The sequence below is a fragment of the Lepisma saccharinum genome, chromosome 18 (assembly GCF_977018435.1).
Source record: "Lepisma saccharinum chromosome 18, izLepSacc3.1, whole genome shotgun sequence".
NCBI lineage: Eukaryota > Metazoa > Arthropoda > Insecta > Zygentoma > Lepismatidae > Lepisma > Lepisma saccharinum.
The window spans coordinates 17,338,943-17,399,890 of record NC_139246.1 but is presented as its reverse complement, the minus strand read 5'-3'; the positions used below and the strand labels follow the sequence as shown (position 1 = coordinate 17,399,890).

Sequence of the window (60,948 nt, the reverse complement as noted above, 5' to 3'; positions counted from 1 at the left end):
TAAATTTTGCTTGCTTCAATTTATTTTCTTGCGTTTGTAATAGGTGTAATGGAATGGCAAATATGATAATTTTAATCATGCACATGACATATATTTCTTCCCATCACGTCAGGATTTTCCCCTAGATCATGATTTTTCTCCACATCATTAAATTCAATCAACATACTACAATATAACATTGAGTTTTGAATATTTTGTGAAGGAAATTTTTATGGGGGATTTCAAAAATGGGATTTACGTAATCAAAGTTTACAATTTTCATGTCAATGTGTCTTGTGAAGATTGAAGGTGCATTAAATGCTTACTATTCTATGTGCAATTATAGTTCGAAATTGGAGGATTTGTATTGTAAAAAGCCAATATTTTACCATCATCCAAACAGAGACATCTATTGAGGAAATCATGGAACTACACTGTTTATTGTGAAATTCAGGCAGTTAATATATTGCTATTTTCTGAAAAAACTACACGTGATGGATAAAAATGGATTTCATTTTTGGAATCAGCATGCTGAAATTGTTCAGGGGCAACAGTCATCTGTGAGTCATCCAAACCCATGTAATCAATCGATCCTACAACAAGAAATAAGGTGCAATTTTTTAAGACGACATACCACAATACTATGTAGTAGCTTTTCATGCCAGTAAATCAAAAACATTCTGAAATAGTGTATTAACTAATATTATTGATATAAATACAGCAAAGCAAAACTAGGAAATACTTTTGTACTTTATTTATCAATAAAAGTGAAGAATGCTTTCAATCATCCATGTATACTTAAAATGAGTACACTATGCACTTCCAGCCCTCGTTACATTAAATATTTATATCTTAAAGTCTTGTAATAACACATTTTACAAGTACTGCATTCCAGTACTACAGCACTAATAGTTTACAGTGAAGTCTTGCTGCACAACACAAAAAGTTAAGAAAATGTAGAATACACATCCTTGCATAAACACTTCAAGAATCACAAAATGTTCTTAAAAAATATGAAATCATACGACAAGAAAAATTACCACTCTTATCGGTACACTGGAGTATCTTCTTAACGTCTGCCACCTCCCTGCCATCCACCACGTCCGCCTCGACCACCACGGCCTCTTCCACGAGCAGCTGGAATAGAATGCAAATGTTTAAGTATGTGGACGTCACCGTTTTCATTATTCACATTCTCATGTACAGAAGACATGAATATCAAATCATAATAAACAACACAAACCTCTCAATGTTGTGTGTTTTGTGTGCATAGTTATGTTGAGAGAACAAATGAAGATTAAGCAAAAGTGATGCAACATGAGTCAATGATGCGACTCAAAACAGAATATTTGATGCAAACTTGCAAGTGGGATCCGACCCATTATGTGCCTCCACCGGATATCAAACCCGGGACCCCTTGATTACAAGGTGACGTTACCTATATGCCGTCAGAAAGGCCACCAGTATAATATCACATTTAATTATTCAAAATTTGTTGACCCATGCCTAATAAACAACATTGAATGAATTCGAGATGAATGTACTTCCACCAAAAGTGATTCAATATCTACAAATTACTACATACATTTTCTTCAGATAATTTCTTTATTTTTAAAGACTTAATTATTTAAATCTTGATGTGACAAATGTTAAAGGTGGAAAATACTGTAATGCATCTTGGTTTACAGAATGCATCAAGTAGAGGTACACATTCTGAGAGAGATGCAGATTTATTCTTTGCCAACAAGAAAATAAGGAGCTTACTGAAAAAACTACTTATCAGGTAGTTGGCATAGTAATTACTTATGAACATGTAAGGAACTCTGGATTATTTTAATGCACAAGGACAGGAATTCCTCATCTTCCTCAATATTTGGTAATTACTGGTTTGGGATTACCAAAGAGATAATTGTGACGTGACGAATGAAGATTTAAATGCAACAAAGCTAGCAGATTTTTTTGATTGATTGAATTAAAATTTTTGGGTGCGTTGGCACATCAGTCCATTTTGCACCCTTCAGTGAATGCAGAGAAGACCCTCCTTATCTAAAACACTTACCTCAAATTTAAAAAGATAAAAAAGGGTGTGAAAAGCCCATCAAGAAAGGTTAAAAAAAACAGGTTATAAATGGACCTGCATTGGACAAACACATGAAAAATGGAAAGGATAGTTTCAAAACTACCAACATAGAAGACAAATCGTTGGGAAGGTTAAAGCCCTATCTGAGGTGATTAAAATCAGCACATTCAAGAATAATGTGTCTAACACTTAAAACAACGTTGCAAGTAAGGCAGCACATGACAATGTGTGAGACAGCTGTGTCCTATTCGGAGCCACGTTAAAATTACTTCTTCTCAATGGGAGGGAAGAGACGTGGAACGCCAAGCACCAGTGATGGGCTTCATAGCTCGCAGCTTGTTTGCCCCTTATCTCTTCCCACTCGGTCTGCCATGTGTTAAGAATTGAACTACGAAAAGGAATTCTGAAGGTCCCTAGATGGCAGAAGATGGATGAGAAAGTCTCCGTCTGCACCGTCAGCATCAGCTGCTTCATTCCCCTTGATGCCCATGTGACTAGGGATCCAACAGAAACAAACTTCAGCTCTGGCACACATGGACATTAGCTGTCGAAAGATACACTGCACTACAGGATGTCTCGAATTGGGTAAACCCAGACTCTGAACACACAAAAGGACTATCTGCAGGGAGTGAAAATCAGCAAAATCCAATGCCTTGAGGATATAGGCAGGATGTAGGACGAAATTGTAGCTTTTGTGTCCCTCAACTGGGTATGAAGCCCAGGACTCCTTGATTACAAGGTGTTACCAATATGCCATCAGAAAGGCCACAAGTATAACATCACATTTAATCATTTAAAATTTGTTGACCTGTGGCCTAATAAACACCACTGAATGATTACCAAAAGTGATTCAGATATCTACAAATTACTACATACATTTTTTTAAAATTATTTTTTCATTTCTAAAGACTTCATTATTTAAATCTTCATGCAACAGGTGTTCAAGGTGGAAAAAACTGTACTGCAGCTTGGCTTACAGAATGCATCAAGTTGAGGGACACATTCTGAGAAAGATACAGATTTATTCTTTGCCAACAAGAAAATAAGGAGCTTATCGAAAAAACTACTTATCAGGTAGTTGGCATAGTAATTACTTGTGAACATGTAAGGAACTCTGGATTACTTTAATGCACAAGGACAGGAATTCAATACTTTCCTCAATATTTGATAATTACTGGTTTTGGATTACCAAAAAGATAATTGTGACATGACTAATTAAGATTTAAATGCATCAAAGCTAGCAGAATATAGAAAATAAAACTGGTGCATAATATATACACAACAAACTATTTTCATCATACCATCACTCAGCCTCATTTTGCACTTAGCCAAAAGTGGCACCAGAGCGAATTTAAATAAACCAAATCAGCAACTACTTGTAGTAACTCACACTGCAATATTGAAACACACTAAAATATCTACACATTCCTATAAATGCTAGGCCAATGGATTGACTGAATTAGGTTAATTACATTTAATCATGACTATGAGTGTTGATAGTATGAAATTGATGAAAGGACACTCACAAAGAACACCCATGCCCAGGCAAGGATTGGGACCTGGGATCCCTGGTGTTATGATGTGCTGTGCTGTGCTAACCACTCCACCAGTAACATTTGCTAAAAAACTAGCATGAGGAAGCATTTTTATTTTTTAACATTACATATGAATGGCTTATTGCAGAAAGGGACCTGAGTCACTTTTGCACAATTCTGAGAAAAACAATGAAAAATCGTATAATATTAATAGTGTAAGAAAGAAATGTGCCGTTGTTGGCTCAAATATTCAACATAATGAATAGTTAATTTTGCAACCCTCAATGCACCCCCCTGCAGTATGCTGCTAGACACAGTGGAGATGAAAAAATTAACTCCGATACCTCAAAAATGTGACTCAGGTCCCTTTCTGCAATAAGCCATTCATATGTTTTTATTTCAGCTCGAAAATGAAATTAGTATTCTCACCTCCTAGTAAGAAACATCTGACAGTCCATCTCTACCTTACACGAACACACATGAAAAAAATTCTGAAAGATCTGTTAGCTCTCATATTATGTACACTTAGTCATTTTGGAGATAAAAATGATTGGTCAACTAAATAACAGATAATCAAGTAGGCAAGACCCTAACAGTGTTCTGTTATCCAGCAACACACAATCTTCTTCCAAACTCTCCAGAGTGAGGGTGACTCAAGGACTGAATTTATCCACGGGTACCCTTGACCATTTGTACCTCCTAGTGAAAGTGAAATATTTTGCATGGTATATGAATATTTTGTTGTTTATGAACGTTTCCAGTTGATTTAGCTCACGGAAATGTGTTATTTTGAAATAAAGTATGTCTGTTACCTTAGCATGTTACTTTACCGTGAAGAAGAACAGCCTGAAGACTTTGTGCAAGTGAATCTTAGCTCCCAAAACGACATTCCACAACAGCAATTATAATTTTACATAGTTAGGTTAGGATTGTTAGGTTTGGTACCAACAGCTATTATCGATGTGTTCTTTAGCAATTTGGGTGTGCATACAAAGGGTTTTAAAATAAAAAGCAGCGAAAGCACTCCGAAATGGCAGGTTTTTGCTTACGCTGGTCTTACTTTGTGATCGAATATCTCCGTTATTTGAGTTTTTCGGATGCTGGAACTAATTTTATATTACGCAAAACATCAAAATCTGTCTATTAATATACATTTCAATGTAATTCTCGAGGGGGTACAGTGGGTAAACGGGACCATTGTTAGATTAATTGAGGAGACAAATCTTTGAATAGTTACACAAACATGCAATTGTTTCCAATTTGAAAAATCTTACATAAGAAGTAATCATCCTCACAAAACATGAATCATGGCAAAATGTAATTTCATTTACTTAAACTTTTGTTAAAATGCATAAGAAAATTATTATTTAATATATATTTTCAATAAAAACGTATTTTCATATAAAGAGGAAAGCCCTCTGATTGGCACTATGTTGACAACTCCCTTGCAAAGGAGTGCCAGTGACAACTCAAAATTCTCTGTTCCTATGGTGAAATGCACTTTAGTGTTGCTAATGACATGATACTGATCCCATACCTTAGAATCAGTTTTAGGGTTTTACTCAGCACTGGCAACCATGAATCTGTGCCATGTGGATGCATAACATGTATGTTCATCATGCACTAGTCCAGTCTAGTTCAATGCACTTTTTGACTTTCTCTGCACTGAAGCATCTAGTTGGTTACACGGTGCAACACCCATGTCAGTACCATTTGCACTACATTCTGGAGTAGTGTAGTAGCATGTGGTGTATGATCACGTGGTGCGAGCTAACTAATCAAATGAATGTTTAAAGCAGCAGACAAGCATTTGCTGAATCTTCTAAACTTGAACACTGCTATTCGTCTATTTGATCGAACGTCATTTCCTTGCACTACCCTGACAGTGGGATACACCTGCAGTATACTGAGTGTCAAAAAGTGCAGCAAACTAGACGGGGGTGGGGCTACTACCAGGTGTATAAGCTTAAATCTGCTGTTTGCTCATAGATGGCGTTAGTGAGCATATGAAGCTACCATGGGCACGCCATACCTGGTGTTTGTATGAGTTGGACATCTGCCAACACGAATCAGTGCACATCGTCAGCATGTGCAGACAACAACAGACAGTGTTCCTGTGGTAAGCATGTCTAAGCCAAGCGTCAAGTCAACCTTGCAGCAGGTTTTCGCATATGTAGATCCAAACGTGCGTGCAGAATATAGTTCCACTGAGATGGGTTCTATTCCGACACAACTGCATACTTGCAAGAAAACCGTTATTTAATTTGTAATATACAGACAAAATAATACATCCATTAGCAGGTATGAACTTAATTGGTTGCAATCACTGTGCAGACGAACTTAGAACCGCAGATTCGCCAACTGGAATGTCTATTGCAGTGAAGAGACAATGAAACTTTAGAGCGAGTCGAGCGACACTGAATGTGTTGCAGAGCACGTGGAATCGGTGATACCAGTGTTGCACGTCCAACTATTTTAACCCTATGTTTATTGTAGAGTGGCGAGAATGGCTGAATCTCCTGTTCAGTGCACGGTTTTACCCGAATGTTATTTTGGGCTTTATCCGAAGGGAAATGCTCTTCAAAGTCAAGCAAATTGTTTTAAATACATAATCCTCCTTGCGGCAACAAGATCAAAGTAAAACAGGGTGTGAGGTGATTTGCCGTCAATGTGCGCACGAATTGTATCACAGGTGTTGAATGATTTGCGGTTTGAGTTTAGCAAGAGGAAACTATTGTTTGTTGTTTGACGACAAAAGAATCTCCGCGGTATTAAAAGATATCGCCGTGAGAAGAAACATGCTTATACTTTGGATGAGACGTCCTTCAACTCTGTGGGGGAATAAAACATGGAAGGATACCATCGTGCAAAACCACCGCCAGGGCTGAAGAAACCGACGATAAAGGGAGAGGGGAAGGGGGAGGCTTATTGTTTCACAAACTGGCAGCAATGAAAGCTTTGTTGAAGGTGCATATTTACTGTTCCGCACAAAGAAAGGGAAGAGTGATTATCATTTTTCATAAATGTATTTCTTTCTAAACCAAAAACAATAATTTGTCATTAAATTCAAGAGGGGCCTATTGTTGTTTACTTTTATCTCCTTTTATTTTTTGTTTTGCGTGCTCGAAATATACACACATGCTCTCATGTTTAGATGTTATTTCACTCATATTAAGTACTGACACATTTATTAAATTAAGTATGCGCAGAAAGTACTTTTAAAATTTTATGTTTCAGGAGACAAAGAGAAGCAAAAATACATTCTACTTGACATGCATGCGGGTTTTGATGTGTTGTGCGGTTGGCAATACTGTGGATTTTCTCTGTGTCTGCGATGTAAGCAGCTCGGCGGTTGAGGAAAGACTGGCACGGAAGATTCTGAGCTCAGTTGTCGTGCGAATTGATACATAAAACCTGCTGCAAACTTAGCCTGAAGCTCTACTTTTCTGCTTCCATTTGAAGAAATCAGCTGTCGAATCGCATCGAATGCTTGTGGAGGCCTATGGAGACAGTGCTGTATCGGAAACAACATGCAGGGATTGGTTTCGTCAGTTCAAAGATGCCAATTTTGACCTGAGCGACAAGAAGCATGAAAATCGGCCCAGGAAGGTTGAGGACGATACCCAAACGCAAAAGATGCTTGCCGAGCAATTGGGTGTTACTCAAGCAGCCATTTCCATGCGTCTACATGCCATGGGAAAGGTTTAAAAGATCGGAAAATGGGTGCCGCATGAATTGACCGATCGGCAGCTGGAGAGATGCCAAAACACATGCAAAATCTTGCTTGCCAGACAAAAAAGAAAGTCTTTCCTGCATCGGATTGTGACTAGCAAAAAAGTGGATATATTTCGAGAATCCTAAACGCAAGAAATCGTGGGTTGATCCTGGTCAACCATCAACATCTTCCTCGAGACCAAATCGCTTCGGCCGGAAGACGATGCTGTGTGTTTGGTGGGATCAACAGGGTATCGTCTACTTTGAGCTGTTAAAACCTGGTGAAACTGTCACTGCCCATCGCTAACACCAACAACTGTCAAATTGCACCATGCTCTGTGTGACAAAAGGCCGGATTATCAACAAAGACATGACAAGCTGATTTTTCTCCACAACATTGCACACGTCAAGACTTGTCCAAAACTACTTGGAGACACACAACTGGGAGGTGCTACCCCATCCTGCCTATTCACCAGACCTGGCCCCTTCCGACTACCATCTGATTCAGTCGATGGGCCACGCCTTCGCTGAGCAGCACTTCGATTCGTATGCAGACGTCCGAAAATGGCTTGAGTGGTTTGCCTCGAAAGAGAAGGACTTTTTTTGGCGTAGTATCCACAAATTGCCCGAGAGGTGGGCAAAATGTGTAGCTCGCAAGGGCAAGTACTTTGAATAAATTTCTTGTTGCTTTCTATGAACAAACCATGTGTTTTATTGACTACAAAACAGCAGATTTAAGCTTATACACATGGTATATAAGTTTGTCAGTGGTGCAGTGACAAATGTTTATTTTTGGAATCCACCACACACAGTCTAGGGCTCCTACAAAAATAAGGGATTATTTTTCTAATTTCCTATTTAGATACATATGGCAGATATTAAATCTCATTTTAAGATGGCAAATACTGTGCTGCACCATGGGTTCCAGAATGCATCAAGTAGAGGTATACATTCCGAGAAAGATTCTGATTCACTTTTAGCCAACAAGAAAATAAGGAGCTTATCGAAAATGCAACTTATCAGTTAATTGGCATAGTAATTATTTATGAACATGCAAGGTACTCATAATTATTTTAATGTACAAGGACAGGAATTCCTAATTTTCCCCAATATAAATTATTTGATAATTTGTTTGGGTTGGTAACACTTCGATATGGTCCCAACGAATTTCTCCATTTTTTACAGAAGAAACTACTTATGGAAATGCGTTTTTGTAGCATTGATGTGGAGGTTTTCACTTTCATCGTGGAATGCATTTCACTAGGAATTCATGTATTTTTCAACAGAAATATCTTTCCGACGCATAATTGCAGTTGCTTTCATTTCCTTCCACTACGTGAACCAGATGTTGCGTACTATTGATGACATAACCCCCTGTCAGTGTTTTCAACCATGCCGTTGTTTTGCAAGATGACAATTTTAACTATGTCTGCCTAACCTAACCTTGCCATGCATGGTTTGTGGGGCTATTCATGAATTGGAGCTACGCGTGCATAGTTCATGGAGATTTTTCGGTTGAGAAGGTTGGAAGCACTGCATACCAACTGATGATTACCACGATAGTCCAGGTGTCTTACCATATTGTGCGTTTCGCAAGCGAAAAAAGGAAGAACAATAATTATTCCTCATGTCAAAAATTCAAATTATTTTCGTTAAAAAAGCAAAATACCACCTTGAAGAATCTTTCGCAATGCAGAATAGGGTAAAACTAGGGTCATTCCATGCCAAACCATCCAATGGTGGTTGCATGACCATTTTAGAAAAACTTCATTTTTAGTACATAGGTTTGTACATGTTTCTAGATATCAAAACCAATGTTCAAAAAAAAATATTGTCTTTAGTTCTCCTGGGACAGCCATCTTTTCCAACATGGCACATGGCTTTTTTTTGCTCATGTAGCAGTATACAGAAACCTTAATATCTCAAAAACCATTAAAGCTAGAGACCTGAAACAAAATTTATTTTGTACCTAATGAAGTATACTTCCTATGATATTAAGGTTTGTTTTGCTTGAAATTGCATCGTAAGTACGATATGGTGGAAAATGGGGTAACAATAGTTAAAAAATTGCATTTTTTTTAAAAAAATTGCATTTTTAAGCCCAATTTTTTAATGAAGGGGTTTAGTCTAAGGCTTGATTTTTTTTTCAAGTGTAGACCTACCTGCAGGGTGTCTGTAAATAATATCAGTGCTTAGAAATGCACCCCTTTTTTACAGCATGGACTCAAACATGGCCGTTCATTGAATTTTGACAGTTTTCGAGGTTAAATATCTCAGATGGGTCCCCTTTAAAAATTCTGAAATTTGGCACATAGGAAGCCCTTCATGAACCTAACTCACAGTAAAAATCTCAACTTTTAGATTCAACTCGTTTTGGTCAATATGAGGTAATGTGTCACCTAATTTCTGACGTTGCAAAGTAAGGTTAAACTACACCCCATAATTAGAATAATGAAGTTTTTTCTTTTTTAAATTTGGGTTAAATAAAAGCTCTTTGATTTATTAGGTACCCACGACCAGTTGGTATTGTCAGCTCCAAAACTGAGCTTCACCCATATTTTTATCAATGTAGCAGTACATGCAGCTTAAGATAGGCAGTGGCATGCCCAGAAATTTCAAAAGGGAGGGGAGGGGGTTACATATACTTTTTTATTATACAACCCCGTTTTTGCCACATTATCCTGCCTTTGACGTAATTGTTTATGGAATACTAGGCCAAAGGTATTGGGTTATGACCCCCACAAACCCCTCCTTGGGCACTCCACTGAAAGTAGGCTATTTATTTTGGGGTGTCTAAGCTGGTAGAATATATTATCTTTTGTTTCCTTTATGTTCCACTTTTTTTTTTTCTTCCAAAAAAAATCAAAAAAAAAATCGTTGAAATAGATGTGAGTAATGCACAGCAGAAGATTCAGAGACATGTTTTGATAGGATGTGAGGCAAGCCTGGAATTTATCTGTGCATGTACAATCTCTGCTGTCATTCTTCCTTTGCCTAATGTGCCGAAAGTAGTGACTTGTGAATGTTTGTTATCTGTTATAGGAAATGGAGTTTTTTGTAATATTTTTAACTGGAGAGGACTGTCATAAATACACTTTTTGGTAAGGTTCCCAAAGACCTAACTAATCTTAACAAAGTCAGTGAAAATGATAACACTTCTTAGGTCAAGACTACAGGTGTATGGCTTAGAGACAATATGCAAATACCATTAAATATAGCTTATTATATGGTAAAGTATGTTGTGATCTTCAGAAGTACCACTTAAAAAAAAGGTTAAGTAAGGTAAGGTTAAAAAATTTTCACGAAAGCCTTATACCAGTTAAATCAATATGCCTGGTATGTTGGAGTAAAAGTTTCATATGTGGAGAAAGTGACTCACTTAAATGCCAGAACTGAAATCATGTCTTTGTGCAAAGCCAAGGAAAACTAAAGGAAATGCATGAAGTCTGTTCTGTTTTTTATACATCTCCCCTTTCAAAACTGAGGAGGCTGATTGCAGAAAAACAATAAAGTGATCTTGCTCGAAAAACTATTCACATCCTACAAGGAGTGCAAAGGAAACTGGAAAGTTGCTTTTCACTAAGTATTAAAACTGAAGAAAAGGAAAGCAAGCGTTACAATCCTTTGCATGGCCAGTACAATCATATAATTAAAATTATAAGAAGAAAAATGTAAATGAGTAAAAAAAATAATGTTGAAAAGGTCAGAATCATCAGTTTGATTGCTACCACTTGGTCAAGAAAAAATATGTGATAAACTGAAGGTTTCTGATAATTTACTCAGGAACTTAGTGAAAGAACAAAGAATCCTGCCTGATTTAACAAAGAGAATGAATAGGAAACTAGAGCTGAAAATACCAACTGGTCATGGGTACCTAATAAATCAAACCTTTTGCAATGAAATTTCGCAGATTTTCAATTGTCATACCTTGTAATTTCAATTTCTGGTAAGTCAAGTATTAAAACCTTATGTAACTACATTTTCTGAGCTTTTATTTAACCCAAATTTAAAAAAGAAAAAACTTCATTATTCTAATTATGGGGTGTAGTTTAACCTTACTTTGCAACGTCAGAAATTAGGTGACATACATTACCTCATATTGACCAAAACGAGTTGAATCTAAAAGTTGAGATTTTTACTGTGAGTTAGGTTCATGAAGGGCTTCCTATGTGCCAAATTTCAGAATTTTTAAAGGGGACCCATCTGAGATAATTAACCTCGAAAACTGTCAAAATTCAATGAACGGCCATGTTTGAGTCCATGCTGTAAAAAAGGGGTGCATTTCTAAGCACTGATATTATTATTTACAGACACCCTGCAGGTAGGTCTACACTTGAAAAAAAAATCAAGCCTTAGACTAAACCCCTTCATTAAAAAATTGGGCTTAAAAATGCAATTTTTTTTAAAAAATGCAATTTTTTAACTATTGTTACCCCATTTTCCACCATATCGTACTTACGATGCAATTTCAAGCAAAACAAACCTTAATATCATAGGAAGTATACTTCATTAGGTACAAAATAAATTTTGTTTCAGGTCTCTAGCTTTAATGGTTTTTGAGATATTAAGGTTTTTGTATACTGATACATGAGCAAAAAAAAAAGCCATTCCAGGAGAAATTACTTACCGAATGCAGTTTCTTTAGACTTTTGGAAGTTCGGGGAAGTGTTTTCTCCCATCGTTCATTGAATTTTGCCGGTAAATCATCTATTTTCCGATATAAATGTGTGACCGATGCACGAAAGCTCTTGCATTCATTTACTTCCAGGTGGATGTAGCCTGTGTGTGATGACGTAATGCCGGTCAGTGTTTCCAAACACGTGTTTTTGTAACTGAAGAAGGTACGTTTCCGCAAATGGTTTGTGGGGCTGTGTCAATGGTTTGTGGGGCTATGTGTCAATGGTTCGTTGGGCTACGCATATTTTTTTCTAAACAAATTTTTAACTATTGTAACCTATACGTGACCCTACCTAACCTAACCTTACCGGAAATGGTTTGTGCGGCTACGTAGGTATTTTTGGGTGCAGTGGGGTGGAAACACTGCATGCCGAGTACGGTAGTGAAACTGTGACCGCCATTTTGCATGTTACCGAAGGCGAAAAGAAACGAAGAAAACTTACTCGATATGTCGCAAATGGAGCTTATTTCCGTGAAATAAGCGAAATGCCACCTTCAGCAACGTTTCTCAATGCAGAATACATAAGTACGAATATTCAAATTAAATGAACTAGCAAATTTCAGCCGTTTGTCCGATACGAGAAATTTACCCCAACATAGTTAAAATTGTTTTTCAAAATTATTATTATTTTTTTTTTTGGTTCGAAAACCCCACGAACCATTCATAAATAGCCCCACGAACCATGCACGGCAAGGTTAGGTTAGGTAAAGCAAACATACTAAAAATTGTCTTTTAAAATTAGAAAAATATTTTTTTTCGGGTTCGAAAATCCCACGAACCATGCACGGATACACAGTTACAAAACCATGTGGTTGGAAACACTGACCGGTTATTAAGTCATGAAACACATGCAAAAATGTGGTTCACGTAGTAGACTGATATCAAGGGAACAGCTTTCGTGCATCAGAGTGAAATTAATGTCAAAAATTATATGATTTACCAAGAAAAAAATTTAAGCGAGGGAAAAAAAACAAACTTCCAGAACCTTCGCACAGTATAAAGAAACTCATTTCGGTAAGTACTTTCTCCTCTAAAATTGAAGAAATACGTTTTGTGGATACAAAAATTTTAATGAAAAATGTACACAAAGGCAGGATCGCTTCAATTTGGCTACCAGTGTTAGGTTTGAGATTGCAAGCTTTTGTGCTCTTTTGAATGTTCAGATAACCGGTTTTTACGAACTGCTGTACAGGACTTAAAATTACGTATTTATCTTCCGGACTTGGACTTAAAGAAAATCAAGATAGAAAACAAGGAGATGGGGGGCGGGAGCAAGTTCTAGTTTGTGTGATAATTAAATTGCAATTACGTATATAATACGATGTCCAAAGACAAGACACCAAATTCTACATCCCATTATTATACAAAATATACATCAAAATAATATGCAAACTAAAGCAAAAGAAAGTATAGTGTTCATTCACCCATATAGGCTTACCTTGAGCTCGTAGAATAGCGGACTTCCCTCGACCGGCCCCTCCAGTACCTTTCTGACCTTGCCTTTTGAACATCGGAGCATTTTTCAACATGTCCGGTAGTATAAGAAAACGTATCTTTGATCCGCGAATGTACACATTTTCAAGTTGTGCAACTCTTCCATCTCTGTATGTGACTGTTACGGTTGTCATCTGGCAGTTCATATTGTCTTCAGCTTCAATCAATTTTCCTCTGTACACCTCGCCGGTTTGGGTTTCACAGGTTACTACATGTCCTTCGGCTTCGTGAAGAACTTTAATCGGTACGCCGATCGACATGATGAATATTTCTGATCAATTCTATAGTTTCCTTTTCAAAGTTGATGGCAAATATTATTGGATGATTCACGATTATAATTCTTTTCCGCACCAAGAAAACCGCCAAACACTTAATGACGCCGTGAAGGCACAGTATATAACCCCAGCACAACTACAGGAAAGCACAGGATACTTCTTTTCGTGAAATGGCTTCCTGAAAAACAAGCTCAAGGTAATAGAATAAGCCCAATGAAAATCGAGTTCTCTTTGATAAAGCCAGTGGTAAAGCCTCGGTCATGGAGATAAATGTAACATTCGAGCAAATTGCAAGGGAGACGATTTCTGTTTTACGTCATAAAATCCACATGTTCTGGGACTGAACAAAACTAACTTGCAATCTTACGAATAAGCCGGGAAACCATTAAAATTTCCCTCTACTGTGAAAATCTCGAATATCACACTCAAATGAATTATTCTACATTTCTAGAATAAAAACTGCTATATTTAAGAGAAAACAAACACTTGCACAAACCTTCCGGAATAAATCATCAGCTTTAAACTCATCCATTTTGAATTTCCCGACTTTTCGGGATCCAGAAAAGTCAGGATAATGGCGGATTCCTGACTTTTCGAGATCCTGCACACCTCTACATAACAAAATATACCAGAAATACTGTAACACTGGAAGGACAACCTTACGGCCCAAAAGTGAAACCTTTCTGTCGCATGTCAGACATAGTCGTGCACATGGTGGGGGGATGGTCTGCCCCCTTTAATGTGTACTCAAATAATAAAAATGTAGGAACTACCATTAAAATAAAAATATCCGTCTTTAAAAATGAAGGAATTTCGTTTCATTTGAGATTGCCATATTCTCTCTCTCCGAAAACATGTGATATTATTAACTATAGTAACACTGCAAGGAAAGGTAAAGTTTCCCGTGGACATAGCTCCATGCCATGAGGCACATTTAGGGGATGTGGGGGTACGCGACACACATTCTTGATCTCGGCCACTTTGAAGTTGATCTGATCAGCACCATGCTTAGGTCATCTTCTTTCCCCCCCCCCCCTGGGCACATTTATTTCAGGCTGGGTGAGCCCCACAGCCACTTTGTGTGTGGACAACGCTGTTAAAATTCTGACCTTAGATAACCCACCTCGTGAATCAAACCCTGGCCTCCCCCCGTGGCAATCAGATGCCCTACTGACTAGACCACCGAAGCTCACTGTGCACACTCACTCACAATTTTTTTTTCCTGCATGAAAAGATGATTCTCTTACAAATCTGAAATTTTGCTCTATCCCCAAAAGGTTTTTCTGAAATACTGAAATGCAACTTTCGCCATGAATTAGTCCACGCATTACAAGCAAATGTTGTAAAGATTCTCTTGTCATTATCACCTGGAAATTTGTAATGTAAAAAAAACAAAACAGAAGCTATAAATAAACTAATTTAATTTAAGTCTTGTATTTCTAAAGTGTTGTTTGAGACCAGTAGTTTCAGAAAATCTGAAATACCGTTAAGCATTATTCAAATACACAGAGCAACGTGGGAAACCAAATATGTGTCATATTTTTTCATACCTAATTACTAGAGACCGGATGTTTAGGCACTAAAAACATCTAAAATAGGCAGGCAAATAAGCACTTATAATTTTCAAAATAGGCAGTAAAATAGGCATTAAAATATAAATAGGCAATAAAAAAGGCAATTAAATTTAACTCAAAATTATGAAGTTAGACATACAAAAATAAATAGGTCTTTAAAAAATATAGAAACATACCTGTACATTCTATATAGTTGCTTAAAATAAACCAGGAGCTCATCATTAGAGACAGCAATCCAATATTGTACTTAATAAATCACTGCAAACAGGAGTCACGTCAGGCAAAAATTTTCCATTATGTAGTGGCTACACACAATAGCCTGACAAAAGAAATTGTTGGCTACTTCAAACCAGTACGCAAATTATTTAAATATACACTTTATCACTGCACACAGGGTTATTTCAGTTAAAAAATTTACACTATATATTCCACACAGCAGTTCGAACTAAGAAACTGTTTAAATGCATTTCAAGTTTGTGCTATACGGTTTGGCAGTCTCTGAAAAAGAAGCACTAATTGTGGTTGCACATCACAACAAGGTATTTCTTCAGGTGATCAACCGACAAGTTATGTCTGCGATCGGACAACACATTTTTTAGAATTGAAAAAGATCTTTCAACCTCCACAGATGTTACCGGAGCATACTTAAAGCATGCGAGAACATGTGGATCTAACTCATTTTGTATATTTTCACCTTTCAGAACTTGTTGTATTGCCCTTAATTTGTTCAAGTCCATATTAGCTGCAATAACTCGCTAATTGTTAATTTTAAACTTCTTGGAAGCATCGGAAACTAATCCTGGGAACAGAAAATTGTATGCACCGAGTTCAGTCATGTCCCAATTTTAAAGAAAATGCCTAAAATAGGCAATATCTGGCATTTATGAAATAATATAGGCAATATCGTATGAAATAGGCAAAATTAAATTGCCTTTAAATGAAGCTAATCCCTCCCCCCTGGCCTTCGCAACATTCGTTTTTATCATATCTCTAACAGGAAAGAATAGGCATTTTGCCTAACATCCGGTCTCTACTAATTACTCCTCGTCACACAAAGTGCACATCACACATTAAAAGGTGATATTTTCTGACAAAATATACAGCATGTTCAGATATTATTCACCCCATAAATGTTGGTGATAAAAAGCTTTCTATGCAAGTGGTGGAGGTCAAAAAAATGTCTTCCATGTACTTGGCAACAATCGGTATCATCATTCATTGCAAAAAAACAGGAAAACATTCTTGGGAGAATCACTGAAGATTAACATTTTACTGAACGTCTTGTGTGCAGTGATGAGGCAATTTCCTTTGTGTCACGTGTGGTTAATAGACACAACTGCAGAATAGGGGATTATGGACTTGGTGGAATAAAGTCCAGGATCGAGGAAGCTGTGGCATCAATCACCGTGGATTTGATCCTCAACACATGGTGTGATACATCAATAGAGTTGATATTGTGAAAGCCACTCAGGGTGTTAATGTAAAGGTTTATTAATAGTGAGAACTATGTTCACTAACAATTCTTTGAGTCAATTAATGTATTGCCATGTCTGTTGTTTCCGAGAAACTTTATACAGTAAAAATATTTGGATCTGATATCGGATGAATAATTCATGGACACACTGTAAATATTTTCAATGTCGATTGTAATTACTTTGAGCATTCCTTTTCAGGTTCCAGCAATAGTCTGTCAACAAATGCTTTTGTCCATTTACTCTGAATCTTCTCCATCATAGACATTTCCTGGTGAAAACGTTCACCATGTTTGTTGCTGATTTCTATAGATTTTTGCAGAAGAAAACATGGCCATGAAGCATGTGAATTTTCAACTTGTTACACTCCACCTGTTTGTACCTGACTATCATATTCTGGAAATCTTTTTTGAGATTTGGATCTTTATTCTTGACGTAGAAGTTGTCTGCAACTAGCTTAAAGCAAACCCAATCCAACTTTCCTGCTCCTAATAAATCACTGAATCTGGAATCTTTTATGAGACTTCTTACTTGGGAACGATGAATATCCCTACTAATTTTTGATCAATTTAATGCTTCACTGATCTTATCCATTGACTTTACAAAATTCTTCAGGGGATAAAGTTTTATGTGAAGTAATGGAAGAATTATATTCTATGGTAGAGGTTCCTCCACTACATTTTTTTCTCTAGGATGACGATCTAGTTGAAGAGGCCCATCCTTCACAATACAGGGACAGAATCTAGTTCACCTATCTTGAGATATCATGATGATCATTCGTAGACGAAGCAGAATTATTTTGAGTACACAGTTTGCATTCCCAGGAGTAGAGCATAACCTTGAAATCAGCATATATTTTCCAATTGTGTTCTTGGCATACGATAAACTTAAGCAAAAGATTCATTGATGAATAGACAGGTGTATTCAGTGCCAATGATATAACCAATAGGGACTTAAGTGAATTCATTAGCTGTGTGAAGGATGGCTTTTAGACTTGTCTTGGATGAATCTGTGAAAAGACACCAGTCTTCTGACTTGTGTTTGGGTCCCAATACTGCCAACATCATTTCAGCATTAGAAACCACCAAAACGAGAGAAAAGGCATGTAAGATCTTTCTTACGTTTCATGGAGCTCCTACACCCTTCTTAATAAGTTCCATTCCTACAACCTAGAGAATAGTTTCTGCCTTCCATTTCCACAATTTCAAATCCTGTATGAGATCACTTAATTCACTTTGACGGTGTGGTTTATCCGAGCAAGAGCGATGATGATCAACATCTTGCACACTGTCTGATTCAATTTCTGTGGGAAGAAATTGGTTTAATTTTTCACAGCATTATGGTTTTTCAGGTATGGGGAGTTCTCTAGAATGTTGGAGAGGATGAATTGCTGATGGTGGGTTAGGATAAACGATAGCATGCTGTGAATTACACATATGTCTAGAAACATCTGTCAAGAAGAAATAGCTCTGTAAATACTGTGTATAGTAGTACTGTAAAACTTGCATAGCCCAACCCTGATGCACTTGTTTTAATGTTTTGTAAAATTAAACAGAAAAGTTTTAAATTTTACAAAGAAGAAATAAACACTAATTACACAAAGTAATAGAAAATTCTATTTAAAAATCATCAAATACTGTCAAACTGCATTTTGGACAAATATGTTGTATAAATCAAAGTGGGGCATTCCAAAGTGAGCCAAGTGTGCCTCCCTGTATTAAGAGGTTTAATTTTGAAATAACCATATCACTGAATTTTTAAGAGATTCTTAGTAAAAGCTGAATAACATCAAGGATTCCGCTGCTGGCATTGAACTGTTCAGACTGCTTTAAAGAGCTGCCATTCACGGCAGCCCACGTACAGGATGTATTTTCCTGTAGTGGCACTACTTATTATGATGAATGATTCTGCAACAAAAGATACCAGAAAGTATTGGAAAGCATCATCAAGCAATGTCTCACCTTCATATAATCTCACCGTCATTAAAACACACCGTATATAATAAGTTGCCTGTTGCTTCAACCTGAAGACTTCCTAAAGAGATTTTCAGATTGAAACGAGAGGCGACACAGAGAATTCACACCAAAGTGACAAGCAACACACGTCTCTTGGTAACAAACTATCATAAATAAATGCAATCTTTTGAATCAAAGTGGCATGACAAGCGTCAGTTGTGTGTCACTCAAACTGGGTCGTTTCTTCAATGTTTTCTCATCATGTTACCCCAGTCTCTTGTTGCTGTATGTGCAGTGAATGTTTTGCTCTTGACTGAAGTGGCTTGTTTCAAGGAGAATTCTCCATATTGCATGTCGCCTGCCACTATGATCTTAAACCTCTCTTAAGGGAGATTTCAGACCGAAGCGACATGTGTTGTGTGAGGGTTTCGCCAAAATCTATTGAATTCACACTTTACCTTCAGAACCTCCTAACATCATACAAACAACACAACATGCCAGTGAAGTGCGCAACTCATATACGAACTGCAGTCCATCTTGAAGCACAGAAAGTAACTCTTATGGCTGATACAAATGAAATCTATACCTGCACGATCATGTTTACCCCAGTGGGATAGGGATAAATAATCTACAGTGTGGGTGACAAGTAACTAGGCATTGAAAATTTGTTGTAGTTTATGTAATATTTAAGCAATTTCAATGAAATTTTCTGTACATATACATTATGGAATAGGATTACATATGTGCATACAACTTTCACAATATGATAGCCGATAGGGTCGTAGGTCCATATTTATGCATGACACCATGAATGGTGTACGCTACCTAGCAATGTTGCAAGGGTATGTCAGGCCCATCGTATCTTGCTGGGAAACATTGTTGAGCTTGTTTACATGCAAGATGGCACGCCGCCACACTTTGCACTTACTGTACAGGACTGATTGGACCACAATTTTCTGGGACGTTGGCTGAGATGACGACGAGGACCTCACGCGCTGTGGCGTCTCCCTGTGAAGCTGGGCAAAGGAGGAAGTGTTCAAAACAAAACCCCACACACTGGAGGCATGGATTCGTGATGTTCCGAAGGAAGGCCGTGGATTCCTTGTTGTTCGTTGGAGGAAAATGGTGAATGCTGCTGGTGTCTACATTAAATCCTGAGATGGCATATATGTAATCCTATTCCATTAATGTATATGTACTAGGGCTGAGCCGGTATCGGTAAGTATAGGCTGAAATTTTTTCACCGATACCATTGTTTTTGAGTGGCTAGAAGCACGTTCAAAACCAACATTTCTTTCTTTTCAAAGGTTCATTCACTTGGCTCTGAAGAAAGGTGAAAAAAACAACGTATTTGTGCATTTGTTAATTGAACGTGGACTCAAGTTCTGTGAACAGCAAGTACGTGACAAAGATCCATACGCAGATAAGACTCGCAGTCAAGCATCTTGCAAATCAAGGGTAACGTGAAATTATGCCTATAGGAGTTCCTTCGAAGTCTACTAGGCTTTGATCCTACAGATGTGGCCTCATGTAACAATAATTCCAATGAGGTCCCTGCAGCCAACGAGGCACCTGGTGTATTGTGGACATCTCTCTCTTCAAGATTCCCCGCAGTCAAAACAGTCATTGGCCATGTGAGTGGTGGACGTGTCTCAGACATAGCATATTCCTGGAAATTCAAATACCTGGGCTAATCCCCCTTTTCCTTTCCAACTTTAGGCTTTTGTTTGTCCTGACCTGTATAACTGGGTTTCAACAGGCATGTTTCGACACAGGGAACACGGCAAGGGAATAATTTTCTTTGAACAACAGTTGATTACACTTACTTTCTGGAAAGTGAAGTGATGGATTTGGATTTCCTTCCACGCCAAGGAATAGAACTATGCATTAATTTTTTTTAGAAATCATTTGCCGAAAGTATATTCCATGCCAAATCAACACAGATATTCCAACCTGACCATCTCCGATTTTCATGAAATTTGGGGAGTTGAAACTATGCATGGAACTTAGTAACTATGAACATTTTTAGTCTCGTGCGTCTTGTAATTGTTAAATTATTCAAGGTCAAAGTTCGCATAAATTGCCCTTTTTGAGCCCGCTTAGCTATACTAAATGTGCTGTAACTCCGCCACTATTTCGCCTAGGAAGCTCAAATAAAGCTTATTGTACAGGGAATTGAACAAGCTTTCCAGTGATACATAACAAGCCCACCTTTCGTTAAAAATATAATTTTGTCACGTAACCTTGACCTTTGACCTTGAATATCTCAAAACATGTCATCACCAAAAATCGTGAAAAAAATATATTTGGTCCCTCATGCCATACTATAAAACAGATCAAAAAATCATTCTGGGACTGCAATGGGATCAGAAGATACAAAATAATATGTGTAACTATGTGACTGATAAAAGCCTCATTACATGAACTATGACGAGTCAAAAGTCCTTTAACACCCCATACAAAATGTAAAGGAGTTATCCTGGTCATGAAAGAAATAGGTTAGACACAGGGAGATCCCTAGCTGTGTGTGTCAAGCGCAAGTCTGGCACATTGTTGACCGCCATATTGAATTCAACGCAAAAATTTCAAAGGAAAGGGTGTGAAGTGATATACAAATCAGGCTAGAACTTCACGAGAAAAGAAACGGCGAAGGTTTTTCCAAAGTATCTTTAACCAGCAAAAAGTTATTACTGCATGCTTGTAACCATTTTCTCCTTTTTGAGGTGTTAAGAACAAAGTATTAAGAATGCTCCTAACATGTTAGGAACTCATCGAGACCACACTGACATCTTGGGACAGAAAGAAGTATATGCACCATTGAATATGATTTTAATCAGCAACATTCACCAAATACTTGAATAGTGGAGAATATTAGGAAAAGTATCTCAAGCAATTACGTGACACTTCCTTTGGAATGAAAAATTCTTCAGTGACGAGGCTATTTTTTAAGTTCACGGTAAAGTTAATAAAAATTATATGCAATACCTCTGATTTGATAATCTACAGTAGACAGATCCCAGCCGAATGGTTGTTGCTGGTAAGCTAATTATGTGGTAATGTGTATGGAGAACGGGAATGGTTGGTCCATATTCAACAACGGAACCTTAAATGGTGAGGGCTTCTTGGATGTGTTAACAGGTTTTTCATTCTTGCTTACGGGATATGGCACTTTTCCAGAGCTTTGAAACAGGACAGTGTGTGACCACACTATGTGAACATTTTGGAAATTTCTTCATGGTAAATTTCTAGGTAGATTGATGGGCAGATGGGGATCTATTAAAAGGTCTGCACATTCCCCAGATCTAACATCTCAGGATGACTTTTACCTTCAGAAACATTTGAAGAGAATGGTGCATGCACTAAAAGTCCCTGATATTGACCATCTGAGAGAAGGCATAGTTGCTGCTTGCGATGATGTTGCACCTGCTACATTGCCAAATGTTCTATGTGAGTGTGAGAGACGTCAACGAGTGTGCTCACAGGAACATTGACAACACAATAATGTGCATATATCGTTAGTGAAAGATATGCGTATAGCGTTTTGCTGCCTAAACATAAGTTGGGAAAACCTTCGCTGCTTCATTTCTCGTGAAATTCTAGCCTGAATTGATATATCACTTCACCCACTTTCCTTTGACATTTTTGCGTTTAATTCAATATGGCGGTCAACAATATTTCGGACCTGCACTTGACACACACACAGCTAGAGATCTCCCTCTGCCTAACCTATTTCTTTCATGACCAGGATAACTCCTTTACATTTTTATGGGGTGTTAAAGGACTTTTGACTCGTCATAGTTCATGTAATGAGGCTTTTATCAGTCACATAGTTACACATATTATTTTGTATCTTCTGATCCCATTGCAGTCCCACAATGATTTTTTGATATGTTTTATAGTATGGCATGAGGGGCCAAATACATTTTTTTCACGATTTTTGGTGATGACATGTTTTGAGATATTCAAGGTCAAAGGTCAAGGTTACGTGACAAAATTATATTTTTCGAAAGGTGGGCTTGTTAAGTATCACTGGAAAACTCGTTCAATTCCCTGTACAATAAGCTTTATTTGAGCTTCCTAGGCGAAATAGTGGCGGAGTTACAGCACATTTAGTATAGCTAAGCAGGCTCAAAAAGGGCAATTTATGCGAACTTTGACCTTGAATAATTTAACAATTACAAGATGCACAAGACTAAAAAATTTCATAGTTACTAAGTTCCATGCATAGTTTCAACTCCCCAAATTTCATGAAAATCGGAGATGGTCAGGTTGGGGCTGTGTTGATTTCCCATGGAATGACTCATGTCAAAAGTAACGTAACGTCGGAATATCACTGTACCGAAGTCAATCGCCTGATGTAGAAGGGAGAGACTGGTAAGCTTTCATTCAATCCTTACATTTAATTTATTATTTTTTATTCTTTTTGTTAAAGTTCATAAGAGAGACAAGGTAGGTTTTACATTGCAATTTTACTGCTACTTTCGGATGTCGTGTCCGGGGCTGGTAAATCGCCAATTATTCTTGTATCTACGGATGATTTAATGTTAGTTAGGGAAGAGTGATCCCTTAGTTTTAGAGGAAGTTGAAGGAGCATGATTTCATTTTTCAACATTCTCATAATATTTCTCTCATATTTGAAACATCTGACCGATTGCCCCTGATCTAAAAAAGATTGTAAAGTTGAGATGCATTGTTGCAACAGAGCATCGTTTCGTAGGTTAATTTCATCATCGCAGCTTTTCAGAAATACATATCTATAAAGTGTAATAATAATAATTATACTCATACATTATATATGTAATTAGTAATAACTAGCATTTGTTATTTTAAATTGGAAATATACAAGTGTCGGTATCGGTTCAAAGTGGTATTGGCTCAGCCATAATATGTACAGAAAGTTTCATTGAGATTGCTTAAATACGTATTACATAAACTATAGCAAGTTTTCAATGCCTACTTACTTCTCACCCACCCTGCAGATTGTTCCACACCAATTTAAAACATCAATGTTGTTCACTTTAAACAGTGGAGTGTATGTCAAGGGTAAGGAAGGAACAAACAAGAACTACAATAGAAATATATATGTAATTCTTATATAAAAAATATTAATGTACACTAACTTCTTAGCTCGTAAACTGATGAACTCAATATATTAAACAATACAACAGTGTCACAATTTAAATAGCATGTCATGAACATAACTTTTATTTTGCTATAACATTAGACCAGAAGACTGTATCAAAAGTTAAAAACATTATGACTTAATAGGTGACAAAAGTAGGCTCATATTTGATATAATAAGCAACTACATTTTCACTTAATGGTAAACTGTGAAAGTTACTTCTTAGAAATAAACATTCACTAAAATCTTAATGGAAATAAAATATATGTTCTAATCAGTACCTAGGACACACAATTTAACAGATTGGAAGACATTCTTGTATTCTAGGAATCATACATTATTTATAGTGTCTAATTATGTGGTTTGTGTACAAAGAAACAATTTGGTTCTGTATCACAAATCTAATTCACAATTGCACCTCATTTTTATTTAATACTTATAGGCTGTCTCACTAAGTAAAACCTGGAACTGTCTTGAGGAAAGTGGCTTACGTCCAGCTTTTGGAGAACACGAAGATTACATCTTCATCTGTCCCATAGCTCTTGCGTGCTTCATCAATTGCAGAAAAAGACATTGCACACACCCCTGTGAAACAACATAGAAAAACACTGTAAGGTAATACACCAAAGGAACTTGGGTCTCAAAACAAATTACTTACTTCTCCAGGTATTTTTAGATAATTTTCCAGATCTCTCTATAATTTGAATTTAACATCCATAAATGATATACAGTAGATCAGGTATTTGAGTCCAGTATAGTTTCACTTGTAAGCATAAATATAAAACACAATCACTAATTTTAAAATTTCTAGAGTTTACGTTTTAAATATTAATTTACTAAGAAAATTTACAATATGTTTTCAAACCTTGTCATGCACCTTTTACATTCATTTTTTTAATCAATCGGTAAATTATTGAATATTTTATCTGATCACGAGTGTAACATACAGGCCCGCAATGCATATTAATTATTCTCATATTTCTCATGTACAACTTTTTCATAAATTTGCACGGTTTAATTGGACTAGGCTAATCAGGATGGCACTTGCGACCCCCCCCCCCCAAGATATTGTGAAAACTCCATATACTCTAATGGTGAAATTGTAGCATGAAAACATAGATGAGGGGTACCATGAAAGACAGCAGGTTAATTAGTTTCTGTCTCATATCTGTGCATTGTGAAAATACAAAAAGACAAAGAATTGTACATCAAGAAAGTGATAGATGTTTATGAAAAGGAAGGGAGATGAATTCAGTTTCTATTTCAATGGCAGAATCAAGTCTAAACTTCCCTATGGTATGTTCAATTCAATTTCAATATTATGATTTAAAAAAAAAACAATAATAAAAAAAGGCAAAATATAAGTTTTTATGACTGAAGGGCAAGATATGAAATCTTACTCTGCCCCTCCCCCCACCAGTTCTCAAAATGGAAATTCCTATCTTTTGGGAGGATGCATTGCCAGTTTGTGGAAAGGTGGGATGATGCTTCCATGGAAGAACATGGAAAAAATGCATTTGGAAATTATCTCTTAGTAAGGGATATTTTATGAGAATTTCCTTAACATGGGAAAAGCATCTCCCACTTCAGCACTGTTGCTCCACCTGTGTCACGTGCCCGCACGGGTAAAGCATATGGTGGATGTTTGAAATGGCAACTCATAGATGGCAGCACTCTGTACAGCGTTGATCTCGCTCCGCTTAAATATTGTGTACAGGATAAAAGGAACATAAAATTATATATATGTATTGTCAGTATATAATCGAAGATTGATCTATGTTATTATAACAATAATGAACTATGAAAAAGAATATAAGAAGAGAGGATAACAGTATTCACCATATACATTACAACCCGAAGAGTCAAGAAGTCGGGAAATGTTTCCAATTTTGTATCTCTATTTTACAATCCGGTTAGGAACGAGATTTCTCAATCGAGCTTTGGTTGTTTTTCACCTGGCTGTGCCAAGTTCTAGGCTGCAACAAAGCACACAAGTTGCGCATCATATGCGGCACCGGCTCAAGGAGAGCGGGTAAGATCGCGAACCTCTGACTGTCCATTTGGGTTGTTTTACCCTGGCTGTGCCAAGTACTAGGCAGCACCGAAGCACAACGTAGTTGCGCATTTCATATGCGGCACCGGGTTAAGGAGCACGGATAAAATCGTGTACCTTAACTGTCATTTCTGGGTCGTCTTTCGGTGCATTGTTATATACATAGATGATAAAGAAGCGTGGGAAGCGTGCTGGCTGAAAGATCCATTGGGATTAAAGGAGGATATTGCTAGAGAAGAGAAGAAAGCCAAGCTAATTCCTATAGATATTGTAGAAATGCCACGCGATATCTATAAGGATATCAAAGATGCCAATTCTAAGGATCCCAGATGTGGACCCCAATAAATACAGTCCCGTGCGAATTAATCAGAACAAGATCCTTTTTTGTCTGAATTGTCAGCACTTGCCCACTAGGTTGCAGCAATGTACATGCGGTGGCTATTTTTATCTCTCGTTTTTTTCTGTGCATTAACTTGAGCATTGTTGACACAGTCGGGCATCTCGTGCATTGATCCTTTGCATTTGTGTACATATCTATGCGTTCATGAGTGTATTTTGTTCCATATAATCAGTAGGATAATTGTGGCGGTGGTGTCAGTGAGATTCTGCAAATGGATACAACACCTAGGAAACATTCTTCGATTGTGACTTTATTGCAAAATACGTCTATAACGCAAAGGGAGATAGCTGCAAAATTCTCTGTTGGTGTAGTTACAATAAATCGAATTATCAAGCAGTACAGACAAACTGGTTTCATTTCACCTACTAAAAAGGGGCAATGTGGGAGGAAGAAGAAGAAGACATCACCATATCATGACAGATTTCTTCTCAGGAAAAGTAACCAAAACCCGGCCGTAACTGCAGTGGAATTGACACGGGAATTGAGGGACAAAGGAGTGCATTTGGACGTTTCCAATGTACGACGTAGACCTCTTGGCAGCTGGACGGAAAGCTAGGAAACTAGTGAAAAAACAATTTATTTCGGCTGCAATGTGCAAGAAACGTCTCTCATGGGCCCGTGCTCATCGAAATTGGACAGAAGACGACTGGAAGAAAGTTGGGTTCTCAGATGAAACACATTTTGAGGTCCAGGGACAGAGGGTTCAATACGTGCGTCAGTCGAGTAATGAATCTGTAACGTCAGCACATCTGCAACAGACCGTAAAACACCCTGACAAGAAGATGTTTTGGGGATTCTTCACCCATGAAGGACCAGGATCATTAGTGCCAATTGATGGTATGATGAATGCTGACAAATACATAGTACGTGTTCTGAGAAGGAAAATTATTCCAGTGCTCCAGGAGAAGTTTCCAAATGGTGACTGCATTTTCCAGCAAGATTTGGCTTTTTGTCACACTGCCAAAAAAGTACAGAATTTTATGAGCGAGAACAATATTCGAGTGTTAAAGTGGCCAGGGAACTCCCCGGATCTAAATCCAATCGAGAATGTGTGGGCTATTTGCAAACGACGAATATCAAAACTTAACTGTTCCACAAAGCAAGCAGTGATTGAGTCTCTTGTTCGTGTTTGGTTCCATGACAATGAACTTAATGCAATATGTTCAAAGCTTGTAGAATCTATGTCAAAACATATAATGGAATGAAAAACTAAATATGCTGACCAAGGCAGTAATTTAATTTTATTAAAAATATAAACTAAAACGTAACGTTTCAACCTTCTAGCAAGGTCTTCATCAGACTCTGTATCAAGTACAAAAGTACAAGACTTTTGTACTTGATACAGAGTCTGATGAAGACCTTGCTAGAAGGTTGAAACGTTACGTTTTAGTTTATATTTTTAATAAAATTAAATTACTGCCATGGTCAGCATATTTAGTTTTTCATAATCATGGAAACAAGGCTTAATGGTGTTATATAATGGAAGTTATAAAACAAAAAGGAGGACATATTAACTATTAGAAATGATTATCTGTTTGTACCTTATGTGAAAAATGAATGTATGTACAAATGTGTTTGAAAAAGTTGAAGTATTCTATGTTTGTAAGACAATAAATGTAAATTTCTGGACGTAATTGCTGTGTTCCGGTTATGTAGAAGGATGTCCCTGTAAATAGTCAATCAGTTGTCAGCAGAAGTGACAACTGTAAGAAGAAGAAGTTTGTCCATTATTAATTACTGTATTACAATAAGAAGAAGTCCTTCTAGTATTGATTACTGATTTGGAGAAGAAAAAGTATTGAAGATTGAATTTGAAGAAGAAGAAGCCTTCCCATATTGGTTATTAGATGATAAGAAGGAGAAGTCCTTCCTATACTTTGTAAGAAGAAGAAGTAGTCCTTTTTATATTGAAGATTGAAGTGGAAGAAGAAGAAACCTTCCAGTATAGATTATTGAATCGTAAGAAGAAGAAATCCTCCTCATATTTAAGATTCCGTTGGAAGAAGAAGTAGTAGTCTTCCCATACTGATTATTAGATAAGAAGAAGAAAAAGTCTTACCATATCGAAGATTTAAGTGGGAGAAGAAGAAGCTTTCCAATATAGATTATTGAATGGTAAGAAGAAGTAGTCCTCCTCATATTGAAGATTCCATTGGAAGAAGAAGTAGTCTTCCTATACTGATTATTAGATTATAAGAAGAACAAGAAGTCCTTCCCGTAGATATATTTCAATATACCCACAACGATATATATGTAGATAAACAAATAGACATCTCGAAATACGATTATGTATATCAAATGAATGTAATCTGAAGAGATAAGAATATACAGTGCATTGTACCTTCTGTATTGGGTTAAATAAGTTGTTTCCTTTAGTTTCCTTAAGGTTATCATTCAGTTTTAGTTGCCCTGAGTGTCTCATGCTTTAACCTGGCCTAAGCTGGACTGGTGCTACAGGGTGACAACATTATCATTACACCATTGGGAGACCTCTCAGTGTGAAATCAGGCATAGACATGCAAACACTCGTGTCAACTTTGTGCAACCCAGCATGTTCATTCAAACTGAAATTATACAGGGACTGGCAGAAGAAGCTGACGGTTTTGAAATGTGTATATAAATAAAACAATTAATGTAATGCAAGGTTAAATAATCAAAATTGCTACAAAAACAATTACCATTTACAGTGCTAACATTAATTTTTCTTTATTTTGAAAATTGTGTCTGATAAACGATAAACCTCCATTCCTTACACATTCATGTAGCCTTGCCTTTAAGTTGGAAGTCGCCCTCACAAGCCTTTCATTAAGAATTGCTGCTACTTCATTGCGAATAGCTAACTTCAGATCGCCAATTGTGTGAGTGAGATCTTTCAACATACACTTTTGATTTGAGGTAGCCCGAGAGGAAATAATCACACATCTGGGGAGCGAGGAGGCCAGGAAACGTCACCATTTATTGACCCTATACGTCCAGGAAACATTTCCCAGACCATGCCCATTGAGATTCTTTTTCAGACTTGACCCCGTCTCTCGAAAAGTTCTGACCCAAAGCAGTATCGTATTCCCACTGGGTACATGGCCATGATGATCGACATGGAACTCCCTTCGAAACCATCGTTGGGTTTGGACAACGGACTCACCATTTTTAAAATATGCTTCCAACACAAAAGAACGGTGTTGCCCAGTTCACTGCTCCATCTTAACTGAAATGGCGTTGAGCGACGAAGCCAATGACCACTCCCCCGACTCAAAGAAAAATTAATGTAAGCACTGGAAATGGCAATTATTTTTGTAGCAATTTTGATTATTAAACCTTGCATTACATTAATTGTTTTATTTAGATACACATTTCAAAACCGACAGCTTTTTCTGCCGGTCCTTGTATTAAAAGGCATATAGATATAGAAAATTTCACAATCTTATGAGAGAGCTATTGAAATGGTCAGTTATTAAAGTCAGTTTAATACGTTCACAAAAAAAGTTTTTGAGCATGCACACATTACTTGACTGTTTATGCAAACTTTAGTGATGGTGCAGGCAAGAGACAATGTACACTGTTCAAATGAAGCAGCAACTCTTCTCATTAACCCCATACTGAATGCCACTTTATTTGAGCATGAGGGTACAAACCAGGTGAGAGAGAATGTTCCTTTTTATCTTGAATAAATGCGAAATAATACTTACTGTCACGGAATGTGGGATTTCTAAAAAAGAATTTTCTCCGCTTCAAATCATATCCACAAAGCACAACATAGTGACCTGCCAAAGATACAGACGGAATTCAGTTACACAGAATAATGAACTCAGGACAGGTTAATCAGCACAGTATCAGTATTGGAGAAAAAAGATTTCAACTCAATATTTGCATAAATATCCTGTGACTGAGTGCGTTATTGCTGCAATTTTGTTCTCATTGTCATGAATAGAAGGATATATAGGGTGTACACAAATAAATATCGGAGTTTCAAGTGTTTTGTATGGTTATGTAAGTAACTCCAGCCAGTTGTCTCCTACATGTGATGAAAGAGCAACTGTGGAAGTTGCGAATATATGTGCCCAAACTTTTTTCCTAACTCTACTGTATGACAGCTCCAGTTTTAAATATGGCAACAACTCCCAAGCACAAGGCATTTTGTGTATTGGAAATCAGGAGATGTAATTCAGTGATTACAGGCTTATCAACAAAGATTTAGATGTGACGCTACATCTGACAACATTTGCCGGTGGCATAACCAATTCCAGGTGATGAGGTGTCTGTGTAAGGGGAAGAGCACCGTGCGACCGCAGATCAGATGAGAATGGCTCGCCTCTTCTCTAGTGGCCTCCCAACTTCACCCCTGTGATTTCATTTTGTGTGCTTTGCCACCACTACCTGAATTGAGACAGGATTGTTGCACAAGACGTACTAACTTCGGTGTGGGAAGATGCGGACTATCAGCTGGATGTGTGTGCCATGCCACAAAAGGCTCCCACATCGAACACTTGTAATGTGTATCATGGAAACTCGTTGAGTTACTCTTCCATCTCAGGTATGATTCATTATTGTATTGTATATCACAGAGAAAATACACATGCCTAAAACTCCGATGGGCATTGATGTATTGACCATGCCTCACCCAATGAAAAACTATTTGGCATGCTCAAAGGCCAATGCACATAGCAGGTTAGTTTCAGAGTTCTAACAATATTATTACAAAGTATATTACTATGAAGTATTGTTAGTCTTTAAAACGAGGCACTATTACATACAAATATCAAGCATCAGTTACAAGACTTGAAAAAATTGCTGTGCAAATGTAATGAAGTAAAATATATGAGGGGCAGTCAAATGAAAACAGAACAACCACCATAAAACACATTCCTCGCAAAAGTTGGCAACCCTGTTGTTACGTATCGATACTGCCATATGTAGGGTAGGAGAAATGCATAGTGAAAACACACAGGTCCACACAGTTGCTTCGTCATTGCTCAGGAGGTGAGCGTAGTGAAAAGTGTGTTCGTCCAGCATTGGAAATGGAGGCAAGCAAAGAAGAGCAGAGAGGTCTGGTTCGTTTCTTGGTGGCCAAGGGTGCTGGAACATGCGAAATTCATCGTCGCATGTCTGCAGTGTATGGCGAACACTACATTTCCCTGACAAGTGTGCACGAGTGGCAGAAGAGATTCTGTGAAGGACGCACATCACTGCAAGACGATCCGCCCCAGGACAGGCCCATCGAGCCATTACGCCTGATGTAATTGCGAGGATCGATGGTCTGATCCGAGAAGACTGAGAGGAAGAAATTTGTGTTCAGGTTGGCATTAGTCATGGCTCTGTGCATGCCATTATCAAAGATCACCTGCAGTTCTGAAAAAATTGCATGCAGTGGGTTCCGCATCAACTGACGGAGGGACAAAAGATTGACAGAATGACTGCATGTCTGAGTCATTTGCAGCGGTACCACGAGGAAGAGTATGCGTCTCTGTCACGTATTGTCACAGGGGACAAAACATGGTGCCACCATTTTGAGCCCGAGAGCAAACGGCAAGCCAACAATGGAAACACATTGATTCTCCCCCGCCAAAGAAATCGAAGGCTGTCCATATGAGTTCCGGTAAGGTCATGCTGAGCTTCTTCTTCGACTGCAAGGGCCCTCTGCTTGTCGACTTCCTAGAGCATGGAGCCACAATCAATGTGCAGCGCTATGCAGACACGTTGCAGAAACTGTGACGCACCATAAAGTCAAAATGTCCTGGAATGCTGTCGGACGGAATCATCCTTTTCCAATACTGCCAATCTGGTGAGGGATAAGCTTCAGACATTTGGCTGGGAAACTCTTGAACATCCTCCGTACAGCCTTGATATTTCCCCTTGTGACTTCCACATTTTTGGTGACCTGAAGAAAGACATTTGTGGACATCAGTTTCATTCGGACGAGGAAGTACAACAGTGGGTGAGGTTGTGGATCCGTCAGCGACCTACCTCTTTCTACAAGACTGGAATTGATTGTCTCGTCTCCCAGTGGGATAAATGTCTTAACACTTGTGGCAATTACTTTTGAATAAAAACAAACTCCATTGTCACTTTGCAGCGGGTGTTCGGTTTTCATTTGACTGCCCCATATATATTCAGGGTGATTCATAATTCCCTCTGGGGTTTGGAACATTTATAGTACAAGAACTATAACACATACAGCAAAAAGGTGCATATCAGTACATAAAGAATCTCTCTTGCACTTGTAACAGGCCCAATCATGTAATTGCATATTTAGCTGCTAGGTGGCAGTATAACACAAACATGGCATGCACTGGTGAACACAAAGCATTCTGCATCTTACGATTTGCTAAATGTGAGTTGGTTGTGATGGTACAATGGAGATTTGGTACGAAATATTGAGCGGAAGCACCTACGACAATCCGTGCATAATATAACAAGTTCAAGGAGACTGGCTGCCTATATGATGCAAAATGAACAGTCCAGGTGAGACTGTCGGCTGACACCATAAACATTTGCCAGGAGCCCTAAGAAGTAACATGTTGTGAGAGTCAGGAATTGGAGATGTTGCAGCGAACTGTGTGGCATATTCTAAGCAAATGTCTTCATGTGAACCCATGCAGTTGTTGCAGGCGATGAGTCCCCAGGATCACAATTGTTTCGAGTTCTTTCTGGATTTCCAAAAGAAGCACGAGGAAGATGATTTTGCTGATTGTGTGATTTTTAATGATGAGACCACATTTCATCTGTCTGGATAGATGAACCATCACAGTGTTTTTTTTTTTGGGGCATGGAAAAACCATCATGTAGTGGAGCAACCCATTAGTGAATATGTTTTGTGCAGTTTCCTCATCAAAAGTGTATGGGCAGTTTTCTATGTGGAGGCAACTGTTATGGGTGTAGTATATTTAGACATACTGCAAAAGTGGCTAATGATATAATTGCAGGAAGATAGCGAAGACTTCGATTTTCAACAAGATAGGTCTCCCTCACATTTCCACGAGGGCTTCTGTGCTTACCTCAATGCTGAACTTCCTGATCGTTGGATTGGATGTGCTTCTTGAGATGACTCTCGTCTTCATCCATGGCACCTATGCTCACCCGACATAACCCCGGATTGGATGTGCTTCTTGAGATGACTCTCGTCTTTATCCATGGCACCCACGCTCACCTGACATAACCCCATGTGATTTTATCTTATGAGGTTACATGAAAGAGTGTGTGTTTGTGCCCCTGTCACGTGATTTACCACAATTGAGAGAAAGGACCACACATGCAGTCACTGGTATTGATTGTGATATGTTGGGATGAGTGTGGTAGGAACTTGAGTTCAGGATTGATATCTGCAGCTTCACACAGGGGTGCACATATTGAGCACCGGTAAGGCACATACCAAAATTGGAGAGATTCTTTATGTACTGCTATTCACATATCTGCTGTATGTGTTATAGTTCTTGTACAGTCAACGGCAAAGATAATGGTAGGCAAATGTCCACCGCTATTTTCACTACTTTTTTATTCTACATCCTGTGTTGTTTTAAGGGATGAAACTATGTTGGTCCGAAGCAGACATTGTTCTCTGCTTATTGACATCTTTATTTCAATTCATTGTCATCACACTGTGTAATTCAGACTGAATGAAAATGATGGTGGACAATTCGCCTACTGTTTCTTTCACCGTTGGGTATACTATAAATGTTCAAAACCCCAGATGGAATTATGAATCACCCTGTATATAGAACTTGTACTAGGCAACTTGTACGTTTTATTAAAACTGAAAATGCAGTCATGCAGGCAATCCATTTAACTAATTTTCTTCCATTATCTCCATTATTAAATCATTTCATAGGACACAACACTGATGAAATTACTACCAAATGCAAATGTTCTCTATTTATGGAAAATGAAACATACCATGGTAAGATACAGACCACGGTAGGCAACTGCGCAGTTCTGATGTAAACCTGTTGACTTTGCACAAATCACAGTGCAGGAGGTTGGCATTTGTTAACAATATAATAGGTCCTGATTCTGCGAGATGTCGAACAAAATCCTCGCACGTAACTTGAGTCTTTCGAACCTTAACTCCACTCCCTTCTGCTTCAGCAAAACGCTTGTTAACTCTCTGTTCATCCTGAAAAAAATATTAGCAACTTTACATTCTGAGTAAAATGAAATCAGAGATATTACAAATTTGTTAACAATAACAGACATGTACAAGAAACCTTTGTTCCTCAAATTTCGATAACCAGTTTTCATCTTCTTCAGATGTTGGTAAAAGAAGCTAAAAAGCTACATGTTCATTTAGGTAAAGTTAAAAAAAGTTATATTAAAGGTTAGGAAGAAAAGAAGTGGTTATGAAAGATTTGAGGAACAAATTTTCAGCTTCATGTCTATGTTACTCAAGACTTATCATGATCAGGCACGTAGCCAGGGGAGGGGCTAAGGGGGCTGAAGCCCCCCAAATCCTACAAATATCTAATTTAAATGTTATTTATATTGTTAATAACAGAAATAAAGTTATAACCACAGTAAAAGCTGCATTACATCAAAAAAAGTTTACTTGATAATAGAAGAATCAAGTTATATTTTTATATTCTACCATTAATGCAAAGTATAAATGGTTTCGCAGCTTCCAAAACTTATAGTTTTCTTTGTGAGAGGTCACAGAATATAAACTTTATGAGTAAAATTTACCACTAACTGTTAAAGCCTTCTTTTGAACCATTGTGTAAAAGATAATAAAAAAATAATAATAACTATGATTTTCAGTCCAGTAACTAAAAAATATAATAAAAATAATGGACAACAATTGTGTTATATATTCACTGATACGGTGGATTAAGTAGCAATGTCTCTCCATTTATGTAATAACAACAATAAATTTGGATTGAAATTTGTATATTTTTAATAACTTATAATAGTTAATATTGTAAAATAACAATAATAATTAGTCATTATTATTTGTACTAATCAAATTTTAACTATCCCTCTACAAATATTTGTGGCGACGCCCATGCTGATAAGGAATGAGCCTCCCTACCCCCCTAAAATAAAATTCTGGCTACGGGCCTGATCATGATGTCAGTAACATGGGACGTGAAATACATATATATTGTTATAGGCAAACTTGAGTTTAGAAAATGCTATCATATATATTTAATTGTACTTCACAAAACTATTGAAAAAAGGCTGAACCTTTGCACATCCCAACTCTGCCACAGTTTGAATAATGTTTTTTTTTTTTTTTTTTTATAAGGAATAGTTTGAGAATAAAACTGCAGAGATGATATTGTGATTACATTTTTTGTTACCTTACCTGCTCTTCCAAAACTGTTTATATAAATAAACATTGGATTACCGATACTCTATTGAAATAATAAATAACTACGAAGGAATGTTCCAAGCCACACCTCCTTCAATATGAACACTAGAAATATTTCATACTAACCAGATGGAGGATCTTGTCATAAAAAGACTCCCGCTGGTATCCTGGGTGGACTCCTAAGGTAACGGTGCAGTAGACATGATGAACTTGGTACCTGTGCAACAGGTAACATAGATCTATTGTCCAGGTGCTGTTGAGAAAAATGGAAAACAAGTTCTTATATCAAATATAAGGCGTATTAACAACTATCCTTCATATTTTGTTATTCAATGCAATATTTCCACATTTCACAAAATCGCTGATCAGTAAAGCTAAGATTTTCATGTAGCCAAAACATACTAAATATGAAATAAATATGTAGAAAAGTCACTGGAATATGTAAAAAATATATGTAAATATACTCAAATATGTAAAAAAAAATGTACTGAAACATGTATGCATATTAAAATATCTAACATCCATATTATTTGTGATTTCTGTGCTTTTTTTTAGTTCTCTGACACTAAAAAATGTAATTATGTTAAAATAATTTCTCAATCTCTCTCTATATAAAAATGGATGTATATATGTTTGTTTGTTCCAGCATAACTCTCGAACGCCTGGAGCAATTTCAACCAAACTTGGTACATGTATCACTTGCAATCTGGAAAGAATACTTTGGGTGTAACGCACCCCTGGGGGTGGGGTGGGAAGGGGTGGCATGTAAAAATAATCGAAAAACCACCAATATTAAACTCCGCACAAACAGACATCCGTGACTCTATGCAATCTGCACAACGATGGTGTTTCTCGGGTTGTCTAACATTCATGCTGTGTTGTGAAAACGACCGATATTAGTGTGAAATCCATAGTTTTCGTGACACTCCCAATGCGGTTCAACTTCAAGTTCATCACCTATCGGCATGGAGGGGGGGGGGGGGGGGGTGAAAAATAAAATGCCACAAATGACCTAGATAAGTGTCGAATCCATAGTTTTCGGAGTCGCTAAGCTAATTGGTGACATTCACGATCACATTTAAAATTAATTACATTTTACACTATAGTTAGAATTAATTATTTTCCTGTCTAATACAAGATTGGGATAAATAAATACCCAGGCAATGCTGGGTAATCAGCTAGTATTATTATATTTTGAGAAGTTACATTGAAATAATGAAACTGTAATGTGATAAATTACATTGATAAATTCATAATCCAATAAACTGATAAAATAAATGACAACAGTTACTTCAAGAATCAACTGCACCAATGAACAAAGTCATCTTCAATATGAATTTCGGGGCTTAAATGACATGAAGCGAATAAAAGGGATGGACATCCCCGCAACAATTCACATCCACAGTATTTTTGTTCCTGGGTGAGTTCATGAGGAACCCATTGCGAACACACCATCTTCGTCTTCAGGTCCTTGGTGAGTAAGGAGAAGATTGTCGCCCTTCCTAGACCGGTTGCATGCTGTAAAGCCTCCACAGTTACATGCCTGTCGTTCATTACTATGTCAGACATCTTCTGAATCATTTCCAGGAGTTCAAGATGAGCGATGACATCCAGAGCTGGTTCCTTTCTTGACACTCGCACTTCCAGCTGTGAAACCTGCAACCCAGATGCACGACTTCAAGCAGATTCACCACACACTGCTTGTTGTCGATTATGAATTATAGCTGTAGGTACACCTTCTTTCTACAGGAACCACATGGTCCACCTTTGACTATGGTAGTTGCCTTCCATGCTGATATTGTACACCTCCACTTGTCCACAACTATGAATACACTGTGAGAAACAAATGCCTGTCACGTGGTGCCATCTGCAGCTAGGAGAATGAAACTCAGGCAGCGCACAGTCCAAGGTCACTGCTCTTACACACCACCCTCACTTCCATTCTTGGTTACAGCATATATAGGCACATGGGACAGTCTCAATCAATTCCGAACAGCCTTAATATTAAGTCAATCAAACCTAACAGTCCTTGCTAAGGGTTTCTCAACTTCTAGGCTCCAAAGAAGTTCTCCTGAAATTTGTCAATTTAATTTGCTCAGCAATTTTCATTAACAAATATTCTATAGTGGAAATATTCTGATTAATTGGAATTTTTCAGTGTTCAAAATGCAAAATGCCACCAAAAATTAATTTAATGAGCTTGGCCTGAGGAGACTACACGATTTTATGAGATCCAGTGGTTGAAAACCATTATAAATGTAATTTTATATTTGGCAGCAAGCCTACAAAAAATCAAACTACCACTTATCATGAGTGTTATAATTTATTTATTAATATTTAGTTTCAAGGGTACAAGGTTTAGAACCACTGTCCTAACCTACTCCAAATATATAAATAGTAACACCACAAGCATATAGGAACATAATTATAATGTTACAAGCACAAAGCTTAATCTATTCAGTTAAGCATGAGTTTATATTTGTAATTCTTCACAGGGAAAATGAGATGGAAGTACAAATGAATCAGAAAAATCTAGATTGAATTGATTTATTACTTTGCTTTTCTGCCACTTTTGGCTAATTACAAAGATGCTCAAGGAAAAATGGTGAAAATATGAGAACGATGGAGGAACAGTCACAAACATACAGGGATGACAGCCCCACAGAGATCATACTGTCTGTGAGTCCAGATGTGGAAGGGAGGTTAACATTCGGGTGTTCTTGCAAAGTCATCCCTTACACCCCAAAAATAAAAATCTAGAAAGGTAGAAGTACACATACTACTCTGCATTGACAAAAAGTACAAAAACTCAGTATTAGCTTCCAGACATGTAAGTAATGTGATATATGCAGAAAAAGCATTAATGGTGACATCAGAATGCAATAATTGACACCTGGTTGGAAGAGTTGATGGCAAAAATAATTACCAATGAGGACTCTACTTGTAATCTATATGCAGGCACGTATCTAGAAATATGTTTTTTTTTTTGGGGGGGGGGGGGTTGAACCAAGTGTCTCAGGCAGTGGTGGCAATACCAAGGGAAAGTAAACTGTCTTTGACCCCCCCCCCCCAGTTTTGGAACCAAATCGCCGCCACTGGTCTCAGGAATAATAATAGTAATAATATCAATAAAAATAATGTTTAAATTAAAATAATTACATTAAATCAAATTAATACTAACTACAATATATAAATGAATATTATATTATTATTACTTGAATAGGTAAAAAGATTGTATAAGAATAGAGACATAACAGCGCATATTTCATTAAGTAGCTTACCTGTAGTTAAGATCGGAATAATTTACATAAAAACAAGTATCCTGGCAATGAAATGTCAAACAGATGAATAATTGAATACTTATCAAATAACAAAAATTATGTTACATGTAGTTGGAGAAAAGTAAGTCTCTTGATTAATATTTTATACATATTATTTTGTGTAATACTGTACATAAATCTTCCTTGTAATGTCATTCAAAGCCGTATGATCCCAATATAATCCTTCCTTCTAAAAAGTTCAGAGGAAATTAATAACCATCGATTATGCAACAAATGCTAAAATTTTCATTATTTAATTTTAGTACTTGATAAGTCTTTGGGGGGGGGGGGTCTGGAACCCCCCTAAATACGTCCTTGTCTACATGGAAGTTTTCATCCATGAGTGCAAAAAATTCTCATGATGTGCATTAGTATCACACTCATCCAAGGATGTTGCTTGACATTTTTGAAGAGAGTGGCAATGTAAAACTAAACACTACACACAATAATAATCAAATAACGATCATAATAAACTATTATTTTTATTGTCAATTAATAATTTATATCCTTTGGGAGACTCTTCTACTTGACACATCTGATGAGTGAATATGCGGCACAACTGTACGGGGAAATTTTAGTCACGAAGTTAATGTTCAGTAAGTTCTCATGTACAAATCTCATCTTTCGAATTTTGAACTGTTTGTTCCTCGGATGAAGTGCTAGAGAATGAAAAAGTGACATCCTACATTTATCGAGAAAATATTTGTTTTATGTTTGATTATTCTGCTGGAATATTAATGTATTTCTGTTACTGAATACAAGATTTTTTCCTAATTTAAAAAATAAAAAATGCCAATATCCAAGAGGGAGGAGATGGACTGGTTTAACCACACTCATAATGCCCATGCATTAATAATCAAATGTACGAAAAAGCAAAACCACGGAGGTCCCAAGCACACATTACATTGGAATATTAGGCTTATGTAATTTTCTGGTTCCCCTAGATCTGCATACATAATCAGATTGCTACGATTTTTTGATTACAAAATTCCCTGACATTTTCAGGTTTTCCACTTCAAAAATGAATTTTTTCCAGACATGTTTATCATCATGATTTTTGTTTTGAACCTTGTGATTTTTAATTAAATATATAATCCGTTAATTTTTATGAATATTCACTTTCACACCTTTTTATTTTTTTAGCAAATTTCATTATATACACACACAAGAACACGTGAAAATTCGAAGAGTAAAATGACAATTGGCATCAAATGTGTCGGGTGCTACAATCACGTTATCTAGCCTTAAGGCTAAGGTAACAGAGGTACATTATTTCACCATAACAGATCTACACAATATAAAAACGACAGAAAAAGTTTAGAAATTTTTCATTTTCTGACGGATTTACAGTGTCGTAGAAAATGCTGCTCTTTTGCTTACATTTATAAGTACACAGCATGTGGAGAAATATTTGTTGCATACAGGAATTTTATAGGAAATGCCAACAAGACTAAGATCTATAAAATAATAGACGATAATCTCATCTTCACCAACTTTTCCGATAATTATGATCATATTGTCAATGTACTTTAGTTATCAATCAGATATCCAGACTACAAGTTTTACTTTCATATTCTTTCTAATATCTAGCATTATAAAAGTGAAAATTTATTACAGAAATTTGAAAGAACAATCATTTTGCACAATACTGAGAATCATAAGAACGAAAGAAACAAGTTTCTAAACTGAAACTTTTTTGGGAGTGGAATCACAAGAACCGAATCCAGAAGTGGAAGTGAACTGCATGTTCATTTTGCAGCTTTTTTCTTGTAGACTCCAAAATGCATGTAAATTCCAGACGATCTGCAAAATACCTGAGTTTTCCCTGTTTTCCACATGCGTAGCAACCCTGATGATATTTGAATTATTGTTTTAAGTCCATTTTATGCACAGAAAGGCTAATCGGGACTGGACCTACAGTTTAAAGTGGGATCCGAACCACACTGCCATGTGCCTCCACTGAGTATTGAACACGGAACCCCTTGATTACAAGCCGACATTACCACTATGCCATCAGGGACACCGCATATATAACAAATACAAAATGAGATAACATAATAATACTAATTCCTGAATCCAGAGACTGAACAAGTTTTTAAAGTATATAAATTGAAGGAAGAAAGAGTAGCAAGAAGCTCACTGAACACTTAAAGTATGCTTAAATGCAATATTTGTTTGCAACACTGGTCATTACTATGTAAGATCAACTGAAAACATAATTCACGTACCTTTTATTGAAACCTTCATCCACACAGACCTTGTGAAAGTTGTGCAGAAACTGTTCTCGCCTGACCTGTGGTAACACCATCAAAACACAGGAAACCCCACAATCCCAGCTAAACCTTTGTCTTTGGTGAAATACATCTAGCTTTATACGAATTGGAAGACCTGAAATTACACGACATACACGGAAAAAAAAGTTAAATCTTTCATTTAAGTACTGAGTATATGAAATATTTAATATAAGTAGTTCAAATAATGGGGCATTCGAGCGTTACACGTGTGACATTTACACATAAGGTTCTAGACATGTGATTGGATTAAAATATTCATAGCAAACTGCCAGCTCCCGTGGCGGAGTGGTTAGCACATCGTGCTACAATGTCAGGGGTCCCAGATTCCCAGCCTGGGCATGGATGTTTGTGAGTGTCTATTCATCAATTTCATCATATCATCACTCATCCCTATCTTCGCAAATTAGCCAAAAGTGGCACAAAAAGCGAATCAATCATAATGAACTGATTTCATAGAATTATGAAGTACTTTGTTGTGTATGCTCACAAATGAGAAAGCTTGAGTATGATGACATAGCCTGAATGCATGAAACGTATTACACGTCGTCACACCAATGCCAAACCCACGAATGTGCAACATGTTATTTTGAGATAAACGGGTTTTAATATTCAAGGACCCAAGAAAAATCAGGTTTTACATTTAGGTAAAATTGTCATTGGTGAAACTTGTACCCACTTATGGTGTGTTAAATTATGTGTCTTATTTCTCTCCTTAAGGATTTTTATAGGGTTTTTAAAGGAATAAAGTACTGGGATTGTCTTTAAGAACTCTACAATTACAATATAGTTACAATTTCAAAGAGCGCATGTGTACCAGTTTTTATGGTTTTTACTATTTATTCTAGGTATACATTTATTAATACACACATCAGAAATGACATTAAGTTACAAATAGTATTGAAAAGAGTACAAAAGAGAACACACAATTATTATTCATAAGTCCTCACACATTTTTTGAAGGTCCCGTAACTTGGCTTCAGCAATTGGAAGTTCTTCATTGTAGACCTTCGGTGGGCCATCGCTTGGTCTGCCTCTTGATTGCTTCAGGATGACTTCATGTAAATCAGAATTGAAATCAAGCTTGAAGAATATTTTTCTCGTTTCCATTCTTCGATATTGCAACCAACAAACGCTTCTCCATGGATTTTTTTTTTTTCGGAATTTGATCTTGAGAAAATGACTTGAAGTCATCAAAATCGTCATGAAGTAAGAGTTTTCATAATCACTGGTGAAGGTTTGCTTCGGGCAGTGCGAATCAGCTGCACCCATCCTTTAGTGGGGTAAACCGGAACATGTTTCGATTTCCTCTCAATCACCGAATGTACAGAATCACATTCCATTTCTGTGTGTCCACTTTAAAAAAATCTATGATCTATGATTTGCAAAGAAGGATGTCATTTTAAAAGAAATATGCACATACCAAGTTCTATTGTTGTCCTCCACAACCATCTGACATCACACGGACTGCAGGTACCTCAGGTTGAGCCATCACATAATTATAAACACAAGAAGCAATTTCAGTCGCTCCTCTCTTCCCTTGAGTCTCATCCCAGACATAACAGTGTTCATTCTGATTTCCCAAACTGTAAATTGTCAAATTATAAATTGCCAATTTGTGCAGGTAAAATATTGGACCTGCTGGCCCCTTTGGTGTATTTAAGACTGCTTGAAGGTCAAAATTGAAAGACAATACATTTGAATCCTGATGAGACTTGCCTTCCTTGCAGAGTTCTTTCTTTCCATGTGAAGCTTATAATCATCATCACGCATTTTTCTTTCTTCCTCGGTCATGTTGTTATAAGCCACACATTTTTTACATGCATCTTTTTTGGTTTGAAGAACCCAAGATTGTACTCATTGAACACTTGCCTGTATTTCTCCAAACTTACAGCATTATGATTGTTGTTGATACAATCTTCCTTATACATCCTAAACATAATACTTATGCTTAACGAAGGATCCAAGTACTTTTTTGTTGATGACTTCCTACAGTAATGAGACTCCACAGCTGGAAATGAGGTAAAGTGCTTTCTTATAAATTCTTCAGCAGCCAAATTGAGCTTATTATGAGGGGTGTGATTCCCTCTCTTGTCCTTTACCAGTATTCCTGTTGCAGTACACTTCCTTATTAATGCATCTGTGACATTTAATGTGGACATGAAGAACTCTCGGCAGACTGACCTTTTCACATCCTAAACTGTGAAGGAATAGCGATTTGAGAATTTTCATCTTGAAAATCTAATATTTCTTGTGGTTCTTCCTTTGGATTCTGTTCTATGTGGTTCCTTATGAACTGGCGCTGGTCGTGAATAGTGGAAAGATTTCGAAACTCCGAATACAACTGTTTTCTATCGGCTTCACTGATAAAAGTTGAGCATTTGTGCTTCACTTTATTAGAGCAAGGGGCAGGTAACATAGGACTAGCAGCATGTTCAATTCCACGGTGTCCTGTATACGATTCTCCTTTCAGCTGTCTACGCTTTCTCACGATTTCCTTTCCTATTTCTAGGTATGTCACTTTCGTTGTTATCTGCTCCTGGATGTAACACACTACTGGTTTCGTCAGCATTGTCATCTGCAGAATCATCGCCTGAAGGATGGTATGAACTCCCAGAATCTTCGAATTCATCAAAATCCTCGTCATTCAAAGCACGAAGCGCTAGAGCCACACATCTTGCACCTCTACTCAGCTCATCTTAGTCTTACTAATGATTCGATAATAAATGTATTTTTGTTTGTTCAAAAGAAACTGCAATAATGGTACCTTACATTATTGCAGGAAGAAAACGAGACAAAGCGTTCTCTTGTAATAGCATGACTGACTGTTCTCCTTTGTTACAAGTCCAATGCTAAACTCACGTACATGGCACATTTGTTGCTTTGGCATTGTAGGACCTTATCTTGAAACACATACAGATGACTGAATGTGCTCCTTTTGTTACAAGTCCAATGCCAAACTCACGAATATGACACATTCATCGTTTTGTCATTGTAGAAACTTCTCTTGAAGAACATAAGTGTTTTAAGAATTGAAAATAACCCACATTGGAGTGATCATACACATGTGCGACTCTGGCATAGGGATCAGTTATTGAAAAGTATTCAGAAAATGCACTTAGGTGAAAAAGTCAACTTTTGCACATTCGCGGTTTTGGCATTGGTGCGACGATGTGTGACGCTTTAAAAATGTAGCACAGTTTGACTTCATTTGTCATTGAAGCATATAGGCTTCTAATTTTTTTTGAGAAATATGCAAATTATATGGATTCACAAACATGTAAACCTTAATGCTATCAAAACAATAATAATTCCCAGATTGATTCATTTTGTTATTTACATGGAGTAGGACCACTTTTCATGGAATACATTTAATAACATATTTGCGAGTATATATTACTTACAAAGACAGTAGTATGGTGAGGAACTTTGGAAGGGGTACATATATCTCCATGAAACTCCTGTTCTGGGTACCTGTTCCGTACCTTCTGCTTTTGGAGCCAAGATGGCCGCCATATTATTCTCTGGACACTAGTGCCTACTGAAAGTGAGAGAGTAAAGAGTCTGTGAAGTGAGAAGCGACGTTGTACCAGAGATGTATTGCAGGCTGGCTGCAAATAATGTAGAATTGCAACGAATACATCAGTTTGATGTAATTGAGTGTCTCATTTATGTGTATTAGTCTACCTACAGCACCATACCTTCCTGGATATGCTACAAACAGCGGCCGAAACAAGAAAAGTGTCTTCTTGTTGGATGACGGGCGCGAACATGGTCCTCCTTGTGCCGGATGTTGCATGCGATCAGCATTCGTTGTGTTGTGTTGAACTTTTGTGCTAGCGTGCATTCGTGAACTGTGAATAAATACATTGACATACTGTTTGCTACGTGTAACCAGTTTCAGTGCACCTTTTGTAGTGCCAGGAAGTGTTTCGTGCGTGCATTGTAGTTTGGACAACAACAATCCGTGCGCGACTGAATAAACATGGAAGCCATATCGGCAGCAAAGACTGTGCTCAAGCGAGAAGTTACTCGCCTTGAGAATAAAGTGAACGCGGGTTTATTGGACAATGTGACAATCGCGTTATCGGTAAACAAAGCCAAACAATTAACGGACGATTGTAAACAGTTATTATTAGACCTGGCTAGTGCGTGTGATGATGCAACTTTTGAGAGTTATGACAGTGAAATCGGTTGTATTCAAGACCGTTTGGATGCAACCATGTGCAGGCTTTGTTCGTTGCAGCAGCAACAGACTCAAGCTACGGTGACGTCATCGACAGAAGCACGAACAAGTGAAGTGCGTCTCCCGAAGCTCTCGCTTCCTGTGTTCACGGGACAATTACAAGAGTGGCTTTCTTTCCGTGATTTGTTTATCACGTCGGTGGACAAAAACAAACAGTTATCCAGTGCACAAAAGCTACAGTATTTGAAAGCTTCGTTAAAGCGGCAACCTGCATTGCTTATCCAGTCCATGTCGGTGACTGATGATAACTATGCAGAGGCGTGGAACATTCTAAATTCGCGTTATCAAAACAAACGGGAAATTGTTATGGACACAATCAAGCGTTTAGTCGCGCAACCCAAAGTGCAACGTGAATCCGCAGCAGCCTTACGTAGCCTGCTAGACACAACTACCGAGTGTGTTCGCGTGTTGAAAGTGATGGACATTCCCATAGAACATTGGGATCCTATCCTAGTATTTCATGTGACAGAAAAAATGGACAGTGATACTAGACAACAATGGGAACTTTCATTAAAGACAACCGAGTTGCCTACATTTCAGGAGTTGAGTGACTTTCTTGATCAGCGTTCTCGTGCATTATCAGCTACAAATCTCAGTGCTCAGAGACTGAAGCAGTCGACTCACAATAGCTCCCAGTTCAAGGGTGTGTATCATGCAGTGTCGGATGATACTTGTGAAAAATGTAAACTGCATCATGCGCTATACAAGTGCAAAGACTTCAAAAGCCTTTCGGTGATGGACAGAATGAGATTTGTTAAAGAAAAGGGTTTGTGTTATAATTGCATTCAAAGTCATCATAGGGCATCGGTATGCGACTCACGGGCGTGCCGAGTTTGCAATAAAAAGCATCATACGTTGCTACACTATTATAAGCAGAGTGACTCTAGTGAAACAACGACTTCCCCCCAAGAAGTTTCTTCTCATGTTGCTGGAGAAGGAGACAAGGGACTAAAGCCAGTGTTGCTATCCACTGCAGTTGTGTATGTGCAGGGAAGAGATGGTGTTTATCAACCAGTGCGTGCACTCCTAGACTGTGCCTCAGAGACTTCCTTTGTCACCTCACGCTGTGTGCAAAGGTTAGGTTTACATCAGCATAAGGCAGACATCACTGTGAATGGGATTACAGCAACGGGTGTAGGTGTAGGCAGTGCAGTAGTGGATCTACAATTCCAACCCAGTAGCAGAAGGAAAACATTCACTACAAGGGCAATCGTACTTCCTAAAATAACAGGAAACATTCCCAGGGAACCTTTACCAGACTTCAGGAAGTGGACACATATTCAAGGACTGAAGTTGGCAGATCCAAGGTTTTATGTGATGGAACCGGTGGACATTTTACTTGGAGCAGATTTGTTTCCTTTTCTTATGCAAAGTGGCAAAATTGTTGGGCCAAAGGGAACACCTACTGCACTACGTACTGTTCTTGGTTGGATTCTTTGTGGCAGTGTGGACTTTCCCAAGGTAAGAGCAGTAGCATCATTTCATGCATCTTGCAGTCTTGATAGTGCACTTCGCCAGTTCTGGGAGGTAGAGGAGGTCCCAAGGCAAATGCATCTGACATTAGAGGAGATACAATGTGAAGAGCACTTTTCGGTGACTCATGTTCGAGAAAACAATAAGTTCAGTGTGAGCCTTCCATTCAAGGAAGACAGTCCTCCCTTAGGATACTCTCGTGAAACAGCTGTGGCGAGATTACAGCAAATGGAACGGAAGTTTGCAAAGTCTCCTGTTTTTCATCAGAATTACTCAGAATTCATGCATGCATATTTAGACTTGGGACATATGGAGCCTGTTCCTGCAAGTGAAGTGAAAAAGAAACCATGTGATAGTTTCTATTTACCGCATCATGCTGTAATCAATCCAAATTCCACCAGTACACCTCTTTGTGTAGTTTCTGATGCCAGTTCAGTGACTTCAACAGGGATTAGTCTCAACGATAAGCTTCAAGTTGGGCCAAAATTGCAAGGTTATATCTTTCCATTGTTACTCAGGTTCAGGAAACATCAAATTCCTTTGTGTGCAGACATTTCCAAAATGTATAGTCAAATATTGATCCATCCATCAGATACAGACTTTCAGCGAATAGTGTGGCGCGACAATCCTAAAGAATTGATAAGGGACTATAGGCTACTCACGGTGACGTATGGGACATCCAGTGCACCTTATCTTGCAACAAAGTGTCTTCAGCAGTTAGCTATTGATGAAATGAATGCATTTCCATTAGCAGCCCCAGTGTTATTAAATGATTTTTATGTTGACGATTTGGTATCTGGTGCCAGCAATGTGGAAGAAGCTATCGAATTGCAGTCACAATTGATACAGTTACTAGCAAAGGGTGGTTTTGAGTTACGTAAATGGTCCTCTAGTGAACCACAAGTGTTGACAGCAGTACCTGTAGAGTTGAGAGAAACTAATGTGCCTTTAGATATCCATTGCAGCGAACTTGTGAAAACGTTAGGTCTAAGGTGGCATCCTGGTTCTGACCACTTCACTTTTCTTGTGACTTTACCACCAAAACGTCACACATTGACGAAAAGACTATTGTTATCTTACATTGCAAAATTGTTTGACCCTCTTGGTTTCTTATCCCCAACAGTCATACAAGCAAAAATACTCATTCAAGAATTGTGGAAAGAAAAGTTGGGCTGGGATGAGGCATTATCCGTGGAAACATGCGAACTGTGGCTACATTTTTGTAGTGAACTTCCTGTACTGCAACAATTACAAATCAAACGTGCTATTGTATCTGCAAATGCTATAGCTTGTCAATTAGTGGGTTTCTGTGATGCATCACAACAAGCATACTGTGCGGTAGAGTACCTTCGCTCAGTTTATGTCGATGGTCATGTTGAAGTGAGGTTGGTAGGAGCAAAGACTAAGGTGGCTCCAATCAAGCAAATGTCTCTACCAAGGCTAGAACTATCAGCGGCAGGTTTATTGACACGATTGCTCGTAGTAATCTCCAATGCACTATCCTACAAATTGGAAGATGCATGTGTGTGGACTGATTCTACCATTGTGCTTGCTTGGTTATCCTCAACACCAAGCAGGTGGAAAACATTTGTAGCAAATCGAGTGGCAGAAGTGCAGGAGAGTCTTCGTCGTGAACAATGGTCTCACATCATGGGAAAATCAAATCCTGCAGATCTTGCTACAAGAGGTATCAGTGCATCAGCCTTAGCTCAGTGTGAGTTATGGTGGGCGGGACCAGAGTTCTTACAAGCAACTTCATTGGCAACGTTTGATCATCATGAGACAAGCAACGAAATTTTGGAAGAAGTTACAAAAGAAGAGAAGAAGATTGCCATTACAGTTATGTACAGTACAGTAGAAGAAGATCTGATCTGTAGATATTCAAGCTTTATTAAAATGCAGAGAATAATGGCATGGATCCAACGATTTGTGTTCAATACTCGTCAGTCAGTGAATCAGAGAAGGCAAGGAGCATTGACAACTAAAGAGCTTATGACAGCAACGACCTCTCTTGTAAAACAAGCTCAGAAAAGTGAATTCACAGCAGAATTACATTGTTTACAAGCTAAAATTCCTCTGCCAACAAAAAGCAGGTTATTGTGTTTGGCTCCTTTTGTTGATGAGGCAGGTGTCATTCGTGTTGGAGGGAGGCTACACAAAGCAAGAATAACAGTGGACCATAAACATCCAATGTTGCTACCTGCAAAGCACAAATTGACTCACTTATTAATTAAAAATGAACATTTACTTAATCTTCATGCTGGTCCTCAGTTAGTGTTGTCCTCATTGCAACGAACATTCTGGATACTGAGAGGCCGAGATACAGTGCGTAACATTGTGAAGAAATGTGTAACTTGTCATCGCTTTTGTACACAAGCTGGGGAACAATTAATGGGTAGCTTACCAGAATCTAGGATTAATCCTTCTCGTCCATTTATAAACTGTGGTGTGGATTATGCAGGGCCCATACTGTTGAAGGAAATGGTTGGACGCTCTCGTAAGCAGTATAAGGGTTATATTGCCTTATTTGTTTGTTTCGCAACGAAAGCAGTTCATTTAGAAATAGTGAGTAGTGGTACTACAGAGACGTTTTTGGCTGCACTTCGGAGATTTGTATCTCGTCGTGGAAAACCCAGTAATATTTACAGTGATTGTGGAACAACGTTTGTTGGCGCTAATAGAGAGTTAAAGGAATTCATGAGATTGGTAAAACAACCAAAGCACAATGAACCTATTTCAAGTGCTCTAAGCAGCTTAGGCATCCAGTGGCATTTTAATGTTCCTCGTAATCCTCATGCAGGAGGGTTGTGGGAGAGTGGTGTCAAATCAGTTAAATACCACCTCAAAAGAGTTGTGGGGAATGCCCTACTTACCTTTGAGGAATTGTATACAGTATTAACACAAATAGAAGCATGTTTGAATTCCAGACCGTTAACTGCCCTATCCAGTGATCCCAATGACATGCAGGCACTTACTCCAGGCCATTTCTTAATAGGAGATGCATTGATAGCTACTGCAGATAGAGACTTTGCTACAATAAAAATGAACAGACTGTCGAAGTGGCAGCTCGCGCAAAGGCTGACACAGCATGTCTGGCGCAGATGGTGTAGGGACTAAATTTCTCAGTTACAACAACGTCCTAAGTGGAGAAGGGAGCAACAGAATCTACAGGTCGATGACTTGGTTGTGGTCAGAGATGATCAACTTGCACCTCAACAGTGGAAACTAGGCAGAGTAATCAACGTTCATCCAGGTGAAGATGGATTGGTTAGAGCAGCAACAGTGAGAACCAGTGAAGGAACCTACAAGAAGAGGCCAGCATTGAAGCTGTCTCTTTTACCAGTGAGTGAAGTTGAACACCAATGAGAAATAACTTAAACTTTCAAATTTATGCATAAAAGGCAATCATTAGTTTGTTCAATTTCTTTTTAGTTTTGTGTTGTCATTTTCAGTAGGAAATTTTGGGAAAATTCCATTCAATTTACATTTGTTCATCAAAAATGTGTTCTATATTGTGTATTTAGTAAAGTGTTGAAATTTAATCATTTCAAGGTGGGCGGTATGTTCCGTACCTTCTGCTTTTGGAGCCAAGATGGCCGCCATATTATTCTCTGGACACTAGTGCCTACTGAAAGTGAGAGAGTAAAGAGTCTGTGAAGTGAGAAGCGACGTTGTACCAGAGATGTATTGCAGGCTGGCTGCAAATAATGTAGAATTGCAACGAATACATCAGTTTGATGTAATTGAGTGTCTCATTTATGTGTATTAGTCTACCTACAGCACCATACCTTCCTGGATATGCTACAAACAGCGGCCGAAACAAGAAAAGTGTCTTCTTGTTGGATGACGGGCGCGAACAGTACCCATATCTTTGTGTGATCATTGATATTTCTTCAAAAGCTCAAAACTTCTAACAAGAACCCAAATTATGGCCATTTCAGTTAAATTTATCAGTACACTCCTATACCCAAAATACCTTACATGCATCTTAGAGCATTCTACATAAATAAAGATGAGGATAAGTGATGACAGGATGAAATTGACGAAGGGACACTCACAAAGAACACCCATGCCGGGATTTGAACCTGGGACCCCTGGTGACATAGCATTCTGAGAACCACTTCACCATAGAAGTCGGATTAGATAAACCTCCCAGCAACATCTGTGGGTGGGGAGGGGACCCAGTACTTTCTGAAGGTGACCCACGCCTATGTATTTCCCAAATAACTACTTTCTCTACCCCTAGACTCTTTTTTTTTTAATGGATCTAGCCTTTTAGTTCATACTACTTTCACACATAACCATTCCACACATTAGTACAAATGATGAAGACAGATGACACATATGTTACTGTATGTAGCATCAATTATTTGTCACAAACTTTACTTCTACAGATCTGCCTGAAAAATATATATACACACTTAGTGAGTAGGACTGACCACAGCAAATTAATTACTGTGAATGAACGTTATGAAGTTGCTTTCCTTTCAAATGATTCTACTTAATTATTTCGGTAATGGTTCCGATTGTTTTATGGTCTTTTGATAACAGTTCGATCTCCGCCGAACGGATATCTTCATTTTTACAGAAGAAACTACTTATGGAAATGAATTTCTGTAACATTCTGAAAGTTCGTGGAGGTATTTTGTTCCATCGTGGAATCTATTTGACCGGGAATTCATGTATTTTTGAAGAAAAATATTCCTCTGACGCACAATGACCGTTGCTTGTATTTGTCAACCGGATGTTCCGTCCATTTCATGACGTAACCTCCTGTCAGTGCTTCCAACCACGCCGTTGTTTTGCAAGAAGTGAAGGTGAATTTTTTTAAAAAAAGCTGTATCACATTGTTTTACAAACAAAATTTTAACTATGCTTGCCTAACTTTGCCGGAAATGGTTTGTGGGGCTATTGAGGTATTTTTTGGTCACGAAGATTGGAAACACTGCATACCCACGTGATCCACGACACGACTGAAGCTGTGTCCGCCATATTGTGTGTTACGGAAGCCAAAAAAGGAAGAACAATAAATACTGTTAATGTGAAAAATTGAAATTACTTTCGTGAAAAAAGCAAAATGCCACCTTAAAGAATCTTTCGCAATGCAGAATAGGTAAGTACGAATGTTAAAAATGACGGTACTAATTTACTATTCCACAAACAGATTTCTTCATTTTTACACAATAAACTACTTACGGTAATAAGATCTTGTAGCATTGCCGAACATCTGGAAGGTGTTTTCTGTCATGTGGGAATGTATCATAGCGGAAATTCATGTTTTTGTTGAAAATTAATTTTCTGATGGACAATAGCCTTTGGAGCGTATACCTTTGTACATCATCATACGTCGTGCTTGTGTTTTGTTGATGTTCATTGGGATGCACTGTTTCCAACCAAAAATACAAACATGACATGTCATGGATGCGTGGTGAAATTCATACCGGGGGCCCCACGAACCATTTCCGACAAGGTTAGGTTAGGCAAGCATAGTTAAAATTTTGTTCGTAAAACAATGCGAAGAAGTAAAAAAAATAATTAAATTACACCAGCTTTGGGTTACGAAGGTTGGAAACACTTGAAACCGAATGAAAATCGACAAAACACAAGCACAACGCAAAATTATATATGAAGGTGTACGTGCCATACTGTGTCATACGCAAGTGAGACAACGCAAATAAAGAAGTAGTGGTAATGTGAAAAATTGACATTACTTTCATCAAAAAAACGTGAATACACCTTGAAGATTGTGCAGTGAAGCAGTTAGGTAACTAAGAATGTTAAAAGTGACGAAACGAAGAAGAAGTTACAGGTAATAGTAAATTTTTACCAAAATGACAAAATAAACGAGTGAGTGGTGTTCGGTGGAGATCGAACTGGTACCGATCTTTTTTCAAATTCTCCTAGCAGGAAGACTAATTATCGTAGAATTTTCGCAATCATTGTCACGAAACTTGAACCTTCCTTAAAGTAATGAGCACTGTTTGGATTTCGAAATAAAAGTTATGTTGCAAGCACACGCACTTCCCATGGACAATGTATCTTCCGTTGACAAGCAACTGTAAGTATTGTAGACTAGTGGGAATTAATGTAGATGTAAATCAGAACCTTAGTAGAATGCATTTAGGGACTTTATTTTAATGCTAAAAGAACCAAACCTGACCTGCCTAACTTTGAAAGGATACTGAACAAAATCTTAAGTAATCACTAAAACTCCGCAGTATGTGTTAACAGAAGTAAATCGAAACGGAATCATGTTAACATTGCATTTGCAGCATGATGAAATCGTAATAAAACAAAAGGTAAATTTCTCGTATCGGACAAACGGATTTCTTCAAATTTACAGGACAAATTACTTACCGAATGCAGTTTCTTTAGACTTGTGGAAGTTCGGGGAAGTGTTTTCTTGCATCGTTCATTGAATTTTCCCGGTAAATCATCTATTTTTCGATATAAATGTGTGACCGATGCACGAAAGCTCTTGCATCCATTTACTTCCATGTGGATGTAACCTGTGTCTGATGACGTAATCCCGGTCAGTGTTTCCAAACACATGTTTTTGTAACTGAAGAAGGTACGTTTCCACAAATGGTTTGTGGGGCTATGTGTCAATGGTTCTTGGGGCTATGTGTCAATGGTTCGTGGGGCTATGCGAGAATGGTGTGTGGGGCTACGCATATTTTTTTCAAAACCAATTTTTCACTATTGTAACCTATAGTGACCCGGTAAAATTTTCGTATCCCCAAAACGTATTTCTTCAATTTTACAGGAGAAAGTACTTACCGAAATGGGTTTATTTATACTTTAGGAAGGTCTTGGAAGTTTGTTTTCACCTCGTTGAAATTTGTTTGCCGGTAAATCATGTAATTTTCGACATTAATGTCACTCCAATGCACGAAAGCTGTTCCCTTGATGTCCGTCTACTACGTGAACCAAATATTTGCGAGCGTTTCATGACGTAACAACCGGCCAGTGTTTCCAAATACGCGGATTTGTAACTGTGTAACAGTTCTAGAACGTAAATAAACGTGAGTTACTGTTCATCATTTCTGATTACGAACTTGCAACAACATGACGTGCACAGGATCAGTGGCGTGCTCAATGTGAGGTTGATGGGGGCTATAACCCCCCCTTTCGCCCAGTATCTCTAAGGCTATTTATGAATGGTTCGTGGGCTATTTATGTATGGTTCGTGGGGCTATCTCTGAATGGTTCATGGGCTATTTATGTATGGTTCGTGGGGCTATCTCTGAATGGTTCATGGGGCTATCCGTGAATGGTTCGTGGGGCTATCCATGAATGGTTCGTGGGGCTATCCGTGAATGGTGTGTGGGGCTATTTATGAATGGTTCGTGGGGCTATCCGTGAATGGTTCGTGGGGCTATCCGTGAATGGTTCGTGGGGCTATCCGTGAATGGTTCGTGGGGCTATTTATGAATGGTTCGTGGGGCTATCCGTGAATGGTTCGTGGGGCTATCCGTGAATGGTTCGTGGGGCTATCCGTGAATGGTGTGTGGGGCTATTTATGAATGGTTCGTGGGGCTATCCGTGAATGGTTCGTGGGGCTATCCGTGAATCGTTCGTGGGGCTATCCGAGAATGGTGTGTGGGGCTACGAATATTTTTTTCGAAACCAATTTTTAACAATTGAAACCTTTGCGTGGCCCTACTAACCTATCCACGCACCAATGGTTCATGGGGCTAGCGCCAATGGTTCGTGGGGCTATCTTTTTCACTATTGAAACCTTAGCGTGGCCCTACTAACCTATCCACGCGCCAATGGTTCGTGGGGCCATCTTTTTCACTATTGAAACCTTTGCGTGGCCCTACTAACCTATCCACGCGCCAATGAATCGCATTTATTTCCAATTTCACACTTTGCACATTCCTTTCCTCTCTTCACCACCCCGTGTGCAACCAAAAACTCCACCGGATCCTCAAAACCCGGCACCAATTTCACAACACACCCACCACACGACACCTATAACTTCCGAGTTTCGTCAATTTTTGACATTCGTACTTACGTATCCTCCATACTAGTACCTAGATATTTTGCTATGAAGAAGGTCGCAACACTGCATAACCACTGATCATGGACTATGCTAGTCAAGATTTCTCCGCCATATCGCGTGTAATGCAAGCAAAAGCGAAGAAAATAAAAATACTCCATATTTCGAAAATTGAGATTATTTGCCTGCAAAAAACGAAACGCGAAATAGAAGAATCCTTACGAATGCAGAATATGTAAGTATCAATGTGAAAAATACGAAAATAAGGGAATTAGAGACGTTTGGTGGTTACCGAAATTTTAATAGTGACCCTACCTAACCTAACCTTACCGGAAATGGTTCGTGGGGCTATGTATGAATGGTTCGTGGGGCTATGCATCAATGGTTTGTGGGGTTACGTAGGTATTTTTGGGTGCAGTGGGGTGGAAATACTGCATGCCGAGTACAGTAATGAAACTGTTACCGCCATTTTTCGTGTTACTGAAGGCAAAAAGAAACGAAGAAAACTTACTCGATATGTCGCAAATAGAGCTTATTTCCGTGAAATAAGCGAAATGCCACCTTCAGCAATGTTTCTCAATGCAGAATACATAAATACAAATATTCAAATTAAATGAAGTAGCAAATTTCAGCCGTTTGTCCGATACGAGAAATTTACCAAACAAAAATAACTTGGGCCTAATTTGTTATTTGTTCTGAAGATCATTATTTCAGAATGCAAAACCGAGAACAAATTACACATGATGGTATTATCACAGGTATTATCTCTTGTCGGTGGTATTATCCTTTCAATACATGTAACATTTCATTTTTTTCTTTTTGTTGGTGTACACTTAAATATCCCAACCGAACAGAGTAACCAGAAAGTGACACATACGTGTGCACCATAAATATGCCATGCTATATTACAGTCGTTTGTCCAAAACATTCATATCAAAGTTACAAAGAGTCGGACAGAAATTAAAACCATATTTACCACAATACTTACTATTATGGTATTCTTGTTCATCCATCATTGAAGGGCAAGTATCAAACTCACATCCAGTCTGTGACAGCAAACTTTCAAGGACAATTCATGAGCTTTCGTATTCACACCAACACCTTTGCATTTAGTAGGTATTCCAATATGTTATCTTAGCGTCAAGTTTACATCATGTATGTGCAATATCCTGACTACATTTCCACGGTCACCTACTCATTCACACTAAATTACAAAATGTTGACGAGCCTCTTTTCTTGCACGGCCTTTATCTTCCTCCCACTTTCGTTATCAGCCGACAACCAGAACTCGACCGACACACTTGTTTACTTACTTGTGCGCATGCGCAACTCAGCAGACGAGACTTCATCATCAGTGATACCAACCCCATGAAGTTAATTTACTGTATGGTTCCTTTTTAGTTATTTTCTAGGGCCTCCCAGATGCATCGCAATGGTGCAGTCTGAACGTTGCCGCCTTGCAATCAAGGGTTCTATTTCCGGTGGAGTTACCTAGTTGTCGCTCCAGGATTTCATCATCCTTATGCGGCCTGTCATGCGGCTACGATGTGAAAAGTTGATGTTAATTGGTTAGATCTCAAGCAACATGTGGCGCGCGTCGCTTCGGTCTGAAAGCTGTCAAACTTTTTAAAAAAACCTGACGGCCGCTGTGGCGGAGTGGCGCTACGACGCCAGTCGCCAGGGGTCTCAGGTTCGAATCTTGGCCTGGGCATGGGTGCCCATTCATCAATTTCATCATATCATCACTCATCCCCCATCTTCGCAAATTAGCCAAAAGTGGCACAAAAAGCGAAGTAAAATAAAGCAAATCAATCAATCTAACAAAGAAACACTTTCAAGATATTCTACGAAACAACCATATTCCTGACGTTTTATTAGATGTAGGGTGAATTGATCTATTAGCCTGTAGCATAAGGTGCATCTGATATAAAACAAGCTTTCTAAAACTTGCTCGTGGCTTTCATTCATTTGCAGAAACGTGTTCTATTGAGTTCCTGGAAATATTGTCATAAATTGGTTGGCAACATTGGTTTACTTCACTGATCATCTGCGACAAGACTGATCTGGATTTCTACCCTCATTACCTTTGGCCATCAGATAATGCCTTTAGCGAGAAAACATCGCACGTTAATATCTGGGCTACTAATGTTGGCAAGTGTCCTGATTTCTTCTGAAAGATAACTAATTATCATTTCTGCAAAATTTATTTTGAAAATAGAATCAACATTCTCTAATTTGAATTCAGACCATTCGATAAACAAGTTAGTTGGAGTTGGCTTCACAGTCTAAATCTACACTAAATGATTATATTTTTAAAATTAATTTAGCATCAATATACATTTTTGACAAGGACACATTTACAGGGGCCCAGGGGGTCCCAATCCCTCCGAAAGACTTACCAAGTAATAAAACGAAATAATCAAAATATACTTGTTTAGTATTTGTTCTCGTATAATCGAGGGTTATTTATTACCGCCGAACTTACACCAAAGCAAGGATTGGATTGCGATCATACAGTTTTGAATTGACACTACGTGAGTACATAAGAAGATTACTACTGCTTATAATATTAATACATAAAATATTAATCAGGAACTTTACTTTTCACCAACTGGACATATCATCCTTTTTTGTTATTCAATAAATATTCAATTTTTAAATTTTTTGACATTAATTTCCTTGACGGGACAGTTGTTTTTACACAATTTTTGGAGATCTAAACTACACGCGAGCTAGATAATGTTATATTTCTATTCTTAAACCGTATTTTTTTACCAATTTACGCAATAATAACAATATTAATGAATTTACATATTCTAATAATAATTATTATGAATAGACCTATATATTATATTAGTAATTAGTACATATATATTACAAATATATATTTTTAATATGTGTACAACTTTTCTGAATTGTTGATTGGAATCCCTTCCGAAATATATTTCTATAACCTTTGTCAGAAATGTTACAGGACTAATGTAAAAAATAATATATTCAACTCACCAACTTATGGTCCTTGACCTTGTCAAACTAGTCTCTCTGGTATCTACACACAGCTGCCAGCGTTTCTAAGGTCTCGGAAGCAAGCAGAGAAAGACTCTTCTGGTATGCTTGTCAACACATCTTTCGCAGCATTTTGGATTGCTGGAATATCTTGATGTCGCTTCTCTTTCAGCAGCATTTCAACACTGCAAAACAAAGAAACCGCACATCCAAAGATCGGACGAATATGGAGTATGTGGAAGAGCAGGGATACGATGTTTGGCCAGATATTCCTGTACCGATTAGGGATGGCCAAACGGATCCGGATCCGAAAAATCCGGATCCATTCGGATCCAGATCCGTAACTTTTGGATCCGGAACTATCTCAATCCCATTATAATATTACCACACCTTAAAAGGTATTTTGATCTTCGATTACAAATAAATTTTTCATTAGTTAGTCCTACAAGAATTTTTTTCAAGTGTTGTTCCTAAAATACTTTGCTACGCATCGGCTAACACACTCGTGCACAAAAATAATCTTACTTGCTTAACATAAAATGTCAGAGGTGATTTTGTAAATGCCATTGAAACGAATATGTATTCATTCGAATGTATTGGAAATAAAAACACACATAAATGTGAGACATTCCATTCCAGGATGAAACCTTTAACACACATAAGAAGATAGAAATGTTATACAAAAATTATACAATTGTTCTACAGTTACAGTTTTACAAATTAAAATAAAACATTATAATATATGCAGTGTTATATAATTACAAAGTGTAAGACTAAGAACGGAAGTTATCTAAGTGTCCCCCTCCGATTTCCACGAAACTTGGCAGGCGTATAGTCGGGCCCAAAGGAAGAAATACGTGTTTTTTTTGTTTCAGCTAAAAAACGGTTTTAGGGGGCAAAACACCCTCAAATGTCAAGATGAGGACAAATTGAAGTGAGGATCTGATTCTGTGTCCCCCTCCGATTTTCATGATACTTGGCAGGTGTGTGTATAAACGGGCCCAAATGAAGAAATACGTGTTTTTTTTTTGTTTCGGCTAAAAAACTGTTTTAGGGGGCAACCCCCCCTCAAATGTCAATATGAGGACAAATTTAAGTGGGCATTTGACCTATGTGTCCCCCTCCGATTTCCATGAAACTTGGCAGGTGTATAGTAGGGCCCAAAGGAAGAAATACGTGTTTTGGTTGTTTCAGCTAAAAATCGGTGTTACAGGGCAAAACCCACTCAATTGTCAAGATGAGGACAAATTGAAGTGGGGATCTGACCCCTGTGTCCCCCTCCGATTTCCATGAAACTTGGCAGGTGTGTGTATAAACGGGCCCAAATGAAGAAATACCTGATTTTTTTGTTTCGGCTAAAAATCTGTTCTAGGGGGCAACCTCCCCTCAAATGTCAAGATGAGGACAAATTGAAGTTGGGATCGGACCCCTGTGTTCCCCTCCGATTTCCATAAAACGTGGCAGGTGTATAGAGGGGCCCAAAGGAAGAAATACGTGTTTTTTTTTGTTTCAGCTAAAAACTGTTTTAGGGGGCAAAATCCCCTCAAATGTCAAGAGGAGGACAAATTGAAGTAAGGATCTGACTACTGTGTCCCCCTCCCATTTTCATGAAACTTCGCAGGTGTATAGAGGGGCCCAAAGGAAGAAATACGTATTTTTTTTTGTTTCGGCTAAAAAACTGTTTTAGGGGGCAACCCCCCCTCAAATGTCAATATGAGGACAAATTGAAGTTGGGATCTGACCCCTGTGTTCCCCTCCGATTTCCATGAAACGTGGCAGGTGTATAGAGGGGCCCAAAGGAAGAAATACGTGTTTTTTTGTTTCGGCTAAGAAACTGTTTTAGGGGGCAAAACCCACCTCAAATGTCAAGATGAGGACAAATTGACGTGGGGATCATCTGACCCCTGTGTCCCCCTCCGATTCCCATGAAATTTGACAGGAGTATAGAGAGGCCCTATGCCCCCTGTTTCTTCCTATGCCATATTTACGTGGTTTCGGGGTCAGATTCCCACTTCAATTTCTCGTCATCTTGACATTTGAGGAGGGGGGGCCTCTATACACCTGCCAAGTTTCATGGAAATCGGAGGTGGAGACTTAGACCTCCCTTGTAAGTGTATTAATTAATTACAAATCGCGCACGCGCGCACACACACTATATATATATGTGTATGTATGTATATTATATATATATGTATATTAGCAGGTAAACAATATGTTATAAGCACATTCCTACTTTCCAAAGAAGCGCATGTGGGATGGCAAAACGGATCCGGATCCGAAAGTACCGGATCCGGATCTGCAAATTCCGGATCCGAAAAAAATTTGGATCCGGATCCGGATTTCGGATCCGCGAGGATCCGGATCTGGCCATCCCTAGTACCGATACAGCAGTATGGGGCCTTGCATTATCATGCAGGAGGAAATTGTTCGTCCTAATGACCTATATACGCTGTGAAATTTTGTCGAGTGACACATCCCGAGACTCCAGGCAAGAACGAGACCCTATGAACTCTCGTCTCGTCTCGGCACCATCCCTATCCAATAATATCTACGGTATTTATTTATTTTATTTATTGAGGATTTAGCTTCATGCAATTTTGAGCGGATCCGAAGATTTACTTAACCTCCTACGCAATTTCTACTACTCGTGAGTTGTGCAGGAGTGCTAACGTGCTTCGATGTCAGAAGTCCAAGGTTTGAATCATCGGGAAAGCATGGATGTTTGTCCTCTCATCCATTTAATCAGTTCCTCTACATCGTCGCGAATAACCAAAGAGGTAGAAAAACCATGCAAGATAACTAAATTACAAAGAAAGATTACTACACGGCTAGGATTGATTTTTTAAAAAGAAGTACATGGCAACACAGCTGAAATAATAATGTTCACTAAATATGGTTTAACACACAAGAACACATTTGTTTTTTAAAAATATATAAACAGTTTTAAATTTCAGCAACATCTGAAGCAATGTGGATGA

General features: G+C 38.0%; 2 protein-coding genes across 2 annotated transcripts; both read right to left on the bottom strand.

The window, feature by feature from the left end:
• Positions 1 to 711: 711 nt before the first annotated feature.
• On the bottom strand, positions 712 to 13,890 carry SmD3 (small ribonucleoprotein particle protein SmD3). Its single transcript, XM_083139590.1, has 2 exons — positions 13,425 to 13,890; positions 712 to 1,116 (listed from the first exon to the last, which is right to left on the bottom strand). The coding sequence occupies exons 1-2, from the start codon at positions 13,738 to 13,740 to the stop codon at positions 1,049 to 1,051; spliced, it is 384 nt and encodes a 127-aa protein (XP_082995716.1). The 5' UTR covers positions 13,741 to 13,890; the 3' UTR covers positions 712 to 1,048.
• Positions 13,891 to 23,847: 9,957 nt separating this feature from the next.
• On the bottom strand, positions 23,848 to 56,253 carry LOC146001880 (protein GUCD1). Its single transcript, XM_083139589.1, has 6 exons — positions 55,953 to 56,253; positions 41,178 to 41,337; positions 35,756 to 35,882; positions 34,219 to 34,438; positions 30,018 to 30,092; positions 23,848 to 24,463 (listed from the first exon to the last, which is right to left on the bottom strand). Exons 1-6 carry the CDS (start codon positions 55,978 to 55,980, stop codon positions 24,366 to 24,368), a joined length of 708 nt encoding a protein of 235 aa, XP_082995715.1. The 5' UTR covers positions 55,981 to 56,253; the 3' UTR covers positions 23,848 to 24,365.
• Between the last annotated feature and the right edge of the window lie 4,695 nt (positions 56,254 to 60,948).

Bases quoted from the DNA above. Each gene is read 5' to 3' on its own strand.
- SmD3 (XM_083139590.1), bottom strand. From the start codon at position 13,740: ATGTCGATCGGCGTACCGATTAAAGTTCTTCACGAAGCCGAAGGACAT. The intron at 1,117-13,424 runs GTAAGCCTATAT...ATTCTATTCCAG, and splicing joins CGCTATTCTACGAGCTCAAG to CTGCTCGTGGAAGAGGCCGT.
- LOC146001880 (XM_083139589.1), bottom strand. From the start codon at position 55,980: ATGATGGATGAACAAGAATACCATAATA. The intron at 30,093-34,218 runs GTATGTTTCATT...TATCTTTGGCAG, and splicing joins GTGGTCTGTATCTTACCATG to GTCACTATGTTGTGCTTTGT. The intron at 24,464-30,017 runs GTAAGTATTATT...GTTGTTTCACAG, and splicing joins AAATCCCACATTCCGTGACA to GGGTGTGTGCAATGTCTTTT.